At 36.0% G+C, this 64,814-nt stretch overlaps 1 protein-coding gene across 1 annotated transcript; it reads left to right on the forward strand.

Annotated features, from left to right (window-relative positions):
• Positions 1-17,033: 17,033 nt before the first annotated feature.
• LOC149780561 (uncharacterized) lies at positions 17,034-58,479 on the forward strand. The gene is made up of 6 exons (XM_089936395.1): positions 17,034-17,141; positions 25,794-25,886; positions 29,963-30,171; positions 34,086-34,240; positions 37,949-38,035; positions 57,644-58,479. The coding sequence occupies exons 3-6, from the start codon at positions 30,123-30,125 to the stop codon at positions 58,094-58,096; spliced, it is 744 nt and encodes a 247-aa protein (XP_089792521.1). The 5' UTR covers positions 17,034-17,141; positions 25,794-25,886; positions 29,963-30,122; the 3' UTR covers positions 58,097-58,479.
• The last annotated feature ends 6,335 nt before the right edge of the window (positions 58,480-64,814 follow it).

Below are 64,814 nucleotides of genomic sequence, written 5' to 3' on the forward strand. Positions count from 1 at the left end.
ATCATAAAAATAATACCGATAATCGCGAACAGATTCAGCTTTAAGAACTGGTGCATCCATGCCAAATGTTGGATCAGATATACGTTTGAACATTTTTAAAATAATTGTTATCGTCTAACACGAAGACCAGTTCCTGCTATCAGAGTAGCAGCTATATTTGTTTTTTTTTCTGACAGGGGTACACCAGCCAACTTTGCCAATTTTTGATTTGCAGCTTGATTTATTATTTTCCTGACATTTGAAGGCATCACTTCAGTGCTGGGTAATTTAACTGGCTGAGGTTTTCGTCTTATTAATCGTGCTAGACTATCCTTGATTGCTAAGAATGCTTTACTAGCAACATCACCGACAGCACCAATGCCTTTATCACGAACAACGTCAATAGCTTTTATAGGTAATTGTTTTGCAATCGGTATTGCTTTTGTGGCTATCCTTCTAAATAGACCCTGAACAACATGACCGAGTCCATCTTCGTCGATCGCTTTGTATGTTGGTAATCTCGAATTATCACCCTGACCATGATCAGTCCACGATGAACATTATGTATGATCGTCTTATTTTAGTCATTGTATCTAATTGCATACCCTCATTCATCAACAATTTCATCGTCGCGGTAATCATCAACGATCTCATTGATGAGAGACCGGTTAGCATTAACGTCCATGATACCGCCTGTAAATAATCGTTGACAAATATCTGCTGCTTCATTAGTGATTTCTGGGGAATTATTACCGGCTCGTTTTCCGTCAGTCAGACTTTCTAGTCTGTTCACGTCAGCAAGGACGACGCTGGGACATAGAGTAATATGACCACTTCCTCGAGTATCAAGACCACTTCCGGTTGCACCGGAGGTAGAGCTTACATCTTCCTCACTTGTAATCTGGGCTGGTTGCTGTGGTTGTTGTTTTGTAGGTGATGCCTTCTTCGGTAAATTTGTCATGTACATGAAGTTTGGCTCTTGCTTGTTCTGGTTCTGTTTCTGGTATAAGATTCTTTATATCGGCTACTTCAGAAATAAGCTCGTCAATACTCTCAAGTATTTCTACCTTGTCAAAGGGCTGAGCAGCAGTTATTTCACCTGGAAGTTCTTGTGGAATCTTTTTTTTGTATTTTAAGTTCTTTCTGCTATTTTTTCAGCTGTTATAGCAGTTTGCTCCAATATAGGAAGAATACCTTTGGTAGCTTTTGTAACTCCTTCGGTAGCCTTTGTAACCGGTTTAAATAATTGTTCCGCACCTTCTGCAAATTCCACCTGAGACTCCTAACGCCTTGTAGTCGCTGCTTGACAACATCACGAACAGGGATATATTGCTTAATTGCCTCTAGTCGCTCTCGAGCTAATCTAGCCGTGTGAGATTTCATTATTGGAGTACAATCACATATTATTATTTTACATTATTAATGATTTAGTAACTCACACACTACAGCAGCAGGGAAGGTGACGACCACGAATAAGTGTCTGACGGGTAAACGAACACATACAAATTTGAAAACACGAACGACAAAGATGAAGTAGCAAAATGAGCTAACCCAATTAAAGAAAATATCGGTAAGTTAAAGGCTTCGGTTTGACGTTATTGACCTTGTATTTTCATTTATCGTATGAAGTTTTATTTTCAAAAATAGACACTCCTAAAAATGGTCTGTTCATCCTCCCTGCTGCTGATTATTACCGCTGTCATCAAGAGCGCTTCTATAATAAATTAAATGTATCTGTGTCACTTTGAAAAGTTTATATATTAGGTCTTGCGCGTTTCCAATCAACAGAGTTTCAGAATGTTATTGATGGACTCTGCGTTGTTATTTGTCCAATTCACACGTTCTGTATTTCTTGCGGGTTGGTTTGAAAACTTATTTGTGTAGTCTTGGTTTAAAATTGTTTTTAAAGTATGGTGCAAAATATCAGATGCTCTTCACTGATGATTGTTTCCGGATGTTCTAATCGGCATTCAAAATATATTGTAATATTTGCGTCTGCGATGCCACCGGTACTAAATATTTGGGCCACTATTATATCACGTTCACCCTTTTCCACCCCAATTTTATTTTGAAGGTAGTGCCTGACATTATCCTTCAGATGTTTAGTGCAAAGATAGCGCGTAGCCGAGGGGAATATGGGCTCTATTGCCTTGGTTATGCCCTCCTCATCATCACTTCCAAATTCCATCATTTGAGACGCTCGTACTTCCACTGACTCATCATCTCCATCTAGCTCTGTATCAATATGTTCCAGGAAGCTCTTGTAATTTCTGTAATAAGCGTCTTACTATTCGTAACACCTGGACGTAAACCACTTTTAATCCCGGGTAGAGGGGGCCGCAAACATCTGTTTATACTGGAACTATGTTCGATACCATTAACATTTTAAGCACATTCCTACCCCATTTCCTATATAATTAGTATATACTAACGAATGCTGTTGTTTTACGTTGGCGCATATGTGAAGTTCTAATATATTTCTGAAAAATTCTAAGGCAATATACGACAAAAGTTTGTAAAAATCATTGTTCATGTATTCGAAACGTTTCTGTCAAAATTTTCCATGTACGACTTTGACATGAAAATTTTTATATAAACAGCTTATAGCAAAATAAACGAGGGAAGTACAATGCATTGCCATTTAATAAGGAAATTGTTTTAAAAAATATAATTAAACAGATTTAATGCATAAGAGTTAATTTCCGTAGGTTATCTGAATTGGGGCCATCAGCTGATTTTATCAATCAATGATAATATCAATGTTCAAACGTGAACAAATACCTCTGCGCATTGCATTATTCAATGCCCAGTCAGTAGGACCACCGGAAAAGCGCACATAAATAGTTAATTTTATCAACGACCAGAATGTTGACATATTTTTCCTGACAGAAACATGGCTAAAACATTAGATGAGCCCAAGTGTGCGGATCTAACACCCACTGATTACTCCATCAAGTCGTTCCCCCGTAATTCTCGCGGAGATGGAATTGCTGTCATCACAAGGAACTCCATGATAAAACGTCTTAACTACACCACAACATTCAATTTCGACCACACATCGTTTGAACTAGTCCAAACCACACTCACACTGGAGCAAAGGTCAGTCCATTTTTTCTGCCTATACCGCCCTCCTCCTAGTAGAAAAAACAAGCTGGTTGACTCTCTCTTTTTGGAGCAGTTTCCTGGACTATGGAAATTCAATAGGTGGCAACCTGATTATTCTTGGAGATTTCAACTTTCACTTTGACTGTCCCGGAAACTCAAATACATAAAAACTCATAGATTCCATTAATGTTTTCAACCTCAAACAGTCAGTTAACCAACCCACCCATAAACATGGTCACATTTTAGACTGGATTCTTCATAGACCTGATGATAACATTGCATCCGATCACCTCTGCATTATATGCCATCTTGAGGTATCAGTCCCTAACCCTCCACCTTTATCTGCTACTAAGAGAAACCTCCGTATGATAAATAGAACCAAACTAATGCACGACATCCAAGCTAACCTAACAACTTGCTTAGCTCCTACCGCAGAACAACTCGATAACTGTCTGCGTTCATTTCTTGACAAACATGCCCCAGCTACCAAGTGCAGAGTATCAATTCAAAAGTGTTCTCCATGGTATAGCAATGTTAGGGACCAGCTTTGCACTGCTAAAAGAGACCGCCTTAAAGCTGAGAGGCTTTGGCTTTCCACCAGACTCACTATTCATAAGCAAATCTATGAAGTCGCTAAGAAGAATGTCACAAATATAGTCCATGCAGCGAAATCAGCCCACTACACTACTAAGATCATGGAAAGTTTCAGCTGTAAAGAGCTCTTCGAGATTACTAACAAGCTAATGTCAAGGAAGAAATCAACACCACTTCCAACTACCTTCTCTCCAGTCGACCTTCCGGACATGTTTGCAAATTTCTTCCGTGACAAAGTACAAACCTTAGAGATAAGCTTGACACCACAGTTTCAATTGACTCGTCGTCACCATACAGTTGGGATACAGAATTTGAGCGGCAACCGTTAGCAGCATTTGAATCTGTCTCTATGGATTTCGTATGTACAATCCTGATGAAGAGTGTACCAAAGTCATGTGAACTTGATCCAATTCCAACATCACTGCTGCTTGAGTGCTTAGATCCAGTATTGCCTTCACTAACTGATGTCATTAATACCTCTCTCTCATCTGGGGAATTCCCATCATTTTTCAAAACTGCCATTGTAAAGCCTCTGCTGAAGAAACCAACACTAGACCATAACGATTTAAACAACTACCGCCCAGTTTCTAATCTCCCATTCATATAAAAAATCTTAGAAAAGGTTGTTCTATCCCAGCTTGTATGTCATCTAAATTCAAACAGTCTTTTTAGCAATGTACAATCTGCATATCGCCTTTGCGACAGTACTGAAACTACTCTTCTAAAAGTAGTTAATGACATTCTCTCTGCGTTGGATAGTGGAAAGATTACAGTCCTCACCCTCCTTGATTTTACTGCAGCATTTGACACAATAGACCATGCTATATTACTTCACCGTCTCCAGCATGTATTTGGCATTCATGATACAGCCTTGCTGTGGTTCAAGTCCTACTTGGTCAACAGGACACAAATTGTATCTGCAAATGGAATACACTCCAGCCCAGTTGATCTATGTTGTGGTGTTCCACAGGGGTCTGTTCTTGGACCTGATCTCTTCATTCTGTACACTCAGTCGCTCTCAAGTGTCATAGATCATCATTCAGTGTCTCACCAATTGTACGCCGATGACACCCAAATACACAAATCTAGCCACCCAACTGAAGTTTATGCTACCATCCAAGGTGTAGAGAGGTGCATTTCTGATGTGAAATCATGGATGACATGCAACAAGCTGCAGATGAATGATGATAAAACTGAGGCCATTCTGAGCACAACACAAAGACTTTCTCATTCACATCCTTTACCTCAAACAAAAAATATCAGCAACACCAACATTAAATTCACGTAATCAGTACGAAACCTAGGTGTTACTCTGGACAGTACTCTCACATTGCACCAACATGTCATGAACATATGCAAGGCTGCATATCTTGAGCTGAGACGCATCAGCTCAATTCGCAAATATCTTTCAGTTGATGCCACTAAAACACTTGTGTGTTCATTAGTACTTTAAAGACTGGACTATTGTAACTCAATTATGTCTGGTTCATCTCAATATCTACTCCAGAAACTTTAAAAAGTTCAGAACACAGCTGCTCGGCTCATACTTAGAGTACCACGATCAGAGCAGACCTCCCCGCTGCTATGTACCCTACAATGGCTATCCATTCGATCCAGAATCAAACACAAAATTTGTTCTCTGTGCTACGTTTCACTGTCGGACTCTAGTCCAACATACCTATCCGATCTCACCCATTGTACACACCAGCAAGATACTTACGCTCCTCTTCTGACAATCGTATACTCATTATTCCCACTATGAAAACAAAGTCATATGGACAGCGTTCTTTTGCATACCAGGGCCTAGCAACGTGGAATGAATTGCCCACTGAACTTAGACACAAAGACACAGTGATCACATTCAAGAGGGCTCTCAAAACTCATTTATTTCGACTGCAAGAACAAACTTAAAGACCTAATAATGTTTCCTACCTGAAATATTCTCAGCATGTTTTTGTATTTTTTAATGTATTTCTAATTTCATGGTGTTTGTTTTTGTAATAATATTATTATAAGTTTTTTTTCTTATTGGTGTTGTCTAATGTTGTAAAGCGCTTAGAGCTTCTAAAGATTAGGCGCTATACAAAGTCCTCATTATTATTATTATTATCTAATGTAAACAAAATCGTCGATGTGCGGAAGATTATGGAATATTTATATACTGATATAAATCAAACAAATTTGTAGCACAACATTATAAGTGAAATTTAAGTATAATGTTGCATCGTTTCGTGTTTTAACTGTTTCACTGAGGGAACGTGTTAAAACTGACATGCAGAAATTTTGTGTTGTTTTATGCATCCACCACCACCCTAGTCAATTCGTAAACAATTAACATATACGTTGATTTTGATGAAGGTACATGTATAATGTTTATAATAATGTGGACACTAATAGATCAAGGGAAAATAATGGATGCTTTACACATTTTTGTATATGTTTATTGTAAGTTACTTTCCAAAGTTACCTTGATACAAAATTATATGAAGTTGAAAAGTCAGCATTGCCTTTGACAGGCTTAACTGCCCCTTGTATGCCTAAGGTATTGATGTACTCATGTGAACACACTTTTAAAGTCACAATAAAGTTCAATACAAATAAACTAAAACGAAATAATTTTAATTTTGCTTCTGGTCCAAAACAAGATTATTTCTTTTTCAGTTTCATACATTAAGCGTCAGTATAACTGTGTTGATTGATAACGATGTAAAAACAAGCATTGATAATAAAAATAGAAGATGGGCAAATCAGATCACTGTGACTTTAACTGGAGATTAGGAGGCGTGTTCCTCTAGATAGATCATCTCACACACACCTAACATGTTATGTTTCCGTTCGGCCGACCGTCCCTTGCTTCTATTGCCGACCCTACCACTTTTTCCACCTTGTTAAATTTGTTTTAACAAAAATCACATTAAATATATAATGTTTAACAAATGATACCTTCCTGCCCTAATTTTAAAACCAGTGCAAATAAAACACAATTTTTGGCCACATCAAGTTTCTTCAATATGTAAACTTCAATAACCTAAAATATCAGTCAGTGCAAGTTATTACAGTAAAACCTGTCTCGTGAGAACACTGCTATGAGAGACTACCTGTCTCGAGAGACCATTATTTTTGGCGGAAGGGGTGGTCTTTCAAGACAGGTTCTAATTGTAATTTACTTGAATTGTTGTGATGCTGATGTCAAAAAGAAAGCATAAACATTTTATTTCATACCCCAAAAGAGATAGCATCTGCAAAATAAAAATTTAAAAGAATGTAAGCTTTAAATAATTACAAACGAGGAAAAGTAGGTCAAAGTGATTAACGTGCCTTTATAGATGTCTCAGACTGTAAACAGACATTGGGAGTCCTTCTTGAGTTGCAGCCAAAACTAAACGATAGACAAGAAAATGACACATGAAATGTAGATTCTAGTGATGGTGCAGATGTAATTCTTGTAAAGGGAGCATATTACATTGTAATAGCATTCTTTTCAAACTTTACACAGTCACAAGCGCATGAAAAATCACTGTAATTTTTAGTTTAGGAAACAGTCATAGACCCTGGTGATGGTACAGTTGTATTCCGTTTCCGGGCAGGGGGGAGTCATAGTCATAGACCCTGGTGATGGTACAGTTTTATTCCCTGGGAAGAGGGATCACAAACAATTGTGAGATTTGTTTTTGAAAGTCAAAACATATCTCCACCCTCCCCAACATAACAATGTCATTTTGTGATCCTGGTACTTAATGGATGGAAAGGACAATTCTGGTATGGTGAATTAAAGGGAATATTTTTATAGTCCGCGATTTTAAAAAAAAAACAACTCTGATTTTGAAGGTCAAATTGCAACATTTTGTGCATAGAAGCGAGGTATCGTGAGACCAAACCTGACCTAATTTTGGTTTTAGTGACCTTAAACAGATTTTCACAGTCAGTAATTGATATTTATACAAAATGAGTGGATGTCACTTGCATGTAACAAGCATTGCTAATTATGATGACAGATGGTGACACCTTTCGACGTTAATACCAGTATGAAGGGAACTATTAAACGTCGCAAAGAAACCTATCTATAAACGACGAAGGACCACTAAAATGTGATATCTTTTTAGGCCTTTGAAGTTTATGTAGGGGTTTAAAATTATATACAAAGCAAGAGACTCAGAAACGCTGTCCTTATAGAGCCGATTTTTATGCATGTGTCTGGAAAAGGGCAATTTTCACTGTAAGTAGCTGGTAGAACATCTCGATTGCATGTTACTACTCCTCCCTCGAGAATGCATATATCCCTGTTGCATAAAGAAGTCTTGGATGAAAAAAGGAAAAGAAAGAAATATGTAGAATCACAAAAATCGAAAGTTAAAAATAATATCTAAAAATATAGAAAAATGTGAAAAACTGATATAATAACATGAAATCTAATGAAGTCATCTACCGGTAGATATGCACTACATACGCATATCAACACGCATGCTAAATACATTTATCTGCATGAAGTTTGTCTTTTTTTAAATTGAGCTAACAATTGTTAGGTAAATGAAAGAGAAAATCAAAACATTAGAAATTAAGTTTAAAATGAAAATAATTATGTTATGGCACGAAAAACTATTCAGGTGATCTACATATTATTAAAAAAGATGCTTACTAAATTTTATAAGCAATTGCTAGTTAACTCTGGCAGCAAATTTCTTATTTTAGAAAAGGTTTTATTCAAGCGTTTTAAAAGTTGTACAAACTTGAATCACGAGGACAGAGTTGCCAGAAACTAAATTGGTCTTAGGACTTACTCAATATATCTTAAGACCTGATTTGACTTGGTTTGGCTCAATCAGTCTTAGATACCTTGTTTACAGGGTAAATGCAAACACGATTTTTGTTCAAAAGTTCAGACAGTTTTACAAAATGGAACCAATGGCTGTAATGGCGTTAAGATCTAATCAGGTCGTCTGATACACCTAGTAAACTTCATTTGTCTTCCACAAGTGATTTTAGCTTAATATTCCTTACATGGAATGCTTACAGCCAGGAGAGACTGCTGACAATCGGGAACGTCCGGTTAACAGGTGTTTGATGGCCTAGCAAGCCAGAGTACAACATGTGAAGGAGAAACCACCATGTTATCTCTGGTTAGATCTGTTGCGAGAGACTCCCAAGGTTGTACGAGAGCGGGTGAGGATGATCGACCAAACGGCCAGGTAATGGATATAAACATGCTTCATCAACGAACGAGAATATACATCTATAGTATGCTGTTGTTCCAAATATGCAAACACGAGAGGGGGCTTAAAATTAAAAGAACTAATCTCGAATCTAGTACAAACCACAGGGCAACCTGGTGAGACGGATTAGGAAGAGTTCAGGATAGAAACCGTAAGGTTTAATATATCCAAGTACTAGAAGATAAAAGCTATTGGGAGAGTATAGATGCTTCGGTGGATTTGAGCGCGAGACAGGAGCTGAATACTAAGGAATGGGCTCCAATGGTGAACGATAGTCTTGGTCAATAGAAACTAAGAGTGAAATGGTCTGTGAGTTCAAACAAAACAGCATGGAGACAGTCTGATGAAGACGTAGACCAAGTATTAGAAGTAACATCGGTAGAAAGTGGTGACATACAGGTAAATGTCATGGCCAACATTATCTTCAATATGGGAAAAGATCGGTTTGGGATAAAAGAAAAGAAGCAGAAAATATATTGCCACCTCCCCCCCCCCAAAAAAAAAAAGAACGTATACTTCGGGAGACTGCAAACATAAAAGCAGAGCTGTGGAGGCTGACTAGAAAGTATCTCACTGCAGTAGATGAAGAGAATAAGGAGCGGAGAGACCTTATAGATAACGTACGTGAAAGGCCGTGAGGACACTGAGAAGAGCAGAGAACATCAGCAAGAACAGAAGAGAGCGTATGTAGAAGACAGCACTTCACTACCAATCCATTTGACTTTGTCAAAAAACTGCTAGGAGACAAAAGATTAGGTAGACTTGAATGTCCGAAGAAGAAGGTACAAGAACACTTGAGAAAAGCCCACAATGAAAAGACATAGATAAAAGACGTTGGAGAGCAGCACAGACTCGTAAACCCAAAAGAACCAAGAGTTCGAATTGACAGGTCAGCACCAAGACTTCAGGAAGTGAAGACCATTATGAAAGACACAAGGGTCGCATCATCCCCTGGACCAATTAATGTTCTTGTACAAATACATATGGAGAAGAGGCAAGTTTTGAGAGAGAGAGAGAGAGAGAGAGAGAGAGAGACGGTTTGCTGCTTGCAGAGGACTTCTTTATTTCTAAGACATTTTAGTTGATTTTTCACTACCAAGATCTCTTCTAAACGTGGAAGGGAAGATGTCTAGCCATCCTTGCCTGCCGTCTGACGAAATACATGCTTGAGAACAAGTATATCAATGCTTAAGTTCAGAAAGGTTGAATTCTAGAAGTACCTGGTTCCCCTGAGCACATACGTGGCCTGAAACGTGGCAATGTGTTAATAGACTTTTGATATATAAAAATAATAGAATCCAAAATGTTATTTTCTGAATCACTATGATTACAAATTAAGGTTTTAATCCAACGATATTATAAAGGAGCACTTTTATTTCATGTGAATAATAATTTTAATAAATAATTCCACCCAAATTAAAAACTAAAGAAAGAATAAGAATGATTCTGTTTCGGATGCTAAGGCAAGAATAAATAATTCAAACTTAAACAAGATTAAATGTCCCTCTATATTATTTAGGTCGCAATTACCATTTTCCAAAAGTACTATGTCAACTAAAAGAAAGCTTCCATTCTGGAAGCTTCTAAGGTCAGACTAAAGACTGTATCTTTAACTCAAATGGAAGTTACACGTCTACTACTAATAATGATCTGAATATTTAATCCACAATCATGGAGAAATATTAGCTATGCATCATGTTGTTTGCAAAATAAATGCTACTCTCCAAGTAACTTGATTTTAGACACGGTCAAGTTCAAAATACAGATGTTCATTAAAAAAGCCAACAAATAATACCAATTAAATATACATAGTAATAGCAAATAAATACTACTGATTGCTGCTTGCTAATAGATTTCATATTTCCCTTTGACAACAGTAACTGGAGTAACCACTGCTGTTTTAACTGGAGTGCCTGTCTGTTACGTATTTACTCTTACAAGAGAACAAAAGAAGAGATAAGACATAATAATGTACGTGATCCAAAATATCCACAATGATCTTGTATATTTTTAATAGGCTTGTGGTTTGCCTCTTCTTTCTGTATTTCTCTTTAAGATGCCATTTTTTATTTTTAGACTTGGTCTTGCGAGCTTTCATTTATCTAGTTATTAGCCAGTGAAAGCACCTGGGATAAAGTGGTTAGTATCGAGGGTTCGTTTATTCGTACCTTCAGGTTTGTAGAAATTAATAGGCACTATGCCGTATATTTTCATGGTCGAATCTGAGTTGATGTTTTTGGTTCAAAGACTGTAAAAGTCTAGTCTTTGTTTTGTAAACGTATCAGAGAGGAGGCAAAACCGTGATCTGGAAGAAACTAAGCAATATAAAAGAGAAGATGTTGAAGATCTAAAAGAAAACCCATTTAGAGAAGGGAATGAAATAAAAGGAGAAATGACTAATTTTAGAAACATTTCCAGTAAACAGGAAATTTATAACTATTGTAACTACAGCAGCAAGGAAGCGAGAAGCACGATAACAAGATAAAACATTTTTTTTTTATAAATGCGTTTACTGTAAACTTCTCCTATGCAAATGAAAATCTGTATTACAATCCGCGAGCTCCCTGAAATAGTCGAATTTACCAATCAACTGAAGGCTTGATCTATCGACTTAATTACAGAGAATAAATGTTGTTGCTTTTCTTCTTTGTAATGTGTCCAATGAACTGAAAAGTAACACATTCTATTACATCAACAACAAGAATGAAACAGTGATTGTTTGAATGATTTATATAACGTACATGAACAAAGTTAAAGAAGACATGACCGCTCATAATTAGAAATTAATAAAGTGCTTCAGGTATAATTCCAAATTTCTCAGTGTACATGACTATCATCGGCTCTAAATTATTAGGAGTCAGTAGTCAGAAATTTTTTCAAATATTAACTGAATCGGATTTAGTTTGTCGGTTTCAAATATTAAAAATGTATACGGTTTCATCTGTCATATCAGTAGCACCCAGACTTATTCTAATGGGTATTATTCGTATCTCCTCGAGTATTTAATTATTATAATTACATTACACACAGTTACCAAGAGGGTATAATAACAGATTCATTATCAGCATTAAAGGTGACGATGGAAATGTAAAGGCCTTTCACGTAAAATGCCATGATTGGAACGATATCTTGAAGTTGTCCTATTCAGCTTGGTCTTAAATCCTCAGAGAAACCAGAAGGAAAAGAAGTACATTAGACCAATAAATAAACAATAACTTCAACTTGACTAGCCATCTTATTACAAATTTATGTGATCCAGTAAAATCAACTGATTCAACTACAAGACATTTTGTATATAAACGAGTTAATATTCAAATAAAAAATATCTTTGAATGGATGAAGATGATTTTCAATATAGTAAAATATGGCGTGAACAGTAAACAGTAAATTAACAGATATGAGAGAGAGAGAGAGAGAGAGAGAGAGAGAGAGAGAGAGAGAGAGATACTAAAAGGGAAAACAAGAAAAAATGAGTTGCAACAAAAGAATGACGATAACATTTTAGTTGCACAAGACTTGTTTAAACATATATTTAATATTTTATCATATGCTGTTTAAAACCTTACAAACTGAAAAAGCAAGCGAATGACCAAACATTTTATATTACGTACCACATTGACAGAGGAAAAGAAGTACAATAAATGATACATACCACATACTGAACAAAGAATAAAAGGTAGATGCATTAAAGAGTGACATAGTAAAAGTAAATAAATCTCAGGAAAATACAGTAATTTGCTATCATAGAACATTTAGAGAAAGACTTCAATAATTAAATCCAACAAAACTATCAGGAGATAAAATATTTGAAAGTTGCTGTAATTAAATTGGAAGGTATCTGCTAGCACTTCCTCTTCGTTTCATTTAGCCGAAATAACCAGAAAGAAAAAGGACAACAAGAACCAACTTAATGTGAATGAAAGCATTATTAGATCTATCCGAACAATTTTGTTTTTCATTTATCATTGATTCAAATGAGAAAATCATGCTAGGTGATCAGACTTAACCACCTCTAAAAAATGATGTTACTACAGGAATAGAGCAATGTAAAACAGATACAAAGAAATATGTTGAGCGTGTGCTAGATAAAATGGCGTTGTACGAGGTAGTATTGATAAATTATACAAAAGGATAAATCAGTCAGAAAATCATTTAAATGATTTGGAACAAAATAATATAACATGTACATACAGGAATGTATGTGTGTGCGTGATTTGGATTTTTAACGTAGCTTTAACAATTTTTCAGTCATATCGCTACGATGCCTGCAGTGTGGCAGTTTATAGTGATGTCCAGCACTGGGGCATCATGCCGCAGACATGTAGCATGATGTCCCACTCAGTCACATTATCCTGACACCAGGCCGACCAGTATTAACACTAACCTATTAATGCTGAGGCAGATGTTAGTACCATTTTTGTAAGTCTTTGGCATGACTCGGCCGGGGATCAAACCCACGACCTCCCGCATCCGATGCGGACACTCTAACCACTAGGCCACCGGAGCGGTACTGGAATCTATAATAAGATTCACAATACAATTACATTAAAATTGAAGAAAACAGTGACATTAAAAGTTTAATTTAAACACATAAATGGGAACATAGTACTAACATTGATGCTGTAAAACAGGAAATCGGTAAACACAAAAGGAGTTGGATGACAAAACCAAGTTAATGATGCTAATGATGTATAGAGCTTTAAGATTTTCTTATTGTAGCAAAGCTGATGACATCGGACGGTGGTTTGGCATCATCTGTGCAAAAGTTTAAAGGTCTTCATGCCAAGATGACCTGGACCTAATAGGATCAAAATTGGTCCAGCGGTTTTTGAGAAAAGTTTAAAATACCATTTGTTGACAGACGGATGATGAACGAAGGACTAGGCCCTAAGCTAACTTGACCTTAAGGATTGTCCATTATTTTTGGTGGACCCATCATGAAAAATTGTGCTAAACATCAGTACAGCCTTTATTATCCACATGTACTATAGCTTGTAAAATCATCTGATGAGAATGAAAAGTAGGTTATATCAAAATATCAGTTCACATCCGTTTCAACCCCAAAAATGTAATCCTGTAAGAATGAGTGCCCCGGGAAACTTTAACTAGATGAGAAGAAAATATCAAGTGATCCTAATTGTCACTAGGAGCCGTCTCTTTCCTTCGGAGTTCTTGGGTCCCAAATTTGGATTATATGAAGAACTTGCCTTGCACTCTGATACTTGTTGCAGTACTAATGTGGCGCAAATGCGTAGCATAAATTCTTTAGCACTCCGAACACTCAACGAAAGGGACTCGTACATAGTATACTAAGTGCAATACAATTTAAGCACTAAATACAATAAAATGATTCAAATATTTGAGTTTTTTGTTTGTCACAGAAACAGATTCATTCAGTGGTAAACAAACATTTACAAGTTCAGTTAAAGACCATATCAAACTTGTGTCTCATAAATGTGAATAGTTTAGCATTAGAGGATTGAAAATCCAGTGAATATATTGACAACATATCCTTCCTGAGGTCCATTTATACTAGATAAATTTTGCTCTTAATTTGAGAGCTTTCAATTTTTGACCATGTCTCTTGGAGAATGATCTGAACACTTGTATTCAAACAAAAAACAATGAAATTTAATCTTAAGAAAGAAGCAAAAAATTGCACAAATAGTTGCCTAGTGTTTTAATATATTTTTTTAATATGCAATGCACAGCCATCTAGATGATAAATTTAACAAAAGGAACATTAAAAATTCAGATATCCCAAAGCTGGTCAAGAAACGGGGTGGGAGTTGGAGTGGACAAGTTTTTACAAATAGTAGTATGATCAGTGTAACTCAAAGTATTTCATGTTTTCAATTTGAACCTAAAATGTCACTTGGGTTAAAGATTGCTCTTGAAAAGTAACAGTACCTCTTAAAAACTAGTTCCCAAGTTTAAGTCCAGACTTGAGAAGATTGGTTAAATTTGTTGGACTTAATTTAACCAAATCAGCTGACTTCTAGACTTCAAATTTAACCAAATCATCTGACTTCTAGACTTCAAATTTAACCAAATCATCTGACTTCTAGACTTCAAATTTAACCAAATCGGATGACTTCTAGACTTCAAATTTAACCAAATCAGCTGACTTCTAGACTTCAAATTTAACCAGATTGGCTGACTTCTAGACTTAAATTTAAGTCTGGACATGACGTCTGTTGGTGAATCTAGACCTAATGTTAATTTCACATCATTAAGCCAAGACTCGAGACATTATTCAAACTAGATTTAGACTTGAATTTCAAACAGTGAGATGGCTGGAATCTGGAATATAATTTAAGTCCAGGCTTAAGTTCTGTTGGTGAATTCCTGGATAATTCTCGATGAAAGGATACATATCTGAAGCTCTCTGTGAATATTTATAGTAAAATGAGCCCAACTGCAAACTGCAAAGATCCAGACCAGCTACTGCAAGATGCATATGGTTACAGGCAACTAATTATTTTATGAGCTATGGAATCAGCCTATGTGTGGTGGTATATTTATATACTATCCTCCAAGCAGATCGCGAGTGGTACTGAATTGCTATCATTTCATCTTTATCTGTACGGATGTGTGCCTCATAATGACCTGTTATTAGTTCACCCGATAACCCAGACAGTAGTTATGTAATCTTTATCAGATTATATTGGTAAACAGATTGCGAAGTCTTTACCCATTGCGATATTCTGTTCCATAGTTTAATTGTTGCCGGAAGAAGGGAAAACACACCCTTCCCAATGACTTGTATATTACAGACAATTTAGTGGCACTTTAAAGTTAGAGCTAGTTCGTAGTCTAGATCTACTGTCAATGTTTTGAGCAACGACTGGAGGAACTAAGATCAAGGTCAGATATCAGAGGATGGTCCATTTTTTAAAGAGGATTCTATCAGTTTATGAGTTTGCCGATGTTGTTTTAAAGGTTGTCAACCATATTCTCTATCATACCAAGTATTATCATTTAATCTAAAGGGGATAAGTTTAGGAGGAATGTGCATTATGATTTATTTTCGGGCGCGAGTTTTTCACTCACGTGCGTTAGATATACTTATTTGGTGCTTTCGATAAAGATTTTTTTGAAAAAAAAGAACAAAGTATTCAGGGGGTTTATTTGCATCTAAAGCACCTTTAATTACGCTTGATGAACAAGTGGATCAAGGGCTTTGGAAGTGAGACTCTGGTTTCGTTATTACGGCTTGAGGACAGTGTTTTCCATGGAACTAAATCCATTCGATCAGCAAGGTTCGGGTGCACGTGCTTAAGGATCATATCAATTTAGAGTGACAAATAACACGAACATTTTCGGCATTGCGCGAGGAATGACATTTCAGAGCATCATCTTGTACTGAGGACATTTGTTTGCGCGATAACTACTGAAACTTCATACTTAACAGTCCTTGCATCATTTAAAATGAACCTCGAAACTAATAGACGGCAATAAATATGAAGAATGCTGGAGAATATCAGGTTTTGAAATTTCCATTCAATGCACTTTTAATAATCCTATAATAAAATCACGTCCATATTAACACAATATTGTGACGTGACAGTATAGTTTACGACCATCTTCTGCAAGGTCCTGCCAACCTTGTGCTTATTAGAATGAGACTAATACCTTACAAATAATGTTTCTAGATGAACGCTTAATTATCTCTTTAAAGTATCAATTTATCTTTGTTTTCCGTTTAACTTTCTTTAGATGAAACAAAAATGAACGAGTTTTAACGAATTACTAGTATCATTAACACTGCTCGTAAACTAAAGTGCAAAATTATGAAGCACGAGTCGCTCCTATTATTATTCTAAATGATATTAACACAGGACAGTTTACCTGTGATATGTAGATCTATATATTATCCAACGTCGTTTTAACAAATAGGAGCATAGGCTGCATCAAGCATAAAACCCATACATATTATTATATGTTCACATGACGTTAACACTTCCATAAAGACAGCAGGCTTTAGGATGACCGGAACTCAATTCTCGCCTCTAACATCGGATATTGACCTATCCAAGTCGTGACGCAATAAAACAAGCTTGGACAAAGTTCTGTTTCCGTGGACCTGGGCATATGACATACCCGAGTATCTAAATAAAGATAACCCATGTAAGTTAACGAATCAGATAACTGCGCACCCGTAGACTTATTTCAATATACGCGACTCTCTTCAGTCATAGATCACACGCCGCAAAGCACGGTGCTTTCTTCTGTTAGTGATCTGCTTGAAAGGTAAGATTTTAATTGTTGTCAATAAACTTTCCTTCAAAGATGCAAACAAAATTTCATCTGATATGTGTAAAATTATACTTTGGGGATTTATTACACCAAACAGCTAGAACATGCAAATACAGTAATGTGGAGCTATGTGGAGTATATAGTACCAGATAATCATCGTAGCATCTAGGTGTTAGAAAATGACTTGGTAGCTGAACTTGTCACTCTTATCTCCCCCACCATTTGTAAAATAAGGCAGATTTATATTGGGTACGTGGTACCAGATAACCATCATAACATCTAGGTGTAGAGTTAGGCAATGACTTAGTAGCTTTACTTGTCCATCTTACATCCCCATTCTCTTGTAAAATAACGCCTATGTGTGTGTGTGTGTCTGCGTGCGCGCGCGCGCGCGCGTGTGTGTAGTATGTGATACTATCTAATTATCATAACATCTTCGTGAAATGTTGGTGAATGACTTGGCAGCTGTGTCCCCCCCCCCCCCACACCGGCCTTGTGTGGTTAGGCACAGTTGTATGGGGTAAACAATATTAGGTAATAATAGCATATAAGTTCAGCGTTAGAAAATGACCTGATACTTTTGCGTGTCTCTCTCAACCCTCACCAGCCCCCTTGAGATGAGAAACCACTGTTGTTTTGAGGTCCTTCGAAATAGGGGAAAACACATCTTCAGCCAGGCTTAAGCAGGTGTTTGATTCGCTCGGTATGAGACCCCTTGTTCGTAACAATTCCATTATTTCATGCAAAGTCTTTAAAATTTAATGCCAATTATTGGCTTCTCAGATGAAAATACCAACACTGCGCTTATCAATCGACAAGTACAGATTTATGTTCACAGGCATTTATTGCTATATTAATTTTCTCTTTAGAATGTTTATGTTCATAAGCGTTTATTGCTATAGAAATGTTCTCCTTAGAATAGTTCATATTGTTATGTATGTTTATATTTTTTTAACTCCTGGTACACGATTTTATCTACTTTTATTACTTTTATTCAGGGCTATAAATTATATAGAATATCTTTATTTAAATTTTTCATATATGACCTTAGTATCTTAATCGTTTATTATTACATAGGATCTATAAATAGATGTTGACGTATGTGTTGACAATTATTAATAATAAACTTAATAATAAGACGTAAATGCCGCATATGGCTTAATTTTTCAGTGGCTAATGGTGGTGGTGGTGGGGGGGGGCGACGTTTCTAGAATAATCATATAATGACGCACTGTTTGGGCTACGTCACATGAATAGGCCAATTCGGCGAAAAATTAGTAGTGTATTCTGTCACGTGGGGTCTATGGTGAAATTCAGTCACAATATACAGTGTATTTAAAGAGATAACTGCGCAATCAGTTTCATTCCGATTCTGGAGTTATTCACATTCTTGTGTTCCTGTTGTAAGTCTGAAAACGTGTTTTATGCTGTACTTGGATATTATTCGTGAGGAAAACCATTTGTTTTGATTGTTCACTGGCAAGAGAAAGTGCTCATTACTTCGACTACATTATTATTTTGGAACTGTTATAAATTATGAAAAGGAATTCTTGGACAACGCCAGCTTGACAATATTACGGTTCATGGAGGACCAGTACAGTTCCGGTTTTGAAATTTATAAAGAACTTTTCATTCATTTAGGACTTTCCTAGACCTTTATAAGGATTAGTTTGTATTCACTTCATAATATTGTGAGTTTTTCTCACATTTTCATTTATAATTTTGATAATTAAATTGCTTGTTAAGTTTTACAAAACTTGATGGTTTCGCTTTTTTCTGTTACTTAGTTTATGACCATAGAGTCTTAACAATGTTCATGAGCATTTGAGGTCTATATAGGCTTAAACGGTTCCATTCAACAATAAACATTTTATATTGTTCATGGGACTGAATTCTCATTCACGTTCTGCCGTTGTGAGGCTCACAACGAGCATGCTTTTCAATCTGCTAGTTTCTGCATATTCAGGTGTGAAATTCTTAGTAATTGTAGCTCTTTGGATCAATGATTATCTTTGTAGATTCAACTTTGCCATCTGTTTGTATTTCATCGTCATCTGTAGACAAGAGCAATTTGAGGGAACTGAAATATTATTATTTTCTGCTTGCTGCATAAAGCTCAACATGTTGGAAGTTTGAAGATGAAAAGAAATAAAGTCAGTGTCACGGATATTTGATTTATTACAATCAAAGAAATTAATATTGTCATGCCTCAGATTTCGTAATTAGATCAACTCCTAACACGTACAGTCATTGGATGAGTCACTATTATATGAAAGACCTATTATGTATACAAGTAAAATATGTGACTATTACCTATTTAAAATAAATGGATTTAAAAGCAATGCAAGTCGTTTCTTTACGGTAACATACGTTGCTTTGGACCACGCGATAAGTTGATAAAAGATCTTGAAGTTAACTTTTTCTAATACCCGAAATAATTAAAGTTGTAATATTTTCCACTAAAACTCTTCTGCAATTTGCTAGCATTTTAAAATTGTAATTAGTAAAATGATAGATTAACTGTCAAACGACTGCATAGGAAATGCTCGAGATATTTAACCAGCCAGGCAATGTCCTTTATACGTGAGTATGAGACGGCTCATATTTAATATAAGATAAACGAGTACTACCTAATGTTAGCCAATATATACGGAGAACAGAAACACTATCATTCCCCATCTATGGTCACGTGTTTCACTTTGTTCACAAAATGTATAGCTTCTGATACAAACAGGTTTATGATTTTCAGTACGGATGACGAATCTACAAACGGAAACTCAACATATGGCTGACTATTAATAATTTACCGGTATCTTTCAGTACCTTAAAATCAAAATTTCATCTTCCTGATCAAGGTTTTGCTGGATAAATTAAATAACACGTTTTTTTTTTCGCAAGCCCAGTAAGCAACTTACTTAGAATATGGGATTTGCCTGATCTAGATGTTGAGTGATCATTGGCATCGGACTTTTCTATATTTCAACCACACGACTGTTATTATACAATTTTTCATAATTATTCTATTGGTTTTTTTTTCTCTCTCGAATTTCACAGTATTACCATTTTACTGGCATAAATTTAGAATGCCATAGATCATGGGCCTCGTTCTGAAACTGTCCCAAAATCCCTGATTTTCAAAACATTTTGTATGCAATCAGACAACACAGTACATGTGGAGGCATGTCATAATCTTATCGTAAGTGTTAAAGAAAACCTATATCGAAAGGTTATGCATGTTCTGCGTTGACATTAAATTTGATCTTAGAAAACGCCGTACGATGGTTTGCTCTTTTATTCAACATTTTTCTTTAAAATACTAATTAACTTTGAAAAAATAGAAAGCATTTTTGAAACTGTATTCTAATAGTTATTCTTTGGCGGTGGGTGAAAACACAACCTTAACAGAAGTTGCAATATTTGCAGAACATTATAATACACACATATACTTCTTAACTTCGTCAGTACTTGTTCTGAATCATTTGAATACTTGAATGTAATCTTTTATGTGAATCAATAAGCAAAATAATGTACAGAAAGATAACAAACATTAGAGTGACGGACGTAATGCACCCCTATGCCTACCCAGTGACAATAAACTGTTATCGGTACGAAGGCTATGTAACACACACACACACACACACACACACACACACACACACACACACTTAGTTCCCATAACAGCTTCAGCGTGGTTTTCAACGGCTGATGCGTTTTTCGCAGTGAAAATGTACTGTAAAGCCATTTTGTTCATCAAGGGAAACGCCATCCAGGAATTCCTTCGGAACATATTGCAGTCAAAGAAAAGATACTCTGGCAAGATTTACTCTGCCTGATAACCTATTACACGCGTCTGCTACGACTATTACCACCGTGTTTATAACTGTGAAATGATTACAACTGCCTCGTTAATCGTTGATCTAGCCATAATTAGTAATGTCTCAGCATATTTGTTTGGCGAAAAATGACCAGAAACTTGTCATTTCGCAGCAACGCAGAGAAAGCTAGATTCATCAAGGAAGTTCGACCCTCTAAGTTTGATCTTTCGCGATTACTTACCTAGGCTCCTCACAAATTCGATATTAGATATTACATGCGGGTGGCTCATGTATGTACAGCACGCACAATGAATGCATACGAACCATACCTAAGCAAAATAAAGTCGCTCGGTGACTCCTGATGATTAATTTAGAACGACTGCCGACACTTACACAGCCAAATTTAAACTATGTTAGAGGAGCTGAAACGATAGTATAATGATCAGAATCCTCTGTCATTCACGACAATTTGAAGTCTCCTGGCTGAATCGAGTTTAGTACATTTACAGAATATACTTCTTCCAAAATCTTGGACAAGAATCGACACTTGCCACAACCGAATAATGGGTTTGACATACTAGTAATCGATGAAAAACTGCTCTTCATGTCACACACGTATCATCTCCTACAGGCAGTGAAAAACAAATAAATTTCATCGTTGGACCAACTTCCAAGTACAAAATAAAGTATCACAAGGATTAAAAACGATCGAAATCATATGATTTTAGCTTGTGCCATCGTGATGGCTAGAACTTATGCAGAAAAAAAACCGATACAGTGGAATGGAAACGAGTATTGAACAGAATTATGAAATCGACTGAACCAAAACAACGAAGATAAGCATAAATCCTTTCAGAACAAGCAATAATTTCGAATGAGATTGCGTGTGATGTTTCTGAAATGCAAAGACTTCAAGGCAGCTTAGCCCTTAGTTATAGCTTAGCCCTTCGTTATAGCTTAGCCTTTCGTTATACGTTGAGAGTGTGCCTGAAGTCTTTGGGGGAGATCTCCTCTTTTCGAGGACAGAATTTTCCAGACAAAACATGTTCACATTTTATATCATTTTGATACTATTACTATATCAAAGGATTTCTTAAATACCGATACTGTTGTGACCAATGTGACTAAGGATTTAGCAATCAAAAGCGACATATTCATTGTAGACAGAAATTTCATGGCTGCTTAAGATCTAGACAGTGCTTTCCTGAAGGATAAAACATGATTCAATGTTCTCCTTGCAGACGAGCATTCATTAATAGAGCAGGATAAGAGAGAGAGAGAGAGAGAGAGAGAGAGAGAGAGAGAGAGAGATCTTAAACAATCATAACAACAAAAAGTGGATGTCAGTTATTGAATGTGTGTCCAGCTCGTAGACAACATGTTCGTACCAGAACAATAAGTCACACGTTTGTCCAGAAAAAAAAGACGTATTTACGGTCACGTTTTAAATATTTTGCAGAACAAGGAAACGAATTTACACAATATCATTTATATGAAAGTGGAAAACGTACAGTTTAAAGATTCCATTAGTTATTTGTCTATGCCTGTAAGGACGATGCCTAAAGAATTGGAGTGACAGTAATGGCAAATGACTATTTTCCACACTTTTTCACTACCAAAGCTAATCAACACGTCGTTTTCATGCATTTGTTGGAAGCCTATTACTACGACCACGATGGTATGCGAAAAGAAGAGCAGGACGGTTTCTGTCCTTCAGGGTCTCTACCAGGTCCACTCTTCAGACCCTTTTGAGTTTCAAAAAGAAATAATGAAATATTGTCGGTCTCTTTTTGGACATTTTATGAACTCGTTTTGGAAACTTTCGGCGGTTATCATTGGATCATGGATGTATCGATCCCCCAAAGCACGCTCATACCATTGCCAAAGCATGTGGATTATTGTTCTGAAAAATGTTCACGCCAGAGAAAAAGCTAGCTGTAATCCCACCTCAGTCTTATGAATCTGTAAGAGATCGATATGCGGCGAAAGCTTTACGTTTATTAGAGGTGAAACTGAAAATATGCTATAAACGGCGGATACAAAAGATTGGCTCTCATTCAGTAGATAGTTGGGATTTAGAAAACCCGCGGACAGTGTAAGAATTTCACAGATGTCTATTTTACCTGTTATCCACACCAAGACGTAAAACTATCTTTCGATAGGGTTCACCATGTAGGAGTTGTCCGACAAAACTTACCGACGACGCCTGAGTTTGAAAAGTCAATGATACCAAGTGATAAAAATATTGGAACACGAATACGATCACCTTTGAAAACAGATCCAGAATGTTGTGGTATAGTCGAAGACTACGATATGGTGGACATCGAACCTTTAGTACACTCGAGAGTTTGTTTGGAGGACGGACCAATGCTACACGCTTGTTATACAAAACAGATGAATCTGAAAGACAACTAATCAAATATACCGATTTGTATTGGATTCATTCTTGGGTGTGTAAATATTCTCCATTTCCTACAAGTAACCTTGAAATTGTGATAGAATACATCGACTTAGAACAAATCCGACATAACGAAGGTTTCATAAAATGTCAGGTTCTTCCACCCAGGAACTTTTCTCTTCCGGTTTCTAGCCACAAAAAATCTAATGTTGCCTATACGTTGCACTTCTGCTGAAACATGTAATCAACACTAACCGTATCGTCACGATGACCAAGAACATGGGTGAGTGTCGAATTGTTACATGCTCTCAGTCGTGGATACCGATTATTAGAAATATACGAAGTTTGGCACTTTCCTACCCGAACAAATTCGTGCCAGTTATTAAACACTGCTCTTTTTCGATAAATTACACGATTCATATGCAGACTGGCTGTCACTACTACTTGTCTCTGACATGGAAAGGTCATAACGGAAGGTGAGAAATACCAATCAGAAGTATATGTGCCTATTATCTGTGGTGAATAATTCCATGTACACGAAGAAAGACCTTTTATGTTTATTGCCTGCCAAGCTTTAAAAAATCATTTTTAAAACGATAAAGAACAATTTCACTCAACCCATTTTGAAACATAACGTCTTCGGCTATTGATCCAAACGTGTTCTCAGTAGGGGAAAAGTTTAAATCATTTTTGAAACTTTGTTTGAGTTTAATCTAGAAAAATACAAGATAGGTTAAATATAGGATAATAGTATAGTGGCATATGCAGAGGTGTCTCTAAATAGAGAAAACACTATTTTAGCATTTTAGTTACAATTACTTATCCAGGATAAGCTTTACTGTATACCATGGCTTATCATTTTTTTTTATTTATTCCCTCTCTTTTGTAAATGCATTGTCCACCTTAAACGTTCATGCTATATTATCACAGCAAAAATCATTAAAACAAAGTAACATGATTTCTCATGACATGACATGCCACAATTCAATTGCTTACCGCCTCAAAGCTAAGTCTGCGACTTCTAGCGAAATGACATCTCTTGTAGACCTGGAAATTGTTTAAAAATTAGTTCTGTGGTAGTTTTGTGCGTTGCAAGCACCACAATGGTAGCTTTTACCGCTTTATTTCTTATCCTTAAACGTACGCGGCGTTTGTAGACTGCTTGTATGAGCAATAATTCCCTTCTAAGGAAAACCTTTATTTATGTTGACTGAAGCTGAAAGAGGTACAATACGAAGTATGGAACTGCACTTTAGCATTTGCAAATAAACATATATTATAGTATGTTCGTTTTTCTTCACGTACGTCAGATCATCAAGTCTTTAAAATGATAAATTGTTTCATGAACGCAGGACTGTACACTCAAAGATAATTAAACCATTGCATTCCAGCAACACTTGTCACGTTTTCTGAGTTCTTTGAACTGTACTTAAATCGAAACCCTTTAAAACGAAATATTGTACAAAAATTGGCTCTTTCTATTATTTATGTTCACAGTCTATTCTCAAGGAAACACAACTGGCTTCGTTGCCTGGCGGGGATTTATGTCAAACGTTTGACCGTCACCTTACAAATTAAAGCCACCAATGAAGCATTCCACTTTCAGGATTAACGAAACCGTTTCAATTTTTACTATTTTGATGGGGGTTTTTTTGTTGTCAATTTTTTTTATTTTCGACTAGCGATACCTACAATATATGTGTTTTGTGGACTTTTTTTTACACCTTTTTCTTACAAGGCACTATTTACTCCAGCATTCTTTTGTAGAAGAAACAAAGAAAACAAAATAATTACTCAACTGCATGATGATATAAAGGAACACATATTTACTGTTAATAGGATGTAATTTGCTGATACGTGGTTTAAGCGATAGATAAATGTATATAGCCCAATGAATAACTTTTATAATCATCACAATAAGACCAGTAGAAAGGCAAAGAAAAACGGGAAATATAGAATTCCGAAATTTAAGACTGCATGCTACAGTTCAAACTATCAACTGCAGAATGTTTTCGAAAGATCATTATTATTCTTGGCACAAAACATAGAACTGTTAAAGAACCATATTCTGTATTTTCTAGAGTGCCGTCATAGAAAACTGAATCGCACTAGTCTTTACATATATCACACCAAATCGGGTACAAATTCGTGTTAGAATCTTCACTGGTACCTGAACCTAATTGTGTTTCTTTTCTAATTTGCTATTATCTGCCTTACCTGTTTCTTAGCTTCTCACTTCTTGCTTTCCTCCATAAGAGTCATCGATATTTCTTAATATTTTCCACGTCTCATTCTCCTTTTCTTCTCCAATTCTGTTTTTCGTGTATTGCATCTTTTTTCTCCCCATTTTCCTCTGTGTCTAAGCATATTTCAGCATTTCATCTTCTCTTATAATTGGAGATTCAGTAACTCTTTTATTTTATTTTTTTGCAGTCAGTGGCTGGGCTGGAACAGGAAGGAAGATATCTGCCAATTGCTGTGGTATCAAATCCTCAAGCACCTGCCGATAAAATTAAACTTATGTTGGTATGTGTACTGTTGACATCTTTGATACATTGTTTTAGGTTTCTCTCTCCTCTATTCCCAACTCTCCCAATTTACAGTTTCTGTTTATTTGCCGGACAAAATTAACAGTAGTTCAAGTAACAGAAACATTTGGCACTTGAAAGAGTAATACAAAGTATGATGATTACCAGCAACTTTCTTCCTACTTGCATTCATAATTTTCTATGGCAATGCCATCATAAAGTTTAACTGCATTAGCTGAAATAGTGTCTGGTAAGCATGACCCATCTACTGGAATTATATTAAACTATTTTCCTATGCTCGTACATTCACAGATTTAGTACATAAATCTACCAGAGTGATTGAAACATCTTCCACCGTAATTAATCATGCATTTTGTACCAGTTTTTAAAAACAAAAACCAGAAGAAAATATTAGCGGACAATTTTCTGTGCATTTCTGCCTATGACCTTTACCCTATATGAATTATCTTGTCCAAAAGCATTATTTTAAGAAGCCTAAAATAAATAATATGCATAATACGATATCATTTAGATATTCTAAGAAATTCAATAATTATAGGTTACTGAAAAAATATGAACGAGTTTTTTCTGAGTAATACGGCACAATGTTGGGAGTCATGCATTAGCCAAAAATGTTCATATTTTTCTATACAAAGGCAGTAAACGTTTTATTATATACCTACTTCGTTTTCCTGCCGAAGGCTTACTAACAAAGAAATACACTTACAGAAACAAAATTAATTGAATTTGTGCTGTATTTTAAAATAAATACACAATCCCAGATTCATCAATACACAATAACAATATTAATGCGCACATACCACCACCCATGGTTCTTTGAATTTCGTTGCGCGCTCGACAATAATTTAAAAACATTTTCATTCTGGTCTCCTTAAAATTGAAATTGAGCATATTTAAAAACTTTTCCAGTTGGTTTGGAATGGATGGATTTTGTTTTTATGTTGATGCAACTCAATTCTGTTTTCTTCTTATGACGGACTGGATTTATTAGATCAATTCAGTGTAGTAGGGAGAAGGTGCTTCGATTGGAAATTTAGTCGAAAATTACAATACAACTTTGGTGGGTATCAGGTTTTCCATGACATGGGTCATGTCATTCGGATTTGCAGAACTAAGAAGTAAATTTTAAGGAAATTCAAGATTCATAAATGCAAGTATATTTATTATCATTCTTATTACCAGCTGAAGACTGTCACTTGCATGCGCGTTGTTGGAGGTACCCCGTCTATATCATTCAGTGTACGTCTTCTATTAAACTAGTTAAACGAGGAAAAGTGGAGGTAATACTTTTTCGTTGTCTTATCTTACTGGCTTCGATGCTCTTAGTTTCCTACCAAAACTTTCAGTTGCATTTTTTCTTGAATCTAGTATTTTGACAGACTTGTAAAATGGCGGTCTCTGTTAGATTTGTGACAGCTCTTAGCCTCAGTATGCTTTACTATACTGATTTTATAGACCAGAGAGAACACAGGTCATAGTCTGAACCATTCTATTTGCGAAAAGTTACAAATATTTCTCCTAGATAACTGTTTAAATGATCAGAATAGTATTTGCAATTACTATCTCTCTCACGCTTGTTGTTGACATTGCTAATATAACGTTCATCCCTTTACTTGTTTCAAAATTTCGTTTGTGATTTAGTGAACTATTACACATCGTTAACTTTATCACTCTACTTTCAAATGGACGAAACATCTTGTTTAGTTCATTCACAAATAAATCTAGTCAACCAAAAGCTAAAACGTTAACGACATGAGTGTACATGGTTTGTTTATGAAGTAGTTCCTGATACACAGTACTGTTCTTATTGTTAGGCGGTCCCATAATATAGTAATTTGTTGAGGGGGAGGCATATTGTCTTCGTAGCCATCTTCAGCAGCCCTTTAAGCCAGTTTTTCAAGAGCGTCTTGTAATGTGTTAATGTTATTATTCTTATTCATGTTGAAGACTTTTTTGTCAGCCGTAAATAGTCAAATTAGGAAAGTTCACCAATTCTGTGATGTACTTTATATGCTCTTGGAATAATTCCTGGCCAATTACAGATTCATGTAGCATTCATCATAATATTACTCCAACCAGTCTGAGTGTTCACCGCTAACAACACTTTTTTGAAGTTTGATAAGAAACATTTTAATTTGGTAATTTCATATCGCACGTCTTAATGAGTCTTTTTACAGCGTCGAATCTCTTCTAATAATCCATGCATATGCAGTCTGGGGTGGGGGTTTATCTCGAATATTTTGTTTCAACTCACTTATTCACAACTTCCAGCATTTGAAATGAAGCTGACTTCCCAGAAATGAAGCCATATTGTTTGAATCGAGTGTTCATTTTCATATAATTAACAATATGTTCTCTTATTATGGCTTCCATGACCTTTCTTACCACCAGTAGAATGTGGTTGACAGTTCTTGGTTCCATCAAGGAGCATCACCCAATGATTCCTTTGTAAATATTTAAAGAATTCTTCAAGAATATTTGCCTTGCACTTGTCATTATTAGTTTCTGTTGACTTAAACAACGTTGCAATACAGAAACTTGAGGATCTGCATACAAATTCCCAATTTCTTTGCGAATTTTCGGTTCGGTCTTTATATATTACCTTATTGCTTCATGGTTTGTCTTGCCTTATTCAGTATGTCTTTCTCAAATTCTTTGCGACCTTTCTCAGTGCACATTTATATCTTTTGTGTTTGTGTGGTTCCTTTTACTTTTAACGTATCTTTAACAGTTTAAGTCATTTCGCTACGATGTTTGGAACGTGGCAGTTTATAGTGATGTCTAGCACTTGGGCATCTTGAAAAGTATTCAGTGTTTTGTTACGGTACAGTATACTTTGCAAAACAATTTCTTCGATTCGTTATGAAGTCCAGCCTACCAAAGTATTCTAAACCATTTATTCTGCCCTGATGTTAAACCGTTCATGAGATTGTACAGAATTTGAACCGTCTTAATGTATATTTAAGCTACTTTTTGAGCTTGGAGAGCATTTACGTTAGGGACCGACCATAACATTTTGAGCGGTAGGGGCCTATGGTTTTGTTGTTGATATCGTAAAATGTAGAAAAAGAAAGAAATTCTATCTACGTATTACTTAAAAAATACATGAAAGCTCCATTTAAAACAGCGATGAAGAATACTCAGATTATACAAATTATCCCTACTCACCTATCCTTTTCCCCGTTTCCCTTTCTGAACGAAACATAAATAGTGGATAGCGTCCTCCCCAGCGATAAAAAGGTAGGTCCTTTATATTGAGCCATGAATGAGTAAACTGACTGAACAAACCTCTATGTTGAAAATACACTCATCATCTAGGTTAACACTGTAACCTATACTTGGTAACTGAAAGAGGTCTTAAGCAGTTCATTGTTTAAATTTGACACGTGCATATGACAATTAAAGACACAGAAGGGGACTGCCTTGTATGCGATTAATCGCGTTACCAGTTATTACTAGATGGGCAATTACTCTTTAATAGAACATTGCTAATTGTCAGAAAGACAACCTTTACAGTTAGGTACATATCGATAGGGACGTCTGACTGTTTTGATTTAAGGTTTAATGCGGTCGTTTGGGATGTTACTATGACGTTCAACCTGAGAAATTAATGCTCCTCGTGGGGAAATTCGGACATATAGTACGCAGAGACGTCCGGTGGGGGAATCAGTGTGGTCTTTGTTCCTTTTGATTAACTCCTCTGTGTTCTTTTCCATTGGAAAATAGTTTTTTTTTTATTCCTTCTTTCCGGTTTAATTGTTCCACTAAGCAGACCCATTTTTAATTTTAGGAATTTTGTTCAGAAAAATGCACTATATGTTGTTGATATAGTTATCATGTAACAGTCAGAGCTGAACTGTACGTACACAGTGGCCACTTTTGCCCAGTGAACCAATGTACTCTATATATGATATCATACAATTTCCTCATTAGTCGAAATTAAATCTGAAATTTTCGGATCATAACTAATCCTCTCCCGCTTGTTGGTTTAAAATAGTGATACAAATAGCTATCCTGCATGCTCAAGAAATGTTTTAATTTCTGTTTCTTCAGAGTTGAGAAAAGCCATGCTCAGTTGGGCGATTCCTATTTTAGGTTTCGTCTAATATTTCCACAAGAATCTGAGACCAATTAGATAGCTGAATTATTACAAGGGGGAAGGAGATTCTTCATTTAATTGAGTTGGTGTCCAACAGCCGTGGAATTGGTCAAGATGGATGTAACTGCTAGAACATTTCAGGGAACTCAATATCCAGATGCAGGTTTGATTTAATCTTAAAATGTAGATTTTGTTGCAAGTATATTCATATGTTGAAAAAAACTATGTGATACATTGGTTGAGGTAATGTTGACCCCCCGAGACCACATAATAGCATGGTGGGGGTATATTTCCTTACTATATTATTATATCTGTCTTCTATCCGTCCATTAAGGGGTTTGTGTAAGAAGTAAATGACTATAAAAAAATAAAAGGTAAACATATCAAACATTTTGAAAACAATTTTTAAAGGACAGTGGCAATTAATAAAGATGTCTGCAACATTTACTAATGTTATAAAAAGCCTAGACGATCTTGGCGACATTTAAGCATCAACGACAAATAAGCACCTGTGACAAATAAACATCGACGACGGTTAAAGTTACACGTGCCTTAAATGGAGGTGATTTTATTCACATAATGCTTATTTATCGTGGAACCTTGACATTGGTTTTCATACCGTACAAGGCAAGGCGAAACCCTGCCTTACTGACGTATTTCATGCCGTATTTCATGTCTCTGCTTCCTCGTAAAACAGACTGGGTTTCTGTTTGTCTTCACTGTTTGGTAACGAAAGTTTCGACGGTTGTCCCGTGTGGTCTGCCCCCTGAGAGTAAGTCATGTGCTGGTCAGTCCCGTTGTGGTTAGTCAATGACCTGTAGAATAAAGTTGAGGTACTGGCCAAATATCTTGCTGTTCTGATTATTCTGTGTTGTTACCATTAGGACTTGTGATATGAGATGTGTACGTTTCCGATGGCAACGTCAAATAATTTCGTTTGTGTCAAGCGCAAGGCTGTTTTAGTTGTAGATTTGCCGCCGATGCCTTCTGAGTTATGTTTCTTGTAACATGATTATGTTACGATAAAACCCCATGAACGTTTAAAACTGAAAACTGTAGCGAAACTGATGAAAGTGACAGAGATGGGTGTAGAACTTTTGATTTTGATCCTAAGCCTGCTATGGAGAAGTTTCTTAAGCTTGTGATAAAAAAGTGAATGTAGTATGCTGTGTTGCCGGAAGTTGAAATGACAAAAGTTAATGGAATATAGTCATTTGTTTCTTCTTCCAGTGTATTGGTAAACTTATCTATTTGAGATGGAGTTAAGCTAGTCAAATAAATTAATATAGAAAAGAAGTTGCAGTCTCTTCACTGATTCCATTTAGCTGCCCATGAAATCAAAAGACTCAAGGCAACGCAGTCAAGAATTGTTATACTTGTAAACATGATCACAATTATTGCTGTTCTCGATTTCCTTATAATTTCATTCATTTATTAAAGCACTAAATATTTCACAAGGATCATAATCAATCTGACAAGTATTTATATTAGTGTCACGATACACGCATAACGTTCTGAATTATTGCAAGGAAAACGATATATCTACACTGAGTAGGAAAATATATAACTGGTTAGTTTAATCCTAATAAGAATATGTGGTTTACACAAAATTGGTTAAAGGAATAGCCCGACTGCGATAACTGGGCAAAATATGACTGATAGTACGTCTATAGCGGTTCAGAAAAGTTCCGTTCACGTTTAGGGTCTCCGGCAGGACCTTTTCCTCATTTGCCTCGCCCAGACATGTTAGCCTGCAGCATGAAATGCACACAAATAAAAGCCCAAGTCAAGTGATTGAACACTGGACTGGCTGACGTTAATGGTTGTTTTTTCCTCACGACTAGTTAAATCGTACAGGAACGATGCTCATTTTCCCTCCCGACTATGAATTAAGAACCAGCAGAAAAAGAGCATCGTTCCTGTACGATTTAACTAGTCGTGAGGAAGAAACAACCATTGTTGTTAGGATAAAACTAACCAGTTATATATTTTCCTAATCATGGTTAATTTAGAATTCAGCGTACATAGTGTACAACAATTTTTTCTAAATGACAATGACATATATCAGGTCTCAGTGACCCATTAAATCTATAACCTCATGGTTGGATAGTCTGAGTGCTCGTGGACGAATGTCTCAAGTTTGTGTTTAACACAGACATTATCAAACTCGGTTTTCTAGTCAATATGAAAACCCTGTGGCAGTCTGATTAGTAGCCCTGAAAAGGACTGCTTTTCACTTTGTGGGGCTATATTTTCTGTTGGTGACGTCATCTTCAACGTATTCCACCCACATCGTGATTCATCGAACTTTTGGTTCAGGAAACTGATTCAGTGACCGACATGCTACATACTTAAAATCATTGACAAATTGGCCGGCATTGTTTAGTCTTCCAGTGTTGATTGTAGCCCCATATCCAGTAGCCGCTGTCTGTCAGGGTCGCTTTCCTCCTCTATTTCTTCCTCTGGGAAAATTTGCAGTTGCTGTCTACGTCGGGTTCTATGATAGGTTTTGGATCTTCTGTCAGTACCTCACGACTGACGGTTGTAGTCTGCCGCAGCATGGTGGTGGTGGTGGTACGGAAGTTCTCGTTATATCGCCAGGTTGTTGACTGGATGTGGGTCTCAGCAGTGGAACTGAAGTTTCTTAGGTGAAAAATGTTCAATGGCTTGTCAATGAACCTCTTGATTCTTCTTCGTCTTTTTCCTATTATTCCTCGTTCCAGCTGCTTCCCACGTCCCTGTCAGTTCTTTTTCGGCTTCTTTCTATGTTACTGTATCCCACATCATTAGTAATGTAGTTCTGTTTCCACCTGTCGTCAGGATCTAGGTGGTGGCTAAAGCCCTACCTAGAGCCTTGAGTGACCTAGTGTAGGTGCTGTTATTACAGCGGTAGCTGGTAACTTAAATGGTACCGCGCACCCAGTTGCTGTTCCTTTCTCCATCTCTAGTGCGCTTTGTTCGCTCTATTCACTGAAAATCAAATTATGAGGTATCAGAGAACACACGCATGTAATTAGACTTTTGACCAAAATGATAATTAGGCACCGGTAGTCGATTAATATTGTGTCTTAATTTCTTTATATGATAAGATCCGGCCGATGCGGCTCTATTTGATGCCTTTACAATCACTTGAACTCGGTTTGATAGTCGACACAAGTCTTGAGTCAGACTTACTGTGTAGAAACAGATAACTAAAAATGAAGTTTGCTGACAAATACTTGCGTTCCGAGGACTTCAGCTATTGGAATTTGTATGTTTCCAAAAATTAAAAAGTACGCGTATTTTCACGCAGATTTCGGCGTCGGGGGACAACCTTGCCTAAAATGTATCATGATATCGCCACTTTTTGAGATATCGCTAGGAATTTATAAAACGACAAATAAACGATTTCTCTATACAGTGCAGCAAATACCAATACCAAAATAAAAAGTGCCACAAACTAAGTTACAGCTTGCGGAAAATTTAATTTAAAAAAAATGATCTTTCCTCAATTGACGGACCATTAGTGTCAACTGTTGATATTTATATCTGACGAACATTCATTGAATGAACCATATTAATGCCGAGGACACTGCTAATTATGATAAACATGCTACTCTCTATTAGTGCCCTGTACTGCAGATTTATATAGGCCTGGTGCTGTGCAGTATCTCAATATATACGATATTACCATACTTGTAATTTAATTCCATTTAATTACTAATTAACACATTAATAAATCATTCACTGAAGTTTCTCTCCACAGTTCTGACACTGATATGGTATTCCCTCTTTATAGTGATATTAACTGAGCCATAATAGAACTGCATATTAATTAAGGCACTTCATTTTAAAATGTTTCAATAAGTTTGTGCCATTATGCACAAAAGACAAAGTACGGTATTTACTGATGGGAAACTAGATTATAAGTGGTTCTCATTAGACAATAAATCATTTCTTTAGCAACAATAGAACACAATTTACAAAATTTAATCGAATGCAAAACAATGCCTACCTTGAAAGAGTAGCTGTAATATAGTGAGAAGCTCAGAGTGAATGATCGCTGTAATAATACATTTTTTAAAATTATATTTTCAGAGGCAGGAAAAAAGAATTTTGTTAAGATCTTTGCCGTTCTTTTTGCTTGTAAACTCGTTCTGGCTATCGTGATGATAATTTGTGCCGGCATAGCGGTTTCGAGACCCTATTCTTTGGATAACTACTTCGTGGGAGGGTTTGTCGTAGGAGGCATGGTGAGTTTATCTAACACAAACGTAGTAATATATACATTCAGCAGTGATCTCTCCTGACCAGAAAGCATCTTGTGAGTTCCACTGTTGCCTATACACTTTTCTAACCCCACTAAATCTTAATTGAACTGGCACGACCTCTTCATTTCTCCGTCACACACCTTTTAAAGATTCAGAGAGAGAGAGAGAGGTATGATAGAACACATATGTCTGTATATGTAAAAGTACAAATAATTAACAAAAGTGCTAATTTTTCAAACATTCAGTGAAAACTTAGCTAAACAAGTTGTATTCCCTCCGGATACTGTTGTATCAATCTCAGTCAGCAAAGTATCAAAAAACGACTTCGCGTGCCTCGTTATTCAAAATCGGTATTTATAAAGAAAAGTTATTTGTATCAATTATACCAACGAATAAAGTCAATCAAGGTTAGACAAAAAACCCAGAATAGAACAAGGTTCTTTTTGTAGGAAAAAAAATCATTGTCACACTATACACACATGTTAAACATTATTCAGCTATTTTGTATTTTTTCATTCTTCATATGTAATTTTATTCCGTCGACCAGTTCAACAGGTTCTTTATGGTTTGACGTGCTAAATTTCGAGATAGGCAAGTAATATTTTGAAACAATTGGTTAAATATTCTTCCATTTCGATACTAGCTTGATACATTTGAAACGTTTCTCCTTTGGACGATTTTTCCACAACAGATAACCACTCTTGTTTGTGTTCATCTGAAGGATGGTTTTAATATAATTTATTATTAAGCTAATGTCAACATTTCTTCTAATTAACTGTTTTTAAATTGGTTAACCATGGTCAAGGTGGCCAGAACCAATATCAAAGTGCACGTGTCTATATGTCAGGCTCAAAAATATATTTTTCTTTCCATCGATGGTCAGGACTTAATCATGCGCTTGTCAGTAATATGTCGTGGATGCCGGTCTAATTGGGTATCTAATATATAACCTGGAGTAAACTTTTGCAAATTTGTTATTTTTCTTGGAAATTGATTCTTTTTATTAGATCCAGATTTGTATGTCCCTTATTTCACGCTCATAGGTAATTAATGGTATAATGGAATGGTAAAATAATTTAATCATGGATCTAAAGGCAAATTGAAGTTCGTTGTTCTTTTGATCATTAGATTAAGGGCCTTAATAACTTTATTAATAACTTGATTCTTTGCCTTGAAAAATTTCCTGGCTTTTGAGAAGGAAAAGTCTAGACACTGGTCATAATCAGCTGTAATAAATTTTAATTTCTTGACGTGTTTTGCTCCAAAACCATTGTTTTCGATTTACTATAATTAAATTCAATTTTCAATCCATGCAATACTGTAGAAAAGAATTATAACTCTTGGAGTTTTTTCCTCTTCATTTTCAGCTAGTATGACAGGATCATCTGCATAAAGAAGAAATAAAATCCCTACAAACACTGTCACACCATAGTGTGAAAAATTACTTTTAATTTGTTTGATTGTTATTTGACACAAAATAATTCTAAACCAACAAGACATAATGAAAAGTGTAAATGAGAGACGTTTTCCCGACGAAGACCAACTATACAAACGATACCAGAAAACTAAAACAGAAAGATAAAAAAGACATAGAAAAACAAAATCAAAAAACCTGTTCACTAATTGAACTTCTGCCAATATTTATATGATTTAAACATGTCTTAAAATTATCCTAAATAATTTTCTATCAATATTGGATTATTAATATAACCCCAGCACACTGAAGCAAATGATTTTTGAAAGTCAACAAAATAACAAAATAGTTCCATTTTCCTTTCTTTCAGTACTAATGGGTGAATGCAAAACAGTCATTCCTTTTACGAAATCCTTTCCTTTTATTTTACTAGAATACCAAAATTAATGATAAATTCTGTAAATATGTTGTCAAGATTGATCTGAACAATGGTTATTATTCGGTAAATCTCTGAATTAATTGGACATCCTCTACCCTTGTAAACAGGTCTTATAACCCACCACCACGCCCAAACATCTGGTATAATTCCAGAATCAGGAATAAAGTTGAAAGATAAAGTTGGAAGACTTTCATGGAGAGGAAGCATTACATTTAAGGATGCTTGATATACTAATTTAAAATTCATAAAATGGCAAATTTTATGTTTCTACCTGAAGTACATTCATCACTAGTAATGTGGGCATTGGAGAGTTCATTATTATAATTAATATTAAAATCTACTTCACAAGGTTCATTTGCCACTGGGCCTGTGTTTAAGCTCTTAAAAATGTGTACAACTCTTCAAATTTCATGTTGCGTTTCTAATTTGATATTGATCTTTCAAAAATATATTTGTTTTCCAGAGTGTTGTTTTCTAAGCTTATTCCATTTAATATTGTTGTTAATATTGATGTAATATTGTTAATATTGTTAATATTCATATTGATCTAATATAGTTTCGAGTTGTGTTTAGTGTTTTGCTCATTTATCTGTGTTGGGTATGTGACAAGCAATTGGATTTAATCTGTTGCATTCTAACCTATGATATTAACTGCCAACTAAAGTCTACAGAATCCAGCATTGTGGAACAATTTTACGTCTTGGTTCAAATATTTTGTAGCTGATCCTCAGTAAAGGAATTATAATTGCCTGATACTAATATTTAAATCAGTTTTATTTACTGTAGCAGTGATGCGTTTGTTTTGCTGTGGCAGGTTATAATAAATTACTTGAATCGCTGGGATCTATATTACGGTAACGCAATATTTTTGGATTACGTTGTACTGCACTGCTGATAGAAATATGAAGGATCAATACTGAATGACTATCATTAAAAGTGAACCAAGATCAATAACTTCGAAATCTTAAATAAGTGTTATTTCTTCCACGTTCGAATAAAAGATAATAAACCAGAGATAAAAAAAGTGAATTTACCCACATTGCTGTCTTTACCACACCTTTCATTCAATATTAGCAGATTATTATATCTTCAAATATAAAAGTTTTTGTCCCTGCTCATTCGAACATTTCTCTTGATTATCGCGCTTTTGTGGTAAATATTTTAATTATAGGAGGAAACTTTGTTTAAATAATCTGTATTGTATTATCAAAATCCAGATAATCAGCCAGAAATGCATTAATGGATATTATTGCGTTCATGTCTCTTAATAAAAGCACGTTCGGGTGTGATATACATGGGAATGTGATTTCAATATTATTATAAGTTAACAATTTGGAATTACAAGAGTTCAATAATCAACACATAAAGTGAGATCATTAGCAATTAACTTTAGTAATTTTTCACCACAAGATAATATGCAGAAATACGCATTCATTTTCAGTTGGCGTATTATAAGCGTTTAAGTTTTAACTATTTACCTGAAAAGTTGGCCCTTCTATATATATATAATTTTTATTTGTAAGATTCTCCCAATGTCCTATTTCTCCATAAAATAAGTCGCAGAAAATGTTGTTCATTACTTTCAAAAATAAAAATAAAAGATGAGACAGAAAATTCCATAGTACAGTCCTTTCTGATGTATTATTTCTTAAATAAGTACTTTCCTCTCTTGGCGGCTGTTTGGTAGGTATACCATCTCCTAATTTCAGTTTTACTTTTTATGAATGTCTTGCCTCTTCACATTAATTACATGCACACGAATCAGCTTTTAAGTGAATAAATATATAAAAAAAATATATAAAAAAATTATACAGTGGTAGTACTTTTATAATTGCAGGTACTCCTGGGAGCTGTGGTCTGTGGGTATATGGTTTATCAAGGTTACAGTCCAGAGAACAAGCAGTTGACTCAAACAGGACCTGCTGTAAGCTTCATATGTCTCTTGTCCTTTGCTTCTTTTTATCAGTGCTCTGTTCAGTGAAGTTGATTGAATTACCACAGTAATCATGTCTATCCAAATGTCCATCAGCCTGTCCAGTACAGTGCATATCAGTCATAGACAACTTACCCATAACTGGTGTAGTGAATGAAAGTCATGACAAATTAACCAAAGTATTAATCAGATCGTATATAATTTAACTAGCATGTGAGTAGGGTCCTGCTAAGAGAAGTTAGTAGAGCCACGTCCGATGATCCACACCTTGGTTTTCACATCACAACTCTAAATGGTAGCAAAGAATTTGAATAAAGTTTTACGTGCACCTTTATATAAATGCAGCAAATGAAAATTAACAAAATAGTTCAATCTTTATAATTCTTTGATATGTGAAATATTAAACAAACACTGGAAAAACGCAGGTTTTCAGCATAATGCCTAAAAATGAAAATTTCGCCTCAATCTTGTATAATCTGGAATATATCCAGGTGATTTTATATGAATATAACACGGATGTTATCTGCTATAAATCAAAATTAAAGTTTTAGAGGTTTAGCTCATTATCACTAGACGATGACTCACGATGATGTGTCATCCAAGTAAGAGAAATAATTTACTGAACAGTACCACAAAGGCTGATTTTCAATGAATTATTTTCTATAACTTTTCATGATTTTTTTAAAATGAAAATCTTGCGCTATATATTTACTAATATTTTTGAAAGGATGCAGAGATAAAATACATTGGTTAATGAAAAATAATAGATCGGTCACTGTGTTAATTCATAAATCCCCACGACAGGAACCCCGGCCATTTTCATAAGAGTTTTAACCTGAGGATATCATTTATTAGCAACAAATGATTCATAGGTTACTGAATTTATATGGGAGAATGTCAACGAGTTTTTTTTATTAATACTACACGACCTTTAGGAGTGACGTATTAATCCGAGAAAACAAGTTCATATTTTCCCATACAAATACAGTAACCTTTTTATTAGATACTCATTTTCTTATTTTACCTAAGGCTTAAAAGTAAAAAATACACTACAAGAATCAAAGTAATTGAATTTATGCTGTATTCCAAAATTAATACACAGCCGTAGATTCATCAATACACAATAGTAATACTGGGTACGTAGCACAGCCCAACGACCTTTGAACTTCGTCGCGCGCTCATCATAAGTTTAAAAAAGAATTGTCATTGTGGTCTACTTAAAATTGAAATTTAGAGCCATATTGTGAATGAATGCGCATCGTGACAACCTTTCCATTTGGTCTGGAATGGAACGGTTTTCTGAGTCGATTCTACTCAATTTTGCTGGATATGGACTGGATTTATTAGTTGCATCAATACCACACGAAGTATATGTGAATTTAGCAGGGATGGGAGCTTCTTGTTTGGAATCATACTATGGGACAAATATGAACTCTTTCAATTGTAATTATAAACAAGACGCTATGAATATCACGTTTATTTCATTTTGGTTACATTAAGGAGAATGTTATTGCAGTTGAAAATGTAGTTTAAATTACACTACAATTTCTCGGTGTGTAATCAAGTTTTAGAACTCATGACATAGCTCATATAATTTAGATTTACAGAACTAATAAAGTTCATTTTAGGAAACTCAAGATGCAAAAATGTAAGTGTAGTTTTGCTGTTCTTATTTCCAGCTTAAGAAGACATGTTTATGACTTGTCACTTACATGCTCTTTGTAGGGACCCAGCTATGTTATGATTTGTATGGCGTCTATCGCTAGCCAAAATCCAAAGCATTGTATCAAAAATGTTAACATAGAAAATTGCAAAGAAGCTAGTATGTGACAGTCCATTCAGCTAGCGGAAATAAAAATTCTTCTTCGTCTTGTCTTATTGGCTCTGAGACCCTTACTTTTCTACCAAAACTTTCAGTTGCATTTTTTCTCAATTTTAGTACTTTGACTTATAAATGGTACGTCTCAGATAGATATGCGATAGCCCTTGGCCTCAATATGCTTTTCTATGATATTTTTATATACACCAGAGAGCACTGGTCATAGTCTGCACCATTCCATTTACGAAAAGTTATGAACATTCTCCTAAATAACTGTTTCAATGATCGGAATGGTATTTTCAATACTGCGTCTCTCACTTTTGCTGTGGACATTGTGGATATCACGTTCATTCGTTTGCTTCTATCAAAGTTTAATTTGTGACTCAGAAACCTCATACACATTGTTCACTTTATCATCTCTACTTTCAAATAGAATAAACCTCTTCTTTAGTTCATCCACAATCAAACAAGTGAGGCAATACCATGTTTAATGCGAGTTATTTCCTTTTTTGTACTGGAACTGTGATTATCAATAGGTAGCATACTGTTTTGCTGCTCCCCGTTCATGCGTCTTATGTTTACAGTGTGCCACAAATCCAATTTAAAACAATATCACAAAGCTACTATACTTACAACATGAAATTTTAAGCATTTTTATTGATCAAAAATAAATGAATGTGAAAAACTATTTGGGTGGATGGGATGCTCCTAATATTTTTTAAAACTAGTATAGAAGACCCAACAAGTTTCTATTTTGCTGGAAGTTAAATTTAGTAAAAGATAGATGTAAATCTCCGAGCCCCCAGTCGACACCGCCGACGGTTAGATGGTTAGATATACATTTTAATAACACACAATACATAGGTTCAATATAAACTTTATTGTTCATATAAATGATCATATGGGGGCAAATCCTGTCACAGCACACTGCACTAGCCGAGTTCTGAATTGTTTCTATAGGAATACATCAGGAAGAGAGTCTTGGGGGAGTTTGTAGGGTTGTGAAGAGTGTCCGACACCTGTATGTGGAGCCGCAAGGGGCTGATACGAGATATATAGGGACACTGATAACCGAAACTCGATAAGTCTGATCCTGAGGATTGCTATGATAAAAAAAACACCAGCCGATACTCCATACATGTACCGTAGGAAGCCGATATGAAGTATATGGGCATAATAGTTGAGAACTTTTAAGTATTGACACAAATTGGGGATCAAAAGCAAAGTTGTGAATGCAAGAAACTTGGCAATGACCCAAACTAGGGCCCCCAATTTAAGGAAATGTAAGGATAAATAAAGATAAGAATAATTGAGAATGTAATGACGTGAAAAATGCATGAATTAGGTTTCGAACTGCATGATAATCATGATGTGCCTAACGGTATCAATATTAGATATAGGTATTTAATAACCAGTTAGGAATTTACATGTCCACTAATAGACGATGCAGCTGAAACGACAGTGTAGCAATGGATGTGAAAATACATGTCTGGCATATACAGCTATACAAGGTCTCTGAAGTGTTCCATAATTGCATGATTGTATCACTAAGTAAAGAAGCGGAATAGAGCATTGATCGACACAAGTGTGCATCAACAAGTGAGGCACACGCTGTGATATCTGCCTCTTCACAAAACTAACTCTATCTACAAGATACATTAGAGGACCATCGACTCAACGTTGGATCAGACGGCACGGAATTGCAGCCTTAGCAGCACTGGTAGCTGCCGCGATGTGGAAGGTGTGTCCATTAACGCGATATGAATCATGACCTAACCTAAGCAAAACCGCCTCAATGGTAGCGATAAGGATAGAGGTTCTACTTAAGGCACGAATATTGTCCATGAGAAACAGTGGATCACAAAGGCGAGCTTCAACTAATATCCAAATACGATGCAACTTCCTCTTCACATGGAAAGGACAAACAAGGACATCATAGTTCATATCATTAATATGATATCCTCACCTTGATGGACAATGTCATTTTTAGATGCTCTACAACGCAGAATGAATAGGACTTTATCCATATGAAATATCATGTCCGACATATACAGATTGTTTATTGCAGAAAAAATGGGCTCCACGAATAGCAAATTATCCACACCGCAAATAAGCTAAAGAAAGCAGTGCACAAGTAGTTTGTAGTAAGAGTTCAGTGTACTCAAATATAAAACATATCAAATTAGAGGCTCCAAAGAGAATGCCAGTTTGAATCTAACAATCCATTTGGAAGGAATGGTGTCTAACGCACATGAAACTAAATGTATGTACACAAATGTTCCTGAGCAGAAAAAAGATGGTTAGGGAGAACTCTGATCTAGCGTATATAAGATGACAACAACTATTGTCCTAAAGTCGAAATAAAATGGTCATCCATACCAACTCCAGCTGCAGATGTGGCTGCACCATGACCTCCAGCCAAAGCATTTTGCTGCCGCAGACTCAACATGGGACACAATATACAGGCAGGACATGGGACACAACCACGAGTTCTGAAAGATTGAAATGTCGAAAACAGCATAAAGGGGTCCATTTTTAATTAAAGATGGCAAGGCAAGTAATAAATTTCTATGAAAAAGGTTGAACTTCAGTGAATAACAATTTAATAACACTTCAATAATCAAATGACTCAAATTTCCAATTACACTCCTTCCGCTCGACCGTTTAATAAGCCTATTGTATCACTTGATTAGCAGATTGATTTCCACCTGTCCTTGTATTTCTACTGATCCTTTATATCCTTTCTCTCTCTTATTTCTCCCAATTCCTTCTCCGCTTCCTCCTCGATTTCCTCTAGACTCCTTTGCCTCCTCCTCCACATTCTCGCCCACGACTACATTTCTGTCGACTTCGAATGTCTCGGTTACAGTCCCAACCCGTCTCCAACTCTTGAATACTTGGGATCCAATGGAACCGGAAGTTCCCTGTCTCCTAAAAAAGATTTCTGTGAAAACACAAGGACGGTACATTCTTTTTCCTTAGCCCTCTCATCTCACACTACACACAGCCTGTCATCAGATAACGGTATCAAATTTTTTCGATCACATATTCGTTCACATCGAGATACCCATGCGTTTTTGTATGGTAAACAAACATCATAATACAGCACGGTATCAATTACTTCTTATACATACATCAATAAATTCCGTCACATGAGTACATATTCCTAATCACGTTATACTAAATAATATCACAATAATCAGACGCATTTCTTTACCTTACAACTCATACAAAGTACGCAAATATTCAAATATCCATGTTCTGATATATGCATATGTCCATAGTAAATAATCTTACATACTTCAACCATGTTTCAAATTCACAATTCAAGCATGTGTAAATTATAACATAACGCATTAATAAAAGCACTGGTTTGCTACGAAGTAACCTAATAGCGAATTACAAAATTAAATCACGAGCTAAAATCTACATAATTCCGCCTCGCATCTAATAATTCTCTACATCAGGCTCAAGCCTATTTCTAAAATACGCATATAAACGAAACACTACAAAGGTAATTATACATGCTAAACGATATTAGTAATTAAGTGTACGTACTACAAATAATTACAATTATGATGCCATAATATTGTAATAGACCTGGGAGCTCTAAAGCTGTAATATGATAGATGGGAAGGATGGTTTTTCTTTTTCATAAATTTAACATGTTGTTCATGTCACTCAATATATACAAACTGCTGAAAGAATGAATTTGAACATTGTAATATATTAGAAATGTATAGATCGCGATTTATCTTGATATCTTTATTAAACCGTTCATGTTGTATGTAAAGTGTGATTGCCGGTCATGTGGTAACAAATGTCATTGAGTTCAACCTCGCACATCATTAAATACTCACAAAATCTTCTGGAATCTTATTTTATATCAATTTGTCACACCCTGGAATATGTTTATCGCACTTAAATTCACATCCAAATCATAATTTGAATAGCACTAGGCTCGATGACTCCAACAGCTGACATCACGAAAATACGTCTGCAGAAAAGATGGCCAACACTAGATATCACATGACCGGTTCCACACAGTAAATTTGTCAAGTTGACATTTTTTGATTAAATTTTACTTGTTGATTGTAAATGCTGGCCTTCTTTTATACAAGTATAAGTATGTTTTGAATATTGAATATGGTATTCTTCATTTTTATGCTGGTCAATATATTTTCAGTGTTATCAGCGTTCATCAGTAGTTGTGTACTCTTCACCCAAACTTAACTATTTTGCTTACGACTTCAAGTAAGTTGACGTTTGACGACGCGACATAATACGTAATGTTTATATATTTGCTAATGCCAGAATGTAAACGGACAACTGATGACAGTTAAATTGTATATTAACCCTCAGTTTGTATCGCTGGTTATGGAGTATCTATTCGGTACCATCAGACCTGTTCGGCGTTCTGGCCAAGCAATAATTGGTTATATTTACGTCACATGGCTATTTTCCGATGAGTATAAATAGGAACGAAATTCGAAATTCGGCAGATAGCTGCCAACATTAACGCCTCTATCAACATATATCCACCAAATAAAAAGAATGCTGTATTGAGGTGGTTAAAATTACAACTTTATTGAATGACATTAAAAAGCTGATACATACTTATAAAATAAAACAAGTCTACTAATTTTAATTTTTTTATTCTCAAAAATAGACTGGAATTACACACATATATAGTACAACAATAAAAATAAATTCAAATCAAATTCAATTCACTGCTATTGATTCAAGCTTAAATATTAAAGTAATAATGTGTCACATAAATAAGCAGCTATCTCCCGCCTCACTAAGAATTTAGGGTTAACTTTCAAAATGCTTACTCCGTGGGTCGTCTATTTCTTGCTGGCTGATTACGTTTAGGTTATAAAGGCCAGCATATTATAGCATTTGTGTATTGCATATGTTACACGTAATCAAACACATACGTTCATGTTTTAGTCATATTTCTTGTATTAAGCATCTTATCACAATTTCACAGTCAAAATAAAAAGGTCATGGCTTTGAACATTCTTTAAATGTATTATTACATTTACACAAGTTAGCCCATATGCCACCATCTGTTACAATATTCTGCAAAAACCGAGTAAATACCTTACTGACCGTTTCCAAGCTTTGTCTTTCCTTAGAATCTGCCTCTAAGTTCTACCGCCAGATTACGAGTGGCTTCTTTCTCAGAGTAAACCCTATTGATCAGCAATACTTCCAAGTGAATACTAAATTACTCTTACGATTTCGGAAGGTTTCATTCGGGTCTGAATTGTACTAATGCACTCTATCTCAATTTTGATTCGATATCTCTGTGGACCGATCCAATCAACTGAGGGGAAAATGTCCCTCTCGCTGTCTGTCGACGTGGGGGCAGATAATAACACACATAGTGTTATGAATATTTCATTTGATTTATATTTTATTTAATTTAATTGTTTGTAAATTTTTAAAAAATATATTTTTAATTTCATTATATGTCAAAGTAATGTAATTTTGTTTACTATGAATTTGATATTTTTTTAAAATTCAGTTTGACCTGACTCTTTTCGTGGATACCTAAAAATAGAAACGCAGTTTCTTTTTTGACCTAGTTCCTGGCCTTGATTGCAAATCAAGTAAATGACCCTCATCCGGGAATCTGTTTTGAGTCTCAAGTTAATATATAACCTTTGTTTATAGAGCTTTTTCTCAGTTGGGATTTTTACTTTACACTGGAAAGTGTCTGTTTGTGACAGTTTGGAGTTTTATTTTAATTTTTATTCAGATTATTTGGATTCTAAAGGGTAATTCTTGACCTGGAAATATTTGAGTGCTCATACAGAATTCCTTGACAAAGACATTTTTTTATAAAAAAAATTGGAGATTCAAACACAGTAATCTTATTGTCTGTAGAATCGCAGATAACTGCAGACGCTACAGTACCATACAGGCTACAGTATAATCATCGCCTTCCATTTTGGATTTTCCGTCGGATCTAGACCTAGAATTAAAAAGAACATTTCATTACTAGGACTTCTAAAACTTAATTCGTGGATTATTCTTGGATTATTTTTGGATTTGATTCTTAAACTGTAAGTTCTTATTTTTACATTGTTTACAGTGTTTTTCCAAGGAAATAAATTATTTGGTAAATTTTTCAAATCTTGTTGTTTTCGCACTTTCTTTTGTTACTGTTTATTAGAGCATAAACACGTAACATAAAACCGCGTTCACCCCGTGGACTTTCCTTTTGATCCTTGAAGTAACCTTTAACATATCTGTGTTATAACGGCAAGCCTTTGTTAATTGCCGAATCAAGTTTCAGGTCTCTGGCTGGCCATGGTAACCATGATATTTAGAGATCAAACACAAGTCCGCAGTAATATTCCAAAGACATGTAGATTATAGCTTATACATGACTTTATAGCTGGGTGCTTAGCAAACGTGATGATGACCAATTTAGATTTTCAGGCCGTTAAGGGAATTTTTCAGATCACGAACACATTTTGAACTTTTTGGATATATTGAATTTGGAAGACATATATATGTATTTTGGAGATGACTTGATTAGATACTCTGGCCATTGCAAAAATATTTCAAATGCACAAATCTTTTTAATATTTTGGACATGTTGAATAAAGCCTTGTAAGCACGAATTAGTAAAAAAGTATTTCATTGTTTACAAGCAATATTTGTATGTAGATTACCTTATTAAAATTGTCAGGCACTATAACAATTTTACAAAGGTCAAGGTCATTTGTACTTAAAGAATAGAAATAGTAGCCTGTTGATTTGGAAGTCAAACGATCAGCGGTCAAGGTTACCAGAAAGGAAAGCCGAAAAAACTGGACTTTTGAAATAATAACTTTTGTTCTAGACCATATCCCTTGATCTAAGCTTGAGGAGGGGTTGCACTTCATATATGTCTGAGGTGTACTGATTTGGAGATCAGAAGGTCAAAGGTAAAGGTCGTTCTGGATCAAAGAACAATGGGATTTGCAGAACAACTTATGTTGAAGAACAAGTTTATTAACTAAAGTATCTGGATGAATTGCACTTAGAGTAATACAGAAAGAAAATGTCAGAGCTCATATTCATGATAAAGCTGATAAACAAATAATGGCATCACACATTTGGTCTGGTTCAAAACCGTATACCTTGGCCATAGGGTGGGCTTATAAAGACCCATTGGTCATACCCTATTACTGCCTACACAGAGGACTACTGAATATAGGGTGGGCATATAATGTTCAGTTTATGGTACTCTTGTTTCTATTTGTCAATCTTTTTGATCCCCACAACATGATGTATTTGGAATTCTACATTGAGATACAAGAGGGCATTTCGCTTTTATTACGATTTCTTAAAAGATTAAACCGAAACACAAATTTCACTTCACAGGACTTACTTGAGAGTGTTTATTTGTTAAACTGCTGTCACCAGTATGCAGTGCTAAGAGTTATTTCATCTTAAGTGGTTATTTGCAGTGTACGGAGAAACATTTCTTAATAAAGACAATTTAACAAAATATATGACTTATCAAAAGTTAAGAATTTCATATGCTGAATCGAATTTTCGGACACTACCCGTCATTTCTGGCGATAAAACGACCTTTATCTTGTTTACACAACTAATTTCACATTTTTGGGGAGTGTTTTTACATTATGTGAATCACATGCACATGTACAAACTGCCTTCACAGTAGGATTTTGCAGGCATCGTGTTCCTTTCTCGGCTTCGCTGCTTCAAGCAAAAATTAGTAGTTCATGTTTTGTAGCCTTGGTCAACATCAGCGGGATGTTGCCCATTTAAGATTGATGATTTATGTAAGAGTGATGGCCCTTTATTAATTTAAGCCGTATGGGACTGTTATGAAAATCTCATAATCACAAGGAGTCTCTAAATATGTATTTGCCTGCTGAGGCGGAGCATATTATCGTATGATGTCCTTCTATCTGTCCATTATTGGTTTCCACGCTAGAACATTAGTACTGATGAACAATACATATAGCTATTATGTGATGACATGGCACTGGGTTCCTCCAGTTTTGATGATGTTGTTGTTATAGTGCTTAACGCCATTTTTCAGCACAGGATAGGCTATACATGGCGGCCAGTATAAATGGTGGATGAAAAACCAGAGAAAACCACCCAAAAGAACCACCGACCCAGTAGAAGCTACTGGCTAGCCCGAGTTTCCTTTGATCCTTGCCACCTCATTAGCAGCAGAGAGGGCGATGAGACTCTAATTGACTCACCCTCGAATTGCGAAAATAAGCCGCCCTGAAAATCGGAAAAAAATCGCAAAAAAGGGATCGCGGTGACTGTGTGCCGATTATTATACTTCGCCCTCTCTGTTGCTATCAATTAAAATTATAACAAATAATGCCACTAGCGCAAGAATCTTACAAAGCTAGATTAGCTCGAGAACGACTCGAAGCAATTAAGAAATATCTTCCGTTGAGAGATGCTGTTAAACGAAAACTACAAGCGGGTCAAGAAGCCCAAGTTGAATTCACAACGGGTACAGAACAATTGTTTAAACCTGTTACAAATGTTACTGAAAGAGTCGCAACAGCTACTGAAGGTCTTCCATCAGTAATACAAACTGCTGAGCAAACTGGAAAAATAGCAAAGAAAACTCAGAAAACAAAAAGAATCTTAAAATTTCGTCCAACTGAAATAGCTGCAGCTCAACCTCCACCCGTCGGTGAAGAAATACAACAAATATTTGATAGTATTGATAAAGTCCGCAAGGTGGTCAGTGATGTAAAGAAACTTGTTACGCCAGAATCAAAACCACCAGCTCAATTTACCAAAGAGGGTTATAGACAACTTCAGGAGAATCCTAGGAGGATTGCCGCTTACGGATATCATGTTCGTGATAAATTATTAGATCCAAACACCGCCGATGTTTGTTGCTGAAACGCCTCAATTGGTTACTGTGTAAAATATAATGGATGTTCAAATATTTAGATATGATCAAGTACGTGGATGGCAAACCATTGTTGACAAGTATAAAACGAAAGTAAAAAAATTAATACCGAAGACGTGTAGTTGCCATCGATGTCATTTTATACTCAGTATCTACACTTGTTGCGTAGTGTTATCAGCGCTAACACGTCTGACAGTAGCAGTAGCAGCGATATGTGTTTCTTCATCAGCAATAATTGCTGAGGTTTTTAATATTATCGCGAAAAAGATATCCACGTGCACGAGCACAAAACTGCATGGTTATTATGTGCGATTACACACTGCAACAACAGCGTACTCTAAATTGTCGTCGCTGATATCATCCAGCCTTGACGATACGACGATATCAGATTCTGAATTTGATATGATGATCAAGACATACAATGAAGCAATTGATTTAGATAACCGCCATTTGGAAAATCGAAATTTAAATAATGACAGAACTACTTCAGCAGATAGCCGCAAATACAAGTCCGCTGAAAACCACGATGATATTAGTAAACCCAACCAACCCTGAATTTGTTATTAATTTTCCAACCGCGATTCCAGTAAAAGAAATCACTCTTGCGCAGTAGCGATTATACTACAGTTGGCCAAATATACATTCAAGATCATTCGGCGGACTGCACTCAAATAATCCGTTGATATTGGCAAATAAAAATAGACCCGATGGAACACCCAATTGGCAAGTTGTTGTAATATCAACGGGGAGTTATCAAATCGAAAAGATCAATAATGAATTTCAACGTAGAATAAAAAGTATTACAAGGAAAGATTCCAAGATAGCCATAACAGTCCATGAACCAACACTGTCCACCGCGATAGAGATAAATTAATATCCCCCCCCCCATTACGCCGTGGATATCTATCAGTCATCGATCAGATCAGTGTTAGGATGGCCCGAAGTTGCCCCGCCGATACTGCCGCCAATACCTGAACCAACCCGGGCTGATTTTACGACGGATAAACAATCATACTGGGAAATTAGCCGATCATACAAAAAAAATTTACTTGCTATATAAAATGCAATGTTGGGTAGTGAATTTGGCTTCAGTAGCAAGGAATATATGTGATGACATTTTATTTTTGAACGACTTCCTAGAGGAGGAACTAAATCTACAGTTGTTCACCTATCTCAAATTATTAAATATTTTGAAATCATTAATCAAGAACAGAAAATACAAAGAGAAAAACTACAACAAAGATTCATTGAATATCTTTGAGATATAACAAGTTCACGCAAGGAAATCATTAAACGAATAGAAATATTAAATCAGCTTGTATCTGATATGGAATATATTAACCAAAGAGTAATTCAGGCTGCAATTGATTACACGGACAACATAAATCGCTATAAACAAGAATTTTTAAATGCATATTCGATAACAGAAGTGATCTACCGAATTTTAAACTTACCGGGTATAACCCAGACGAACTAAAAAAAAAATCAGTCAGTGATATCACTGATGAGTTTTTTTCCTAAAATACGTGAACAATGGAGAAAAACAATACAGTTGGCAAATATTCATTGGTATAATAATGACCCACACGGACAAGGCCGTCATATTTCGCCGGGAGTTGTAAATATAACCTCAACGATCGCGGTCAATCTTGTATGTGACATAATTGATGGTAGCTATCAGACAAACACAAAAATATCAAATCAGGCGCAGCAAGGATATATCCTGTATACTATTACACCGCAAGTCCCACCTGGGTCTCTCATTGTGCAAGAACCAATTAACACGGTCTATATACGATGTCATAATCCGCTATTATCAAGAATAAATTTCAAACTAACTGACCAGTCCGGCAACTTGATTGACCTTTGGAGAGAGGTTTTAAGTCTGAATGTACATGTGAGTTCCTAAGGATTTTTAATCTTAGAAACCTACGATTTCGAGGATTTTTAATCGTGGAGTGTTGTCTCCCCTTATCAAAGATAAAAAGAACAGCACATACCTGAAAAATGCCACTGACTCGTGACACACATTGAAAACAGTAAAAATACAATAATCCCCGTCCTTGTCCTTGACAAAATCAAGGGGTGGATATTTTTTAAACTGACAAATGGACTAAAATCAATTAGAGAAAGACTAAAATCTGACACACTTTCACTTTCATTCCACGAATGAGTCTAACTTTCATTTTCATTACCAATAACAGTTTCTGACATAATTTTTCTTAATTGTTTTATACGAGTATTGATTGCCTTTTTTGCCTCATATTCACGAAACAGTTCTGATCTAATTTTTATATTGCGAGAGAGAGAGAGAGAGAGAGAGAGAGAGGGAGAGAGAGAAATTTCCCTCACTTCATTTTCTTTTACTGTGGCCAGCGATTGAAACATTCCCGTTTGAAGTGTCTTTACGAACCGGTATTCTGATGGTAGTGTTTACCCCCCTCCTCAATACGTTCTTGTAATGTTTCAAAATCAGAAATATTTTTGGGGGGATTAAGTTTATCAAATATATTTATGCCGTCTTTTTCTAATTTTTTAATAGCAGAAATAATATCATTGATATTTTCGTAATTCAATATACAGTATATAATATATCTTTAAATTATATTTCTCAATAATACAATTGTGTAAAACGCAATTTCTAGATTACTGAAGAAAATATTTCACTTACCTCTGCTGCCTGCCCTTAGTACAGAATGACTAGGAAGTTGCTGATTCTCCGTCTTTTTATAGTTATACACATAATATTTCCGGTGAGTTATTTTGGGTACTTACATACGGATGATTTAACTATAAAAAGACGGAGAATCAGCGACTACTAGTCATTCTGGACTGAAGTTTACCGGGGTAAGTAAAATATTTTCTGTCAGTTATAACGTAGACATTTAAATTGTATGATTGCAGCGGCTACATAACAAAAAATATTTATTTACAAGTATTTTAAAATCTATCACCGTTGATAAAATCAGGGATAGTGTCAAGGGAACGAAGATAACTAAATTATAATTTGTCTTTACAAATCTAGCTATATAATCTTCAGGGTTTCTTATAACTTTATCAAGAGCAGAGTCCTTGAAAGAGTCAGTTTTTTAAAAAAAATAATAATATCATTTTAGTTCTCTATATTTTTTGCCACCACATTGCACACACAAATGATTTATCCCTCTGACTGCAACACCACACCGTAAGCACGGTTTTGGACCAAGACGCCCTCGTCTTACGCTTTGCAATGCTGTCCGCAGAAATTCATTTACACAGGATTTGTTACAGGGAGTTAAAGACCCTATCGTAGCAACGATAACCGCAGAGATAATATATGAATCAAAGAATAAATCGAGAGGAGCTCCAATTGAAATTGTTGATGATAATGCTCACGATTTGACCAGCGTAGTCACAATATTTCCACGAGATCGGACTGTAAGATTTTACCCAGAGAAAGACTCTGGGAGAAACATGTTGATTTTATTCACGAAATAAGTAAAAACGATCCTGTGTCAGTAAGGATATTTCAGCGTTCAGATGATGAAATATATGATCAATTTATACGACCTAACGGCGAAATATATCGTAAAGAATCTCTCCACGAAGAAATGAAAAATCTTGCGCAGAAATTTTCAACAGAGAATACTGAGCAATTACTAAATAATTGTTTTACAGTTCCATATGTTGCAGCTCACTTTGCAAGAGATAAAAATTCATTGAAGCCAACACGATTTGAATTTCTCGAAGACGTGCATCTTAGTTGCTGTGAATATGGACACGGTGGATTGTGGAATACTAAGTATGACCACAACGATGTTATCTCTGTTGATATGGTCGCGTTTTATCCTTTAAATTTTCTTGGTTACGGAGAGTGTTCTGGATATTTTAAGAGCTTTGGACATTTTAAGAGATTTGGACACCCCACACATGAGATGACAAGAGTATCGATAAATGGACCCCTACCCGATTTTGATCTCACTGATTTCACTCGTATTGTATCATTCGAGTTTGCTAAAGGTCTTCATCCGATCTGTTATGTTTGGTTTGATAGGCAGTTTTCAGAAAAACGCTGGGCACCAATAGTTGTATTACGATATATGATCGATGCAGCAATATTACTATCGTTGATTGTAAGTAAGGCAATTCTATCATACCGTCGTCAGAAAGAAGTTTGGTTACCACCATCTGATGATGAAAATAAAACCGCAAAAGATCTCGGTAGAAGAATTATCGGTAAATTTACTCAAGGTGGGGCATATGATCATAAACGACATTATGCACGATTAATCATAGACGATGTTGAATATGATTGCATAATCGCCGATGCAACAATGAGAGATATATTTGTAAGTCGAGAAAACTAATACTTGTCTAACGGAACACGATTAGTTACAATTGTCGGTTATCTTGATGGTGAGTCACCTTAGTTTACTCATTTAAGATCCTCAATGCTCGCTTATGTTTCTATAAATTTATTATCGATGATAAATTAATATAATGGTTGAAGATCAAGATGGCCGCTATCGCTTAACTGGTTTTAAGCAGCTGTTCCGATTTTTGTGACGTTTTCATGATATTTGTGCTTGTTGTCTGTCTTCGTCTACGTTATTGTGTTCATTATGTATTGGCTGTTCAGTTCGTATGTGTTTCATCATCTCTTTATTTTGGAAACGAGAACAATTAGACTTTTTCTCAGCTGTCTTGCTCCACTGCTACAACTTCACCTGTTTTTAAACAAACCGCCATCACGTGATACTCACCAGTCAACCCGTTTATGCTATGACGGACCCTCATTAATTGCTTTAAATGACCACTCATTGGCTCTCTACACTACATTGTGCTCTAGACTAAACGAACTGGGACTACATTCATCATTACCTAAATGTAAACAGAAGCGAAAAAAGAAACGTTGTTTCAAAGCTGGCCGGCGTAGAACAGGAAGAAGAATTCCAGTTATCTCCCTTATTTCGGCTCAACAATTTAAAAACAAATTCGACCGTTACTTTAGATAACTAATTCAAATCCCTATTAATTCGACAACCTTTGTGTCAACTATCCAATAAATACCTCTGCGTATTGCTTTATTCAATACCCAATCAATAGGACCACCGGAAAAGCGCACATAAATAGTTAATTTTATCAACGACCAGAATATTGACGTCTGTTTCCTGACAGAAACATGGCTAAAAACATAAGGCGATGAGCCCAAGTGTGCGGATCTAACACCCACTGGTTACTCCATCAAGTCGTTCCCCCCTAACTCTCGCGGAGGTGGAATTGCTGTCATCACAAAGAACTCCATGATCAAACGTCTTAACTACACCACAACATTCAATTTCGACCACACATCGTTTGAACTAGTCCAAACCATAGTCACAATGGAGCAAAGGTCAGTCCATTTTTTCTGCCTATACCGCCCTCTTCATAGTAGATAAAATACGCTGACTGAATCTCTCTTTTTGGAGCAGTTTCCGAATCTCCTGGAGTATGCAAATTCGATAGGTGGCAACCTGATTATTCTTGGAGATATCAGATTTCACTTTGACTGTCCCGGAAACCCAAACACATCAAAACTCCTAGATTCTATCAATGTTTTCAACCTCAAACAGTCAGTTAACCAAACCACCCATAAACCAGGTCACATTTTAGACTGGATTCTTCATAGACCTGATGATAACATTCTACGGGCCTCCCTCGTATCCCACGAACTTGCATCAGATCACCTCTGCATTATATGCCATCTTGACGTATCAGTCCCTAACCCTGCACCATTATCTGCTACTAAGAGAAACCTCCGTATGATAAATAGAACCAAACTAATGCATGTCATCCAAGCAAACCTAACAACTTGCTTACCTACTACAGCAGAACAACTCGATAACCATTAGAGATAAGCTTGACACCACAATTTCAGTTGACTCGTCATCACCACACAGTTGGGATACAGAATTTGAGAGGCAATCATTCGCTGTATCTGAACCTGTCTCTATGGATTTCGTACGTACAATCCTGATGAAGAGTGCACCAAAGTCATGTGAACTTGATCCAATTCCAACATCACTGCTGCTTGAGTGCTTAGATCCAGTATTGCCTTCACTAACTGATGTTATTAATACATCTCTCTCATCCGGGGAATTCCCATCATTTTACAAAACTGCCATTGTAAAGCCCCTGCTGAAGAAACCAACACTAGACCATAACGATTTAAAGAACTACCGTCCAGTTTCTAACCTCCCAGTCATAAAAAAAATCTTAGAAAAGGTTCTTCTATCCCAGCTTGTATCTCATCTAAATTCAAACAGTCTTTTAAGCAATGTACAATCTGCATATCGCCCTTGCCACAGTACTGAAACTACTCTTCTAAAAGTAGTTAATGACATTCTCTCTGCGTTGGATAGCGGAAAGATTACAGTCCTCACCCTCCTTGATTTGTCTGCAGCATTTGACACAATAGACCATGATATATTACCTCACCGTCTCCAGCATGTGTTTGGCATTCATGATACAGCCTTACTGTGGTTAAGGTCCTACATGGTCAACAGGACACAAATTGTATCTGCAAATGGAATACACTCCAGCCCAGTTGATCTATGTTGTGGTGTTCCACAGGGGTCTGTTCTTGGACCTGTTCTCTTCATTCTGTACACTCAGTCGCTCTCAAGTGTCATAGATCATCATCCAGTGTCTCACCAATTGTACACTGATGACACCCAAATATACAAATCTAGCCACCCAACTGAAATTGATGCTACCATCCAAGGTGTAGAGAGGTGCATTTCTGATGTGAAATCATGGATGACATGTAACAAGCTGCAGATGAATGATGATAAAACTGAGGCCATTCTGATCACAACACAAAGACTTTCTCATTCAAATCCTTTACCTCAAACAATAAATATCAGCAACGGCAACATTAAATTCACACAATCAGTACGAAACCTTGGTGTTACTCTGGACAGTACTCTCACATTGCACCAACATGTCATGAACATATGCAAGGCTGCATATCTTGAGCCGAGACGCATCAGTTCAATTCGCAAATATCTTTCAGCTGATGCCACTAAAACACTTGTGTGCTCATTTGTACTTTCAAGACCGGACTATTGTAACTCAATTCTGTCTGGTTCATCTCAACATCTACTCCAGAAACTTCAAAAAGTTCAAAACACAGCTGCTCGGATCATACTTAGAGTACCACGATCAGAGCACACATCCCCGCTGCTATGTACCCTACACTGGCTATCCATTCGATCCAGAATCAAACAAAAAAGTTGTTCTCTGTGCTACGTTTCACTGTCGGACTCCAGTCCAACATACCTATCCGATCTCACCCATGTGTATACACCAGCAAGATACTTACGCTCCTCTTCTGACAATCGTATACTCATTATTCCCACTATGAAAACAAAGTCATATGGACAGCGTTGTTTTGCATACCAGGGCCCAGCAACGTGAATGAATTGCCCACTGAACTTAGACACAAAGGCACAGTAATCCCATTCAAGAGTGCTCTCAAAACTCACTTATTTCGACTGCAAGAACAAACTTAAAGACCTAATAATGTTTCCTACCTTAAATATTCTCAGCATGTTTTTTATGTTTTCTAATTTCATGGTGTTTTTTTAAAAAATGATATCATTATAGATGTTTTTTTTATCTTACAGGTGTTGTCTAATGTTGTAAAGCGCTTAGAGCTTCTGAAGATTAGGCGCTATAGAAAGTCATCGTCATTATTATTATTATTATTATTATTAAATAGATTACCTACCACTGCAGTCAGAGTTGCAACGGATGCATTCTATATCGAACAAAAATTATACAGAATTACTGACTCAATTTACAACCACTGATGCATCATGGGGTAAATGGAGAATAAAACAAGAACTGTTATATAATTATTCTGAATCCGCAGATGTTGCGATTAAATATATTTATTACAAAAATAATCAGATATCAGAATTATCGTCTGCGGCATATGTGTATGATCCATTATCTAGACACAAGACTGTTTATCTAAACGGACCGGGAATTCTGGTAAATAAAAAAGGAGTTATTGAATTATTTCGACAGAATTCAGATGATATGGTTGTTTTAACACCTACAGACCGACTCTGAATAGAAATGAGAGAACGAGGAGTGCAGTCATGTACTTATCATAGCTTTTTTCGATACAGGGGTGACTAATGGACTCCTGATCAAATGGGAGAGAAATATATTCCAAGGATGAGATATGTACAGTATCTAAAGATACATTAAAAATGTTTCTCGATTGGCTGTTATTGAAAAATATAGCTGTGATAATGTGCGGCGATCATGGTCAACCACCACTGTTTGTTGGGTTATCTCCGCACGGGTGGCTAAATAATTATGTAGATTATTATGAAGAAGTAACTGATGATCAGTATTAGCAGCAGAGAGGGCGAAGTCTCCTACTCGGCACCCAGTCACCGCAATCCCTTTTTTGCGATTTTTTTTGGTTGCGATTTTCAGGAAGGCTTATTTTTGCAATTCGAGGGTGAATTAATTAGAGTCTGTTCGCCCTCTCTGCTGTTCCATTTTGGATATTTGGACATTTGTGTTGGGGTGTAGCCTACACCCCAACATAAAATGTCCGTATATTAAAAATGGGGTGACAAGGGTAGGAGGAAACTCGGACTAGCTACTGGCAAGCTTTCTCAGGTATCCACATTGGCCGAGCCTGAGACTCGAACCCACAGAGGTGAGATGGAAGTGATCCGTAACGGTGAGCGCTTTAGACTCCTCGGACACATGGGGCCCCCCGACTCATGTTTTGAGTTAACTTTAGCGAGATATACGTTTAACACTAAGATTGTTCATTTTTGATTTACGTGTTGAATATAATATTATATCTTTTTTTCAGGCACTCTGTGGCTTTAGTGTGTTCATATTGACATTACTGGGATGTATCATCAGCGCTGTGTTCTTGGGTTTCTTTGGATTCTTAGATTGTAAGGAATTCTTCTGTACTGAGAGAAAGTCACTCTCGATCGTCTTAGTCATTGGTACCGTCCTTACCTTCGTCACAGCCATAATAGGAATGTGTACATTATGTGCATATGGAACATACCATGGAAAAAAATCCACGCATAGGGGGCGTGGGGTCACTAACCACTTACAACAGACGGTGGCAGAGCTGCAGAGACAAAACCAGTTGCTGCAACAGCAGTTATCTTATCATCAGCAGATGCAACAACGACAACAACCACAACAACTGGCCTTTAATTCTGAACAAGGGCAGCTAGAGATGCATAGATATTTTAGCAGTCCCGTCTATCTTCCAATGGGTTCAGGTCAGACCTTAGTCAGAAATTAAACCTACATAAACTGTATAGTTACAGTAGAACCTGTTTAAATCGGGACCCTGAGTATTGCATACTTTTGCCATATGTGACTGAAAACTTTTGTTCTTATGTATTTGTCGGGATAGAGCGAGAATTGCTTCCATATACTTAAGTGATGTTGCTGTATCGAGCAACGTTCATCCATCTTTCTAACATGGGAAAATGTGAAATTTGTATTTTATAATAGAACGTTTTATAGAATTTATAATGACAGTTCATATCTAGGGTTAGTTCCTGACGATCTTATGGGTTCCATCCTGCTAAATAAAAAAGTTTATAATGTGGAAACGTCAGATGTATTGATATTGAATCCCTGAAATATGATGACTGTTCTTTGAATAAAATAAATATCTCATTTTCTTATCTGTTAAAAATGTATATAGACAATGTTTAAAAATGAAGCGCATGAAAATGCAAGTTGCCAGGTGATAAAATCAAAAGGGAAATAAGAAGAAAAAAAGATTTCATACTAATACACAAATTAAAATTCAACAATAAAAATGATAAAATTACGAAGATCTATTGTCGTGTGGGAAAGCCATGGGCATAGTCCTGTAGACTTGCAAAACATTTTGGCGAGTTTTGCTCACTGTAAGAGATACAAGTGACATATGTAAGGTGAAGTTGTTTGCATATGCAAATTGCACATTGGAGAAAATGTTGGCATACCTCTGTAAACTACGCTACTGTCATGTACTGTGATGGAAATTTCTTCAAAACGTGGCAATTAAGGTAATCGTGCACTAAATCATACAACAGATAAAAATGGCTGCTCCTATGCGCTCCAAATATGAGCTTGAACTACTCCAATGTACACTACATTTAGCAGTTATTATAATACGGAAAATGAAATGTGCCAGAGAAGACAATCCCAGCCACTAAAATGCAATAAATGAATTTTAAAATAGTTAAAAATTGTAAGAACATTTATCAGCAAAATTATTTTTCTTTATCAAATTTAACTTTAAAGTCAAGAAAGCAAAAATACCAATTGGAGCTAGCAATCTATAAATAGATGCGCATCTTAGGCAAGGCCAAGACTTGTAATTTCTAACATAAATTATTCCAATAAATCATACACCCAAATAGAGGAATGGAAAGTTATTTTAACAATACCAAACATATTCAAGAACTTTGTTTTAAATTCATAGGATTATAAATGAAGACAATTTTGGAAATTCTTTTCTTCTACAAACGAAGCCTTGCGCACATTACGAAGCTGTAAAGTGGAGCTATAAGTAAACACCACTCCTGATCATTATCGACTGGGTGGGAAGAAAAAGACTGCACCTTTATGATTCTTTTCGACGTCAATTGTATTGTATCAGGTATGTGTTATTTAGTAATGCCGAATTATAAAAACTAAGCTTCTTTAGACTTCGACTGATCTGTATCAAAAGGAAAAATATGCTAATCTTATTTCGATGAATTATCTCTGAATAGACAATGCATTATCAAACTTTTAAAATGAACCTTTTTCGAAATTCTGGAATGGTATAAAGCGATTCCTGTACGAATATACAGCGTAAATCACCCGCTATTCGCTTCTATTGAAACCCATTCTTACTAACTCTGGATTTGATACTGAGCAATCTGGCGCAATTATTAATCAGACTTGCCTTAACGTTGGTCCCCTTCATGGTCTGATAAAACTATTCTCCACTGATGTAGGAAAACAAAACCTCTACCTGAAATAACGACTTTTTTTGTTGTACCGTAGGTCAGTCTTGTTTTGAGATGCCATCTGAGTCATTTCTACGTCGAATTTTGACCCCACCCCACCCCACTCCCAAAAAGTTAACAATAATAGCGATAGAGCTGCTAGTTCATGGAATACAATCTGTACTCCTGTTACATTTTGCGAATCCTTTGAAAAAGAAGGTATTAACGAGTTGGCATTTCTGTAATAAAGTAGCAGATTTCAACTCGTGGTGGTGGTATTTTAAAGATGCAGGAGCACCGTTTGGGAGCCGTTTGTGCCAGATTTCACAGATTCCACTATATTAGTGGCACATTTCTACACAGTTTGATCTGAATTATTTTTACTTTGTAGTCATTTTTCTACGCCTACCATAAGAAAGAACACGTGTTGGAATTAAGTTCTCCATCTGTCCGTTACAATTTGGTTTCAATACAATATCCATTATCTGTTGTTGTCCAGCGTCCACAAACATTTGAAGATGGCTTGCACTTTGGGCACAGAACAAACCTATTATTTGCAGAGTCAAAATGATCAGGGTCAAGGTCACTGTAACTTAAAGAAGGGAAACAGTTTCCCCACAAGACCCAAGTTCTCTGCTATTTTCAGTTACCAAATGAAACTTTGTTTATAGCTTGCACTTGGGTTAAATAAGACCCTTACCGTTTTCAGGGTGGAAAGATCAACAGATCTGGGTCAATGCCGTTTGCCTTTGGACTTGACATATAAACAGACCATTGAAAGTTTAGGTAAACAATGGATAACTGACAGTTGATTGTAGGTCGATGAAGCGTGGGGATTCATCAGTTAAGATCAATTGACTTGTCCATTAAAGTGTGTGTGTGTGTGTTGGATTTTTAACGTTGCTTTAACAATCTTTCTGTCATATCGCTACGATGTATGCAGTGTGGCAGTTTATAGTGACGTCTAGCACTGTGGCATCATGCCGCAGACAAATGGCATGATGTCCCATCCAGTCACTTTACACTTATACCAAGCAAACCAGTCTTAACACTAACCTCTTAATGCTGAGCGCCTAGCGAGGCAGCTGTTAGTACCATTTTTGTAAGTCTTTGGTATGACTCGGCCGGGTTCTAACCCACGACCTCCCGATTCCGAGGCGGACGCTCTAACCACTAGGCCACTGGAGCGGTAACCAGACGTGAAGTTCATTAAGTAGATTATTAGACCTATGCCGATTAACCAGACATGAAGTTCATTAAGTAGATTATCACACGTATGCAGATTAACCAGACATGAAGTTCACCAGACATGGAGTTCATTAAGTAGATTATCAATCAGACCTCTACAGATGAAAGGCAACATGCAGTGAATGATATTTCGCAAATCAGTAGTATGTCTTTTGCGTTTTATTTTGTCGTGCAATGTAAACAAAGTTATAGAAGTGCATATATATTTATTGGTAGGGTTACTATAAAGTAGCGCATATATTATGATTTCCTATTGTATATGTACATTCATTCATCTATCCGTCATAACACTTTCTCCTCATCCGATTGGTGGATTTTTTTAAAATAAAAACTTTGTAATACTTCCCTTGCTGTAGCTATCTTGTTAACCCATTTTCAATATTATCTGACCAGACTGTAAATGTGCAGTCACTTAAGGAACGCACGTCATATGTTTGACCCATGGCCACTCTCTGCGGATGAAGATGAGTGCGGGGATAGAGGTATGAAAATGTATTGAAAAGTGTTGTGATGCGTGGCAGTGAGCCATCGCATTTGCTCCAATCTATTGAACATGCTGAAGAAGTAAAGATATATTCACTATGTATTAGTATACACCGCTAAAATAATACGAATAAAAACATACCCCAAAAATCCAATCTGGAACTTGAACAGGCCTTTAGCTGTGCATAACAATTGCAGTTAAAATGACAAGACATGAACTATCCTTGTCCTTAATTTGGGGGTAGTGGCATGGTATGTTTGCAATAACATTTACTGTTTACGAACTGCAAATTATTATTGTTGAACTATATTGTACCTGTTTGCTGTTTTACAAGCATGTTCTTAACTATCACGTAGTTCATTCATCTGTATGTCTGTTACCATTTACGTTCCTCAAAATAAGTCTTTATGAATGGCTTGCATTTGTTATAGTGATGAACCCATTCGATTTCAGGGTCAACAGTTCAAAGGTCAAGGTCATTGTGACTGAAATCCGAAAAAATGGTTTCAGCACAGTAACTCTAGTTCTCCACAGACTACAGTTACCAAAGTTTGTTACTTTTCTTGAACGGAATGTCGTATTGACATGTTTTCATTAAACTATTTCTTATGATGTGTTATTGGTCATATGCAATATGTAGCTGGTTGTAATGAAAATAGTGCTTATCTGGCCTCCAGCATTGCACCATATGTTACCAGGTTCGATTGTGTGACTCTTATGTGTATTTAATTTGTATTCTGTTGTTGTCTTTTGTACAGAGTTGTATGGTATGTATATTTAATTTGTATTGTGCAATTGGCCTTTGTCCATAATTGAAGGCAGGAGTTTGACCTACATGACTAATGTCTTGTTTCCATAAACAACATATTACATAGCTGGTATTTGTTATGATTGTAGATTACATATAACAAATAGTATTTGTAGGTAAACATATTTACTTGAGCTGAATTCAGGACATTAGTATTCCCCGTAGGAATTCCTGGTATACCTGGTGTTTTGCGTGTACTTTACTAAAGTTTAGTAAGAGACCTGACCTCATTTACAACTTAGAATGTTCTCGAAATGAACTTGATGGTAATATGACCCTCATCCTGGTTCTGTTATTGTGTCTTAGTTTTATATAAGGGAGAAGTAAATACAAACTCTTCATTCCATATTTTAACATCAGTCTTAGTGGAATCAATTTAAGTTAATATTTGAGAGGATTTGTTTATTGAAATTTATTTGGAATTACAAAGTGCTCATTAACAATTTCGGACTAAATAATAAGGTAGGGATTATTGTGAATTCATTAAAGGACATTTTGGATTATATCATTTTATACATCAAGACTGTTAGCACATCGCCACAATCTATGCTAATTGTACATCAGCACTTTCAAGATTGGAATTTATTCGAAACACCACTGGAATTCATTCGAAACACCACTGGAATTCATTAGGAATACTCTATACTTTTGGCTTTGTAATATAACTTTTAGGACTGTTTGGGGTTTCATTCACAATACTAAGTTCGTTTTTACACTTTGTATTCTAGAAAAGTAAATTATTTGTTGAATTTTACTAAACTTGCTGGTTTTTGTTCTTTACTGTTTCTCTTTAAGACCATACAGTCGTAACAGTGACCTGCAGAACAAAGGAAAATGAACGCTGACTAGTGGGTGACTTAAATTTAACATTAGAAAATATTAATCTCATTAGCACACTGAGTTACCTCAACTCGAGTGCATCCTTGTGAGATGTATGTGGCATTTATATATTAGAAAGAAGCGCATGATATGATTGATAAAAAAAAGAAACTATAACAACTTGTCACACTCTCCCCGCGAAAATGAATGTCTTTAAGACATTCCAAAATATAATCGTATCAGTTGAACACAGTACTTTAAAATAAAGGATCTACAGTTAAACATAGGTAGATGCCAGAGACAGCGGTTACAAGTGGACAACCAATAGGCACGATTTAAAATTTCATGGCATTAAGACAAACGTAATGATTTGTCCACCCCAGTCGCTAATGGTACATTGACACTTTGATCATGTTACACTCAGAACCCACTTTATTCTGCATCCAGTCACCGTAACGCCTAACAAGACCCTCCTTTTGCGAGTATAAACTTTTCTTTTAAATTAAAAGTACAGCGGCGTTATCCTCAAGTACCAATAAGAGTACAGAATGCACATGTTTACAATCAAAATCCCACGAGCAATAGTTAAACATATATTTAAAGAATTTAATGACTTGAACATATCTAAATAATCTTGAATGGGCAAGACTAAACAGACACGGGCTGTCCAACCCAGGTAAGATTCCAATTGCTTGTAAATAGAGTAGCATAAGTAAAACGTTTCATGTGCCAAGTAGGACGCCTCCAGATTCCATGGATGGAGTATCCAGGTCATCTCCGGACATATTCGTTGGACTCAATCCCACTGTCTGATTGTCATCACTTGAACGCGCTAATGTTTCACTCTCGCCATTAGAAATTGTAATACAGCTCTCTTTGGACATATGTCTGGAGTTTCAACACTGCCGTGTTCTTCAGACTTTTCCTTGTGTTCAAGTACTCTATGGAAACCGTCATGAACAGGACTTTTCACATCCTGATATCAACGTTCAGATGCATTAGAAGAATGGTTCCGGATAAGAATTTAACGTTCTATAAATGTCACAAAATCAAGATCTGAATCACTGGTATAACCTTCAGATGTCGACCAAGTAAGGTTCTTGGAAGATGGGTAACGTTGCTTTTACTTGGCATTCAGTGGATGTTTGTTTGAGACACAGTCATTTGTCTGAGCAACAGGTAACTGTTGCATTGTAACGGAGGAATCGACGAATGCTATCTCGACTATCTTCCCTCTTCACTTCATATACTGGGGAATCTTAATTCATCTTGCGCTTCACTAAATATGCATGCTCCTCTCAGAATGATATATGTTTACAAGGACCTCTCTTTTCCAGGACATTCTTGACAAAATCTCCGTCTTCTGGATGCAAAAGAACACTCATATACATTGATTGCTTGCAATTTTTATTTCCTTTCTTTGTTGAAGCTCGGGCATTCTTTGATGCTCTCTGGCAACTACAATGAATGATAGACGACCATTTTTTATACATATTTGCTTGGAAAATGTCTTAGTGCTCTCATGTTGGTATCCCACGTTCAAGTCAACCGGTAAACGAGGCAGGAACGATTTTAAGTGATTCTTCCAGTCCTGTTTACACTCGTAAGCAGTTTAAGAAACACATATAACAGGGTATGATTAAAGCACCTAACCTGACCATTGACTTTC

The sequence above is a fragment of the Sinohyriopsis cumingii genome, chromosome 16 (assembly GCF_028554795.1).
Source record: "Sinohyriopsis cumingii isolate HCF-2022 chromosome 16, ASM2855479v2, whole genome shotgun sequence".
Classification (NCBI taxonomy): Eukaryota; Metazoa; Mollusca; class Bivalvia; order Unionida; family Unionidae; genus Sinohyriopsis; species Sinohyriopsis cumingii.

Excerpts from the sequence above, each read along its gene's own strand:
- LOC149780561 (XM_089936395.1), top strand. The coding sequence starts at position 30,123 with ATGGATGTAACTGCTAGAACATTTCAGGGAACTCAATATCCAGATGCA. Across the intron at positions 34,241-37,948 it reads GGTTTGTCGTAGGAGGCATG|GTACTCCTGGGAGCTGTGGT; the intron begins GTGAGTTTATCT and ends TTATAATTGCAG. Across the intron at positions 38,036-57,643 it reads TGACTCAAACAGGACCTGCT|GCACTCTGTGGCTTTAGTGT; the intron begins GTAAGCTTCATA and ends TCTTTTTTTCAG.